This window comes from Pleurodeles waltl, chromosome 7, assembly GCF_031143425.1.
Source record: "Pleurodeles waltl isolate 20211129_DDA chromosome 7, aPleWal1.hap1.20221129, whole genome shotgun sequence".
NCBI lineage: Eukaryota > Metazoa > Chordata > Amphibia > Caudata > Salamandridae > Pleurodeles > Pleurodeles waltl.
The window spans coordinates 822,681,870-822,753,958 of record NC_090446.1 but is presented as its reverse complement, the minus strand read 5'-3'; positions in this window follow the sequence as shown (position 1 = coordinate 822,753,958).

Below are 72,089 nucleotides of genomic sequence, written 5' to 3'. Positions count from 1 at the left end.
AGTGGGTGGGAGGCACCTCAGCTAAAGTCAGGAACCTGTTCACTGGTTCTGGAGGGGGCTCCATGCCCAATTCCCAATGCTGGGGAGAGCAATATCACAGTCCCTGAGGTGGGGAACTTGCCCACTGATACTGGAGGGGGCTCCATGCCCATTTCCCAATGCTAGGGAGTGCAAGGCCACAGTCTCTGAGGTGGAGAACTTGCCCACTGATCCTGGAGGGTCCTCATGCCCATTTCCCAATGCTGGGGAGAGCAAGGTCACAGTCTCTGAGGTGGGGAACTTGCCCCCTGATCCTGGAGGGGGCTCCTTGCCCTTTTCCCAATGCTGGGAAGTGCACGGTCACAGTCTCTCAGCTGGGGAACTTGCCCACTGATCCTGGAGGGGGCTCCATACCCATTTCCCAATCCTGGGGAGTGCAAGGTCACAGTCTCTGAGGTGGGGAACTTGCCCACTGATCCTGGAGGGGGCTCCTTGTACAACAGTCCCTGGAGGGTGGCCTACATGCTCTCTGCTGGAGGTGAGGGCTGCTATGTCTCAGCTGGGGAAGGTGCCTCCTGGGCAGTCTCTGCTGGAGACGAGGACTGCATTGTCTCTGCTGGGGGCAGTGTCTCCAGGGCAGCCTGATCTGGAGGTGACGGCTTCTGTGTCTCTGCTGGAAGTGGTGTCTCCTGGGCAGCCTCTACTGGAGGTGAGGGCTACATTGTCTCTGCTGGGGGAGGTGTCTCCTGGGCAGCCTCTGCTGGAGGTGATGAGGGATTCTTGTCTGTCATTGATGGTTGAGTGGGAACCTTTTCTTGCATTGGTGATTGAGTGGGAACCATATCCCTCCTGGCAGGTGGATCGAGATCCTTCACTTTTCTGGCTGGTAGAGTGGGATCCTTCACTGTTTTGCCTACATGACTAGGAGGTGCCTCCACTGTCCCAGTGGACTGTTTGGCTGAGGTGCTCGGCTGGGTCATTGGGACCCTGTTCCTTTGGGCAGGACGGGGGCGGGAAGAGGTCAAGACATGCAAAGAAAAGCTTCTTGGGGCATTGGGGCAGGATGTGAGATGAGGGATGGGAGCGGAGGTTGAGGGAGTGGTTGTTGGAGTGCGTCTGCTGGACTTGGGTGCAGGTGCATGGGCAGTGTGCTGATGTGAGGTGGATGGTTGTTGGGTGTCTGAGTGCCTGCGTTTGTGTCCTTTAGGAGGGGGGGGCAGACAGGGTATGAGAGGAGACAGGGGACACGTGGATGGATGTAGTGGAGGTGCTTGCTAGTGAGGTGTGTGTGCTGCTTGGTGTGGTGATGCTGGTGGTGGCTGTTGAACCAGTGCATGCAGGTGTGACTATGGATGTGACTGTGAGGGAGGTGGAGGAGTAGGAGGGGTATACAGTGGAAGGAGTGCATGTGGATGTGTGTGCAACTGTCTGGTGTTTGTGTGCGTGGTTGTTGACTGAGGTGTGGTGCCTGTGTTTGACTTTGCCACTCTTGTGTGATGTCTTGTGTTCATGCTCGTCTTTATGTGTGCATTGGATGGGTAGGGGTTGAGGAGACTGGGATTGGGGAATGGTAGTTGGAGGTGGGACGGTAGAAACAGGGACAATGGCCTGCCATCAGAGAGGAGGTCAGAATCAATCTCCGGTGGGCCGCCAACCCACCATGGATGTCGTCCAGGAATGTATTGCATTGCTGCATCTGGGTTGCCAGCCCCTGGAAGCATCCACAATGGCTGACTGCTTTACAGAGAGGGATCTCAGGAGGTCAATAGCCTCCACACTCAGGGCAGCAGGGCTGAGTGGGGCAGGGCCTGAGGTGTCTGGGGTGAAGGAGATGCCCATCCTCCTGGGTGAGCAGGCACGGGCAACTCCATGAGGGGCTACTGGGAGGGCAGTGCTGGTATGGGGATGGTGGCTGTACCTGCAGCTGGGTTGGTCACAGAGGTGTTGACCACCACCAGGGAGCTTCCATCTGAGGATGTATCTGAGTCGGTGTTGTCACCTCCTGTCTCTGCTGTGGTGCTCCCCTCTGTCCCACTGGTTACCTCGGCGTCGGTGGACTCTGGCTCCTGGGTCCTGTGGGATGCAGCTCCCTCTGTCACCCATGCCCCTGATCCTCTGCCAGATGATTCTAATGCACACATGAACAGGATGACAGATAGAGAAAGGGGAAAGGGGAAAGGGATTCAAAGGGAGCACTAACATCACAGTTGGCATACACAGTACTGTCACACACAGGGATCAGGGATAAGCACAATACATTCCACTGGCATCCAATTGGCTAGATGCCACAGCAAGATGAGGGCCAACCACCACCAACTGCACCCCTCGTGTGACCCACAAAGCCCTGACTGACAGGGAATGCAACCGAGCTAGGTCACCTGAATTTGCTAGACCCGTCACTCTTGAGCTGAATCACAGTGCAAACTCTGACCTGGCATTAAGGGGCACCCACTAACTCACACCCACCACCCAGATCCCAGGCCACCTACCAATTATTGCAGTAATGCCCACTGTACTCACCCCCTTGTGGCTGCTGTGATGCCCTCAAGCGCCTATCCAGGTCTGGGTAGGCCACTGCCAGTATGAAGGCCATCAGGGGGTCAGGTTCCCCTTCCTCGTTGGGAGGCCATCCCGAGCTGGGCCTCCGCAGTCTTCTGTGCCTAGCGTCTTAGGTCCTCCCACAGTTTCCTGCAGTGGGTGCTCTGTCTGCTGTAGACCCCCAGGGTCCGCATGTCCTTGGCGATGGCACACCACAATCACTTCTTTTGATGGCCACTGACCTGCAGAGGTAATACAGACAGGAGGACAGCATTACAAACCAGCCTATCACACATATGGCCCACAAATCCCGTTTCCAACAGTGTCGAGAATATTTAGCGCATCTATCAATGTTTAAAATGTGAATTATTTATTTTAATTTATGCAGGCTGGTGACATGAAATATTTAAATATGTGTATTAAATGCATTATGCTTAACTATAATTCTTCTCTTGCATTATTTCAGCTTTAGACTATTTGATACATACATATTAAAAATGTATACAAGTTTAAGCAGCATTGCATATGGTAGTATTTGTATTCTGCTTTCACAAATGTGTTTATATGTAAAGGATAGAGCTGAAAGCATGCCCTACATTTAGGTGCTTAATATTTCACTATTGTTTTACATCCACTCAGGCCAAGTGCATAGGAAATATTGACCCTCAGTATGAACTTGGCTGTAAACACCGCTGACCGCCGTGGCGACGGTGACCAGAAGAATACCAGTGGTGATAGACTGCAAACCGCCAAATAATGATGCCAAAAAGTCAAACCTCCAAAAATCCTGCAACCTCCACCCACCTCCAGGGCCAACAATGGCGGAAAGGCAGTACACCCCATCCCGCCACCACCATGCAGACAAATCTTCCGCCCACAAAATAATGATGCACAAATCAGAATGGTGGATAGTGTATGCCTGCCGAACGAACATTGACGGTACGCACTGCCAAGGCCAGTAATAGGACCCACCAACAACAAATGGTACACATTGGCAATTTTGAAACCCACACACCTGACACACATCCCCAACACTATAAAACACACACATACATACCCCACAATCCTTTGCATCGCCAATAGCACAACTGAGATTGACAACACAACACGCATACACTGAACCCAACATCACACATATCACACACACAAATACATTACCAAAACACATACATACCCCAAACACCATCAGAAGCCACACACACAACCATACAACAGCCCTCAACAATACACCCACAACACACCACCCACAACACACACCATGGCCCCCCTAAGCACCTCCACTTCACAGACAGGAAGCTAAGGACCATGGTGGACAAAATACTCAGGGTCGAGCTACAACTATTCGGAGCACAGGTGCAGCAGACACCCATGGCCAGGAAGATAGAGCTATGGCAGACAATTGTCAACAAGGTCAACGCAGTGGGAAACCATCCACACACACGGGATGACATTCAGAAGAGAGGGAATGACCTGCGCAGGAAGGTTTGTTGATGGCATCCAGGCACAACATCGCCGTACAGAAGACTGGTGGTGGTCCTCCACCTACACCCCCGAATACACCGACTTGGAGGAGGAGGTCCTGGCTATCCTGCACCCAGAGGGCCTCACCGGACTTACTGGAGGACTGGACTCGGGTAAGTCAACTACAATACCTTAACAGTCACCACACCTCCAATGCATTTATTACCCCACCCCTCTCACTACCACCAGGACCCCATCCCCTACCCAGTCCACAACACCCACATCCAACTTTCCTGCTTGCCCACAGTCCCACAAACAGGCCACCATCCAGCCCCCTGGGCACAGTCACCTACCCCTGCATAGATTCCCAGTGGCACTACAGCACCCACAATGCACTTCCACCCCCCACATAAAATGCAACTAAATGTACATGAAGGGACCCTGCATGCCATGACAGGGGAATATAACCATCAAATAGTGCAGAGAAGTGCTGCAATTATCAAGAAAGTACCTGACACCCACCTGTCTATTCCTCCACACATAGGAACCACAACCAAGACCACCCGGATGGAGACATCAAGGAGTGCCAGCGCCCCACCTGAAGACAGAGGCCCCACTCAGGAGAGTGCAGAGGGATGCCTTGAAATAGAGGAAAACCCTGGCCCATCACACAGTCCTGGACTCTCACCCTCTAGCAGCCCCACCCAGGATACCACTGACACCCCTACCACCCAGCCACCATCATCAGTTCCGGCCAAACAAACCCACACCAATGTCAGCTGGCCATGGATTGGTGGGCCAGATGTACAGAGGCCAGAGTCTCCACTCACCAACAGGCAAGATGACGAAGGGCCCAGTGCAAGTGGGACTGCCAGACATATGCAGGGGACATAGGCACAGGGCGCTAGGCCCAGGGCAAGGGCATCAGTGGCCCAGGGGAGTGGCCAAAGGATGGATGCAGCAGCCCAGGAGGTGATATTTGAGATCCTGGGAGCATACCCCCATACCCAGGACAGGATGGGCCAGTTCCTTGCCACCTTGAAGCAGAAGCAGAGGCTGCAGGCAGCACACCACCAGGAGGCCATGGAGCAAAGGAAACATCTCAATGCCACAATGGCCTACATTGCAGGGGTGCTGCAGCACCAGTACCACAGCCAGCCTGAGTCGTCCACCCACCTGAAAAGCCCTGACCACTAGCTAGGACACTGCCCTGCCTGCTAGATCTGCAACAGCAACTGGACTGGTGGCACTGCCAGGGGACACACAGGAAACCAGCACCCCTGCCTCTGCAGCCCAGCTTCACCTTTGCAAACATGCCCTCAGACCTAGATATGCCACTGAAACACCAGCCAAGACCAAGCCCAGCGCCCAACGCCACTGTGCCCTGAACTGTCTCCCTTGTGTGCCTTGTTGACATGCCACTGCCATCACACCATCTTCCAATGGCCACATGGACTAAAACCCAGGGCTACCAAGAGCAGAGCATATGTACCTGAGTATGTATTTGCACCATGTGCCCACTCCCTTTCACTGTCCCAACACTTATGTATATTTTGCCATTCAATAAATACACCTATGAACTCAAATCATGTGTCCCTCATTAAAATGATATGTGAATTGTGAGTGTATATGCATTAGACAGTTAATATCATAATCACACCTTTATTGCAGGAGGGGATCCAACGGACTGTACTGTCTGAAGTATGTCACACTGTACACAATATTAGGTTTCCTAGCACATGCCACCTCAGTCATTAGTTAGCATTGTCACTGACAATAGACACCACATTACTTATCACGAGTCAGACTGAAAATATGCAGTGAATAGATCAGCATTATTGAACAGTACCTTAGAGTCACTGGAAGTATAGGTGGATTAGCTGGGTCCTGGAGTTGAGATCTTCACCCTCTTCTTCCTCACCATCACTGTCATCCCCTCTCTGAGGTTGCAGGGCTGGTTGGACAGCACCCTCCTCTTACAGAAGGGGGATAGCTTTCCTCATAGCCAAGTTGTGCAGCTTGCAGCAGGCCACTACTATCTTACACACCTTGTCAGGGACATAGTCAGGGATCTCCCCAGAGAGATGGAGGCAATTACATCTAGCCTTCAGGAGACCTATGGTGTGCTCAATCACCATACTAGTACATCCATAGGCCTCATTATAATTCCTCTCTGCATCTGTCCTGGGATTCCTCACAGGTGTCAGGGGCATTACAAGCTGGGGTAGCCAGAATCACCTGCAAATGTGGGTGATAGAGGACTTGAACAAACTGCCTTTACTTGCACACAGCCTGGCTGTCACCTATGTACTGATCCAGTGACATACAGACTCGCCTATGAGCTATCCCCTGTCACTTTATAGTTGTTCCATCATGTGAGGCATACTGCTGTTTCTCAGGACAAATGAATCATGGACTGAGCCTGGGAACCTGGCATTGACATGTGTTATGTACTGATCAGTGGTACACACCAATTGTACACTCATGGAGTGAAAGTTCTTACGATTCCTTAACAGCTGTTCATTTACTCCTGGGGGAATGAGAGCTATGTGGGTTCCATCAATGGCACCTATCACGTGGGGGATATTAGCGAAGGCATAAAATCCAGAATTGATGGTGGGAATTTCAGCCCGTTGGGGAAACTGAACATATGTTGGCAAGTGTTGAATGTAGGCATCCAGGAATTTTGACAGGGTGAGGCTGAACATTGGCTGTATGATCCCAGCACCCATGCCCACTGTCACCTAAAATGAGCCCATAGCCAAAAAATGGAGAACAGATAGCACTTGCACAGTTGTAGAGATGGCATGCTGATTTTGATTTGCCGGTTTCAGAACAGGATCCATTAATGCACAGAGGCCATGGATTGTAGCTCTATTGAGTCAGTAGGTGATAATGATGTGACGTTACTCCATAGTTTCAAGATCTACAAGGAGCTGTATACAGATGAGGCCCTCCTTTGCCACATGGGCCTGTACCTATGGGGGAGGAAAAAAACATTCTGAGTGTCAACTTACTCTTGCATCCCATGATGTCACTGTTGTTTAAAAAGTGCAACATGTAGGTAACACATACAAACGGAAAGCATGAAGTACACCGTCAGGCAAACATGTGCTGCCTTAACTCTGTCAATATGGCATCACAGTGTGGACACACTTCCAAAGATGGGTACAAGTGAGGATTATAGAATCATGTCAGCAAGCGACAAAGGGGAGAGCAATTGGGGCCCTGGAAGAGGGCCCTGGCCAGGCTATGGTGACGTGTTGGTAGCAAAATGGCAGCCTCCTGTCATCCAGGTATGATAGAGTTGAAGTGACTTCATTCAACTGGTGTTAGTCGTCATGGCGGAAGGCGGTGTTCACCGCCGTGCACCTGATCATTGGATTACATGGTTGTCAATGAGGAATCTGGGCCAATCATGATCGCCGTCGGCTGTGACAGAGCACACCGCTGCGGTACCTACGCCATTTTGTCAGACTTTCGACACTTGACTCCTGAGTCCCATGAAGGGTAATACTCCACTGCGTGTGCTGTTTTGTCCTGACTCTGGTCCCTGAGATAGCGCAGGTTGCAGAGGAACGGGCCCTGGCCTTTTCCGTGGAGGCGCTTGAGAAGCTGGTGAACGGAGTCCTACCCCTGTATGCGAAGTTGTATGGGCGACCAGAGGAGCAGGTGAGTTGCCATCTGTCATGCTTAGATGTGTGTGATTGTGGCATAGGCCTGTATGCATGTGTGTCTGATGTGTGACTGCCCAGCTGTAGATTGTCTGGCACGTTCTGCCTGTGAGTTGAAATCATGCCTGTCAACAATGGCCATTCCATATGGAACGACATGGCATTTGTATTCGGTGCACACATACTGACGTCTGTTTCTTTGCTCTTTGTGTCCCATGCAGGTCAGCGCCCATCAAAAGAAAGGCCTGTGGCAAGCCATCGCCAAAGAGGTGCAGACCCTGGGTGTCTACAACCAGCGTAGCACCCACTGCAGAATGCGGTGAGAGGACCTGAGACGCGGGGCCAGGAAGACCGGAGAGCCCCAGCTGGGAAAGGCCTCCCAACAAGGAAGGGGTGCCCGTCAGACCCTGACCCTCCTAATGGCCCCCATTCTGGTGATGGCCTATCAGGATCTGAATGGGCGCTTGAGGGCAGCACAGCAGCCACAATGGGGTGAGTACCATCACTGTTGTGATACCACTTTGATGGATGTGTGTTGGTGCTGTAGTGTGTATGCATTGTAGTGCCAGGCACTTGGAGAAGTGTGTCCTTGCAGACCTGCCCCCTCCAAGTCCTTGGGATGGTGTAAGGGGTAGTTTGGGCAGTGTCTATAGGCCTATGAGGGGTCCCTTTTGCTGTCATCTGGTTTTCATTGTGGCCTTATGGACTTGTAAGTGCATTGGCTGGGCATGGTCTCTCATGCTTGTGCTCCACACTGTGTATCAGGTTCATGTTTCATGAGGGTTATGTGGTGAATTTTGGGGTGATGCCCACTAGTCAGGGGCACAGTCATTACACATGTTATCTGTGGTGAATGTATGTGCGTGACCTGGATGGGAGTGTATGAGCCAAAATGCACATATTTCCAGGAATTTACATACTTATGTCTTGTTTTGTTTCCCCACCCCTGTGCTCTTGTGTCCCTGTGTACATTATCATCATTGGGCCTAAGGCTTTAACCACTAAGCTGCAATGGTACAGGCCTAATCGGCTGTTGCGTTCGGCCTGTGCCTATCGAATTCAAACATCCCGCACCAAGAAAGTAAAGTGGGGAGACAGAGCATTTACCGTTGCGGCTGCTAAAATCTGGAACTCTTTACCATTGGACATAAGGCAAGAACATAACTATCTAATATTTAGGAGACTGGTCAAGACCTGGCTTTTTTCGCAATAAGTCTGGTAGTCTCCTTGTTAAGTCGACTCGCCTCACCCAGTTAGCGCTTCGATGCCCTTGGGCCGGAATGCGCTTTATAAATACTCAATACATACATACATCATCTGGCGAGAGAACTGAGGCACCAGCGAGTGGGGATGCAGCAGCCCACGGTTCCAAGGAGGCAGAGTTTATAGACATCGAGAGGACCAGTGGGTTGGAGGGCGATGGGAGTACCACGGGGGAGGCAACTACCCCTGGAGGTAGTGACTCTGGTACCTCCTCCAATGGCAGCTCCCTGGTGGTGGTTAACTCTACTGGGCCCACCCATTCTTTGCCATCTTCTGCCACCCCCATTTCATCACCGGCCTCCCAGTTGCTCCCCACTGAGTTACCCGTGCCCACTCACCTAGGAGGGTGGGCGTCTCCTTCTCCTCAAGCACCTCATCCCCCCCCCCAGTCAGCCCTGCTGCCCTCACGGAGGAGGCTATTGACCTCCTGAGGACCATCTCTGTAGGGCAACAACCATTGTATATGTCGTTGCGGGGCTAGCATCCCAGATGCAGCAATGCAATGCATACCTAGAGGACATTCACGGTGCCATGCGTGGCCTACAGATAACTTTTCAGGCTCTGGCCTCCTCTTTGACGGCAGCCAGTGTCCCTGGTCTTTCTGTCCTCCCTCCCACCACCTCTACCCCTTCCAGCACCCCACTCCCTTCACCCATCCTAAGCACACAAACAGACAACCATGCACACAGATCAACACACAAGATGCACACTGAAAAACACAAGCACCACAATTCCCACCACAGGCAGACACACACCCAACATGCAAAGCACACACAACAACATCCACTTCCCCCAGTGTGTCGACCTCCCCTGCCACCCTGTCACCTCACCATGCTCACCCACACCCACTGCACCCTCAGTCACTGCTGCTGCCCCATTCATGCAGTCACCACAACATCTGACATCCAGACATGCACTATAGACACCACACCTGCACTCACCACAACTACATTGACAGACACTTGAAGCACACTCACCAGACCTGCAGGCACCCAGACAAAACCCATCTACACTGGCAGCCTGTCTTCTCCCACTGTGTCCTCCCCCCTGCTCCCAAAACACTCAAATATTCGCAGACATCAACACCACACACATCCACCACACATAAGCATACTTTACAGGCACCTGCATCCACGTCCGGCACACCTACACCTGATACGAGCAATCCCTCAAGCTCCACTCCCAGACCTGCCTCCAAATCCCCTTCAACTGCACCTAAGAAGATTTTCCTATCCCGTGTTGACCTGTTTGAACTGACTGGTCCACCCAGCCTTGTCCTTAAACGTGCCCATGTCCTTGCCCAGTCCACTCCTTCCTCGTCTAAGCCGCCCAGGTCTGCCCTTTCAGATGTAAGTCCCCACCACCCCCTGCCCCTATTCCCTCAGGTGCTGGCTGCCCCATTGATGCCCCTTTCGAGTGGAGTACCCTTTGCACATGTGGGAGTCAAGTTGGGGCTATATTGGCCCTTTGGGAATTATGAATGGACTGGCCAATGGCCTTATTTGAGCATTACGGTTCTAACATTTAAATAAAGTTCAGTGCCCAGTAGTGCTGTTGGCACAATGTAGTGACGTAGTTCAGCGTTTCACTGTGTGGGTGTGTTATGCATATGTGTGTACTTTGGTGCAGGGCATAGTCCACAAAAACACCATCAAAGTTGCGACCAGCACCCACGACACCCTCAACCTCACCGAGCACCTCCACTTCAAAATCCACGTCAATGCCAACACTACCCTCAAAAGCACACTGATCTACAGACCCCCGGCCCCCGACCTCAATTTTGCGACGCCATCGGCGACATCGTCAGCACCCAGGCCATCGCCTCAACAGACCACATCCTCCTCGGCGACCTGATCTTCCACCTAGAAAACAACAACAACATCAACACCACCAACCTGCTCGACAACCTCGGCCTCAAACAACACATCACATCGCTCACTCACATCGCAGGCCACACACTTGACCCTATCTTCTCAGCCAGCAGCCACGTCGCCTTCAGCCAAACAAGCCAACTCAGCTGGCCAGACCACCGCTGCATTCACTTCTCCTACCAGAAACCTGCCACTCACAACCCCCCTGACGCTACTGGAGCAAAATCTCAACAGAACAGCTGCTCTCCACCCTCACCCAGGTCCTGCCCCCAGGACCCCAGACCCCGACACAGCCGCCACCAACCTGCATCGATGGATAGACAACTGCGCCAACATCCTCGCGCTGCTCAAAAAACCCTCAGACACCCACTAAGGCCAGTTGGTTCACCCCGACCTACAGGATTCCAAACGGGAAGGCCGCAGAATAGAGAGAACCTGGCGCCTTGAACCTACCGAATCCAACCACATCGCACTCAAGACTGCCACCCGCAAATATCACCAGCTGATCTGCAACACCAAGAGAACCTACTTCAAAATCCGCATAGACACCAACGCTCACAACAGCAAAGAGCTCTTCGGCATCATCAAAAAGCTCTCCAACCCAAGGACCTACACCAACAAACCCCCGCCATCACAGGAGTTTTGCAACTCCCTCGTCTCCCATTTCTGTTGAAAGATAGAAGACATCCATAACAGCTTCAACCCCGAGACCCACCAGCAGACCACAGACGCCCACGAACCCAACACCACAAGCAACACAAACCTCCTTCATGTCTGGACCCTCGTCAACAAAGAAGACACCGCCAACACCATGGCCTCCATCCACTCAGCTCCCCAGCAGACCCTTGCCCACACCATATCTTCAACAAAGCCAGCAACATCATCGCTCCCCACCTCTGCGACATCATCAACAGCTCCTTCGAGTCAGCCACCTTCCTGGAAAGCTGGAAACACGCAGATGTCAACGCCCTGCTGAAAAAATCCAAGGCGGACGCAGATGAACCCAAGAATTACCGGCTGATCTCCCTCCTCCCCTTCCCAGCAAAGGTCATCAAAAAGATCATGAACAGCCAACTCTCCCACTTCCTGGAAGACAACAAGGTGCTCAATACCTCCCAATCCGGATTCCGCAAGAACCACAGCACTGAGACAGCTCTCATCGCTGCCACGGATGACATCAGGACCATGCTCGACAAAGGAGAAACTGCGGCACTCATCCTCCTGGACTTCTCCACAGCTTTCAACACTGTATGTCATCACACCCTCCACACACGCCTCCACAATGTCGAAATCCACGACAAGGCTCTCACCAGCAGAACCCAGAGAATCCTCCTCCCGCCGTTCCTGTCTGAAGCCTCCAAGATCATCTGTGGCGTCCCCCAAGGATCCTCCCTCAGCCCAACGCTTTTCAACGTTTACATGGCCCCACTCGCCAACATCGCACGAACCCATCACATCAACATAGTATCCTACGCAGACGACACCCAGCTGATCCTCTCCCTCATGAAAGACCCTACAACTGCAAAAAACAACCTCCACAATGGACTTCACGCCATCGCCGGCTGCATGGAATCAATCCGCCTTTAGTTAAACACAGACAAGACAGAGATCCTCATCTTCGGCACCAACCCCTCAGCATGGAATGACTCCTGGTGGCCCACCTCCCTAGGAACCGCACCCCTGCCTACCACCCGCGCATGCATCCTAGGATTCATCCTGGACTCTACTCTCAGCATGACTCAGAATGTCAACGCAATCTCTTCTTCCTGCTATAACACTCTTTGCATGCTCCGCAAGATCTTCAAGTGGATCCCCGTCGAAACCAGGAAAACTGTCACCCAAGCCATGGTCAGCAGCCGACTGGACTGCTGTAATGCACTATCCGCAGGAACAACCGCCAAACTCCAAACAAAGCTGCAAAGAATCCAGAACGCATCCGCCCGCCTCATTCTCGACGTTCCACTCCGCAACCACATCTCACCCCACCTCAAAGACCTACACTGGCTACCCGTATTGAAGAGTATCACCTTCAAGCTCCTCACCCACGCACACAAAGCCCTCCACAACACAGGTCCAGCCTACCTCAACAACAGACTCACCTTCCACACTCCCACCCGACATCTCCGCTCCGCCAGCCTCGCCTCCATCCCCCGCATCCGCTGCACCACTGCCGGAGGAAGATCCTTTTCTCACCTCGCTGCCAAGACCTGGAACTCCCACCGCTCCACCTACGCCAGACCCAGGACCTCCTGACATTCCGGAAACACCTCAAGACATGGCTCTTCAACCAGTAGCCACCCCCCAGTGCCTTGAGACCCTGACGGGTTAGTAGCTCGCCTTATAAATCTCTTGATTGATTGATTGTTGGCTTGTGTCTGGTAAGTATATTGGGTTATGGAATGTTTGGCTTGGGATGGTGGGTGGTGTTGGGAGTGCGTTGCAGGTTGGGTGGGGTGGCTATGTAACTGTGCCCTTCCTTCCCATGTGTACAAGGCAGTGGTACATACCGACATCGTCTTCGGTCACGGTCCTGGAGGAATATGGCAAGGAGCAGCACTGCATTATTTTCAACTCTTGCTCCATGTCTGCGTCGACGTTTTCTGTGTGCCTCCGGTGAGTGTTTCTTTTTGAACTGTTGATTTCCGTCACACTTTGCGTGGCGGTGGTTCCCACCCCGGAACTGCTGACGGTCTGGTGTTTCATTATTTGGTGGGCGGGTAGGTCCATTCCGCCGGCGTGTGGGCGGCCTCCTCTGTCCTCATCGGGACTACAAAAATGGCGGTGTGTGGATGGACTGCTACTTGTTTTTCATATGCTTCATTATTCGGCAGTCCAGACCGCCAGCCTCTTGCCAGTAGTTACTGCCACCGCTGAGTGTGCGGTGTTTACTGTCATGTTCATAATGACTACCATAATCTCAATTTTGTTCTTAGTATATTAGAAGTGCTCAAACTGACTTACTTTCACACTAGCTGAGAAACTGAAACTCATGCTCATGTTTTTATACCCGCAGCCTCTAATGCATATTGAATAGAAAAACCATAGGTACAGTTATTAAGTGGACTGCTGTGTTATACAGAGACCTTACTGAGCACATATCAATACTAAAGAGAAAAATCAGCCATACCTCTGTATTCCATACTCTCAGAGGAAGAACGTGGTTTATTTCAACCTGAAGCTATCAACCAGCCTCCAACCTGCTTTGAGTTTCAAGTGAGACAGATGTTATTTCCCAGAGAAAGACTCATTAGAGATGGTGGCAAGTTTCCTTGAGGGTCGAACTTTTGAAGAGGAAGATAGTGCATTTTTAATAGTCACTAGAGGCAATGGGATGTATTCTTGACCCAACGCCTTTCAAGATGAAGACAGAACATCATTGATTCTTACATGTAGTAAGGAATTTTCTACTTTGGCCACCTAATGTCACCAGCATCTCGGCAATAATGATCAATACGTGGAGAGTTCTGCATGCAATGCAGAGTGTTGGGTGTTTTGTAGGATGTAGAGGTAAAAACAACATTAAATTCATAGTTTTTCTTCCTTCACCTGCAATTTTTTTGAAGTCACATTCTCCTGGAAGAATAAGTATTATTAGCTTTTTATAAGTGTCTTCGTTACAGTTTTCACTTCCTGATGTTCCAAATCCAAGACAGTCTGAGCCTTTTACCGGTGATGTAATTTGCTGCTTAGAGCATATGTATGGAGGCTTTTACCAGAGAGCTCTTTTACCCATTCATTTCACTAATTTGTGTTGTGTTCTTTGCCCCTTCACATATATTTTCATCCCTGATGTTTTGCTTTTCCTTTAGTAGGATTCCTTTTGGATTCCTTTACTGGAAGATGGTAAACATCACTTACAATGTGGTGAATGCAACAAAATGCATTTACCACGATGTATTTACAATGCATATGCATTTACCACGCATGGCTATACCACTCATGCCTTTACCACAATTATAACTTTACCACTCATGCCTTTATAAAGAATTTAGTTTTAAAGGAATACGCATGGTAAAGGTTTTAAAGGTAAGTACAGGTAAGTATTAAGGCCCATATTTATACTCTGTTTGCGCCGGACTAGCATCATTTGTTTTACGCAAATCCGGCGCAAACTTAACTCCATCTTTCTATTTTGACGCTAGACCCATCTAACATCAAAATATCTGAGTCTGCATCATTTTCTGGATGCTTGAAACTGCCTTGCGTAAATGAGATGCAAGGTAGGAGTTCCCGTCCAAAAAATGACTCAAACACCTGTGAGCCATATTTATCCACCAAGGCAAAAATTACGCAAGGCTGGGATGCGGACCCGAAAAAGTATGCATTTAAAACCTGAGTCAGGGCAGGTGTTAAAATGGGGCAAACACACCACTACTTAAGGAAAACACACACAAGCAACATCATTGCCCCAGAAGGGGGACATGGAGTTGCTCATCATGCAGCATGACAGACGATGCAGAACACTGGACCAACAGCAGCAGCTACCACCACACCAATGTGGACCCCAAAGGCAACACAGAAGGCAGGAGAGGGTCCTCAGGACCAGGTCAACCCCCTCCAGGGCCTCAGGGAACAGGATATCATCCGGAGGTACAGACTCAACTGGCAAGCCACACAGCAGCTGCTGCGCCAAATTGAGCCTCGGATAACAGCCAACCTGCAGACACCACACAATATTCCACTGGTGACCAAGCTGCTAGCTGTCCTGCACATGTTGGCAAGTGGCTCATTCCATCAACGGGTGTCCTGGTTGCTGGGATATCACAGCCCTCATTCTCCGCCTTCCTTCCCAAGGTCCTTGATGCCATCACCTCCCTCACACCCGCCACACCATCTTCCCCAACACACAGGAGAAGCAGCAGGAAACCAAACAGGGGTTTTACCAAATACATGGCTTCCTCCATGTGCTTGGTGCTATTGACTGCACCTATGTCCGGATTGTACCACCTGCTACAACAGAGCATCTATACCGGAACAGAAAGCACACCCACTCCATAAATTTGCAGGCCATAGTTGATAACCAGGGATTGTTTACCAACATCTTAGCCAAGTATCCTGGGAGTGTAAATGATTCCTTCATCTTTCGCCAAAGCACCATCAGTCAGCACTTCCAGGACGGACGTTATGGCAATGGCCTTCTTGTCGGTAAGTCCATAAACCTAGCAATATACACATGGCACAGCACCCTGTAGGACACATAATATATACACCACTATATTGACATGTGGGCAGGAAGACACTGAGGTGTGACACAGGTAGTTATGTTGGACACCCTGACACAATGGGATACATGGCTATGGACAAATGATGGCTGTCAATAACAATAGATGCCACTCTAGAGCTACAAAGGACCAATGTCAAAGCACACAGTGACAATGACCTTTTTCAACAGTAGTCACTATAAACACATCATTACGATATGTAATTAAGCACCTTACTTTATCACTCAATCCTGCTCTGGGTACTTATTTATGCATCACATGTTCTTTAGGAATGTGAGTATTACCCCAGGGAGCATGTCACAAAACCAAATCTGACTACTTCTGATGCAACATCACATGTGATGCGTATGATTGTACAGCAAACATCACACACAGTTTTAAAAAAATATATATTTTCTATTTCACATATCAAAGGTGAAATCATAGGACCACAGCATATGACAGACATCTACGTTGCCAACATGATCTGTCTGTAGCACATGACACACAGCTATGACATCTTTAATCATAAGGTAAATAAGCACATCATACATGAGGCAGTGGATGTGAAATATCATTGATAACAGGAATGTATGAACAGACCCCTGACATTAACAAGTGTGACATTTACTATCTCGGCAAGGTGCTTGTGTGACAAGAGGTGCATCAGTCCTGAAAATGGATAGCATGAGTGTCCCAGGTATGACAAGCAAGGATCACAACACATGGCCTGTGCAGTCCATACCTGGTAATAAGTCCTGCCACTGCCATGTGTTATGTCTCTGCTGTCCCTATCTAGGGGTGCTGTAAATGGACTATCTTTACCCTGGGAATCATCATTGACACTCACCCAGACTCCCATTATGACTCCTGTTTGCTTCCCTTTTCTATACGGCATGCTATAGAACAACTATATTAGCCTGCATGGACTTCAGGTCCCATAGTGCACTGCATAGTAGTCGGTAAGACCTGTTATCTTCTGTCCATAGCTTCCCATGGGAAAAGTCAGGTTGTCCCCTTATGCTGGATTCTCTCCTCCAGGATTCGAGAGAGACTGAAGCTGCACACACCTGTGAGAAGCCTGTGTGACAAGAGGTGCATCAGTCCATAAAATGGATAGCATGAGTGTCCCATGTATGACAAGCAATGGTCACCACACAGGCCCTGCGCAGTCCAATCCTGGTAATAAGTCCTGCCACTGCCATTTGTTAAGTCTCTGCCCTCCCTTCTCTAGGGGGTGCTGTAAATGGACTATCTGTACCCTGGGAATCAGCATTAACACTCACCCAGACTCCCATTCTCACTCCTGTTTGCTTCCCTTTTCTATATGGCATGCTATAGAACAACTACATTAGCCTGTGTGGACTTCAGGTCCCATAATGCACTGCTGGTAGTCAGTAAGACCTGGAATCTTCTGTCCATCGCTTCCCAAGAGAAAAGTCTGGTTGTCCCTTTATATTGGATTCTCTCCTCCAGGAGTTGTGAGAGACTGAAGCTGCACACACCTGTGAGGAGCTTGTGTGACAAGAGGTGCATCAATCCTGAAAATGGATAGCATGAGTATCCCAGTTATGACAAGCAATGGTCACAAAACATGCCCTGCGCAGTCCATCCCTGGTAATAAGTCTTCCTGCCACTGCCATGTGTTAAGTCTCTGCCCTCCCTCCTCTAGGGGCGCTTTAAATTGTTTGCTTCCCTCTTCTATGTGGCATGCTAGGGAACAACTACATTAGCCTGCATGAACTTCAGGTCCCATAATGCACTGCCTGGTAGCTGGTAAGACCTGTAATCTTCTGTCCATAGCTTTCCTTGGGAAATGTCCGGTTGTCCCCTTATACTGGATTCTGTCCTCTAGGACTTGTGAGAGACTGAAGCTGCACACACCTGTTAGGAGCTTGTGTGACAAGAGGTGCATGTGTCCTGAAAATGGATAGCATAAGTGTCCCAGGTATGACAAGCAATGGCCACAATACACAGTCCATCCCTGGTAATAAGTCCTGCCACTGCCATGTGTTAAGTCTCTGCCCTCCCTTCTCTAGGTGGCGCTGTAAATGGACTATCTGTATCCTGGAAATCATCATTAACACTCACCCAGACTCCCATTCTGACTCCTGTTTTCTTCTCTTTTCTATATGGCATGCTACAGAACAACTACATTAGCCTGCATGGACTTCAGGTCCCATAATGCACTGCCTGGTAGTCTGTAAGACCTGTAATCTTCTGTCCATGGTTTTCCATGGGAAAAGTCCAGTTTTCCTCTCATACTGGATTCTCTCCTACAGGACTTGTGAGAGACTGAAGCTGCTCACATCTGTGAGCTCTCTCGTGTAGCCCAGCAATGTGACTCTACCCTGGCCTCGCTGCTGCCTGGAATTGCTTATAAGCTGCCATTACCTGAAGCTCCTCATCGTGCATTGGAGTACAATTCATTTGTGTACCAGAGCCCTTATTGAATTGTGTTACAGTCCTGATTACGCCTGAATCTGCTCTCTGTTTACACAGTGCTGTTCCTGCGTGTTCCAGTCAGGCTCTGCTCCCTGTTTTCCAGCCTTGTTTATGTTGATTCATGACAGAGCCTGGTTCCTGTTAGCCAGACCTGTTCCAGTCTTTGCGTCAGCCAGAGACTGTTCCCTGTGCCAGCAATTGCCTCCTAGTTGGTTCCCTTGCCCTCCGTTTCCTCTTGGGGTATTGTGTCTGGTAAGTGTACTATCAGTCCTCAAATGTATAGAATTGTTTAATTTTGTATTTGTACTGGCACAGGGTTTCCAGGAGGCTAATCCAGCCCCCACCATTTGTCTAGTTTTGCTATGGCTGTATTCCTAGATTTTTTACTGTGTCTCCAGCCTGACAAACAAGGGCAGGGCTAGTCTTGTGGATGTAAGGATAATCCATGTTTGTACCCTGAGGGTCCAGACACAGATTCACTTCTGCCGCCATCTTTCGATGGGGCTTGCATGGGGACTTGCTGTGAGATGAATCTGCACAGAGGCACTGACGTTCCCTGTTGCTGTGGGAAGTTCTGAGCCCTACCTTGTGTACAAACGTAGTGATAAGCCCTGCGTGTTTGTCCATTACTGGCCTGTTACATATTTGTCCACACTAAGGTTGCTCTGGCTTCACTCTTCCGTATTATCTGACATACCATAGCTGCACTATCCCCTGGTATGCCTTTAGCTGATTTTCGGCTTTAGGACAAATCTGTCTTGAAAGATACTCTGTGAACTCAAGGGTTGCGCCAACAGACTCCTGACTAGACCTGCACGAAACTGTAACACCATGGACCCCAATACTGACATAGGGTACACATGCCCACACACTTGAACTGGACACTTTTGTGCAATGCACCTTTGAAAATATCTGAACACATGCAGCCAGGGCTGCAGGTCCACCAAAGCCACAGGAGGAACATAGGTAATTTACATTAGTCAAACTGACGTGTACATAACAATTTTATGATTGGAATTGAGGCTCTGTGTCGCAAACATTGTACCTACCAAACATGTTCAAATGCCCGACATATGGGTAGTTTACACACAAGTAACCATGAAATCGTAGTCTGACATGTGAGGGGTAACATATCCGACATAGCCCTCATCAGCCATCCTTGATCTTCCCTGTGTATTGTTTGTCATGGGAATTGTAATGTCCCCAAAGTCAAACAACTACACATAGCAAATGAGTTGACACATATTACAAACACATATCATGACTGTTGTACAGCATGAACATTACGCCAAATGTATTGCACGCCATTCCATCAGAAGCACACCTATAGTTGTAACACTCAATTCACACACAAAACACACAGGCCATGATTTATACTTTTGTAGCGCAGTCTTGCCATCATTTATTGATGCAAAATCAGCACAAACTTACAAATTCCATTTAAATTTCCTAACTTTATGCTGCTTTCACATCAGAAAAAAGGGAAATCCTGCGCAAAGATAATAGAAATGTGGGCCACAGTTGCATGGTCTATCACATGTGGCCACACACTAGAACACACACTGCAGGCCATACCATCCTATCTTCATCTACATAATGGATGTATGCATGTTAAATAATGAAAAATCATGCAAAGACAGTTTGAGTCCGAAATTTTGACGTGATTGTGAGAAAGTAGCCTCTTTCTAGCCTTGTTACCCCCACTTTTGGCCTGTTTGTAAGTGTATGTCAGGGTGTTTTCACTGTCTCACTGGTATCCTGCTAGCCAGGGCCCAGTGCTCATAGTGAAAACCCTATGTTTTCAGTATGTTTGTTATGTGTCACTGGGACCCTGCTAGTCAGGACCCCAGTGCTCATAAGTTTGTGACCTATAGGTATGTGTTCCCTGTGTGATGCCTAACTGTCTCACTGAGGCTCTGCTAACCAGAACCTCAGTGGTTATGCTCTCTCTTTACAAATTGTCACTAACAGGCTAGTGACCAATTTTACCAATTTACATTGGCTTACTGGAACACCCTTATAATTCCCAAGTATATGGTACTGAGGTACCCAGGGTATTGGAGTTCCAGGAGATCCCTATGGGCTGCAGCATTTCTTTTGCCACCCATAGGGAGCTCTGACAATTCTTACACAGGCCTCCCACTGCAGCCTGAGTGAAATAACGTCCACGTTATTTCACAGCCATTTTACACTGCACTTAAGTAACTTATAAGTCACCTATATGTCTAACCTTTACCTGGTAAAGGTTAGGTGCAAAGTTACTTCGTGTGAGGGCACCCTGGCACTAGCCAAGGTGCCCCCACATTGTTCAGGGCCAATTCCCCGGACTTTGTGAGTGCGGGGACACCATTACACGCGTGCACTACATATAGGTCCCTACCTATATGTAGCTTCACAATGGTAACTCCGAATATGGCCATGTAACATGTCTATGATCATGGAATTGCCCCCTCTATGCCATCCTGGCATAGTTGGCACAATCCCATGATCCCAGTGGTCTGTAGCACAGACCCTGGTACTGCCAAACTGCCTTTTCAGGGGTTTCACTGCAGCTGCTGCAGCTGCCAACCCCTCAGACAGGCTTCTGCCCTCCTGGGGTCTAGCCAGGCCTGGCCCAGGATGGCAGAACAAAGGACTTTCTCTGAGAGAGGGTGTTACACCCTCTCCCTTTGGAAAATGGTGTGAAGGCAGGGGAGGAGTAGCCTCCCCCAGCCTCTGGAAATGCTTTCATGGGCACATTTGGTGCCCATTTCTGCATAAGCCAGTCTACACCGGTTCAGGGACCCCTTAGCCCTGCTCTGGCGCGAAACTGGAAAAAAGGAAAGGGGAGTGACCACTCCCCTGACCTGCACCTCCCCTGGGAGGTGTCCAGAGCTCCTCCAGTGTGCTCCAGACCTCTGCCATCTTGGAAACAGAGGTGCTGCTGGCACACTGGACTGCTCTGAGTGGCCAGTGCCACCAGGTGACATCAGAGACTCCTTCTGATAGGCTCCTTCAGGTGTTGCTAGCCTATCCTCACTCCTAGGTAGCCAAACCCTCTTTTCTGGCTATTTAGGGTCTCTGTCTCTGGGGAAACTTTAGATAACGAATGCAAGAGCTCATCCGAGTTCCTCTGCATCTCTCTCTTCACCTTCTGCCAAGGAATCGACTGCTGACCGTGCTGGAAGCCTGCAAAACTGCAACATAGTAGCAAAGACGACTACTGCAACTCTGTAACGCTGATCCTGCTGCCTTCTCGACTGTTTTCCTGGTGGTGCATGCTGTGGGGGTAGTCTGCCTCCTCTCTGCACTAGAAGCTCCGAAGAAATCTCCCGTGGGTCGACGGAATCGTCCCCCTGCAACCGCAGGCACCAAAGAACTGCATCACCGGTCCCCTGGGTCTCCTCTCAGCACGACGAGCGAGGTCCCTTGAATCCAGCAACTCTGTCCAAGTGACTCCCACAGTCCAGTGACTCTTCAGTCCAAGTTTGGTGGAGGTAAGTCCTTGCCTCCCCAAGCCAGACTGCATTGCTGGGAACCGCGACTTTTGCAGCTACTCCGGCCTCCGTGCACTTCCAGCGGAATTCCTTTGTGCACAGTCCAGCCTGGGTCCACAGCACTCTAACCTGCATTGCACGACCTCCTAAGTTGTTCTCCGGCGACGTGGGACTCCTTTGTGCGACTTTGGGTGAGCACCGTTTCCTGCATCCTTGTAGTGCCTGTTTCTGGCACTTCTCTGGGTGCTACCTACTGCTGAGAGGGCTCTTTGTCTTGCTCGATGTCCCTTCTGTCTCCTGACGCAATTTGCGACATCCTGGTCCCTCCTGGGCCACAGCAGTGTCCAAAAACCTTTACCGCAAGATTTGCAGCTAGCAAGGCTTGTTGGCGGTCTTTCGGCGGGAAAAAACTTCTGCACGACTCTCCATAGTGTGTGGGATCCGTACTCCAAAGGGAAAGTCTCTAGCCCTTGTCGTTCATGTAGAAACCTAAGCTTCTACTGTCCAGTAGCAGCTTCTTTGCACCCACAGCTGGCATTTCCTGGGCATCTGCCCATCTCCGACTTGCTTGTGACTTTTGGACTTGGTCCTCTTGTTCCACAGGAACCCTCGACTGGAAATCCATCGTTGTTGCATTGCTGGTTTGTGTCTTTCCTGCAGAATTCCCCTATCACGACTTCTATGTCCTTTGGGGAACTTTAGTGCACTTTGCACTCACTTTTCAGGGTCTTGGGGTGGGCTATTTTTCTAACCCTTACTATTTTCTAATAGTCCCAGCGACCCTCTACAAGGTCACATAGGTTTGGGGTCCATTCGTGGTTCGCATTCCACTTTTGGAGTATATGGTTTGTGTTGCCCCTATCCCTATGTGTCTCCATTGCATCCTATTGTAACTATACATTGTTTGCACTGTTTTCTAAGACTATACTGCATATTTTTGGTATTGTGTACATATATCTTGTGTATATTTTCTATCCTCATACTGAGGGTACACTCTGAGATACTTTGGCATATTGTCATAAAAATAAAGTACCTTTATTTTTAGTATAACTGTGTATTGTGTTTTCTTATGATATTGTGCATATGACACTAAGTGGTACTGTAGGAGCTTCACTCGTCTCCTAGTTCAGCCTAAGCTGCTCTGCTAAGCTACCATTATCTATCAGCCTATGCTGCTAGACACCCTATACACTAATAAGGGATAACTGGGCCTGGTGCAAGGTGCAAGTACCCCTTGGTACTCACTACAAGCCAGTCCAGCCTCCTACATTGGTTGTGCAGCGGTGGGATAAGTGCTTTGAGACTACTTACCACTCTTGTCATTGTACTTTTCATAAGAGAAAAATATACAAAACAAGTTCAGTGTGTGTACAAATAGCTAAAAAGTTTTGCATTTCCTCTTTTCACTCTTTTCTAAGTGCTGAAAAGTACTTCTAAACTTTCAAAAAGTTCTAAAAAGTTTTAATAGTTTTTTTTCTCTGTCTTTCTAAAAGCTCTGACAAACTTTTTTCTCTTTTTCTATCACTTTAACTCTCTCTAAAAATGTCTGGCACAGGCCAAAATGTTGATCTGTCCAAACTTGCATATGATCACCTTAGCTGGAAAGGAGCAAGGAGTCTCTGCATAGAGAGAGGTTTGAGTGTAGGGAAGAATCCTTCCTTGGAACTGTTAATTAACATGCTTAGAGAACAAGATAAGGCCAAAAGGGCCCCATCTGTTGAAAAAGTAGCTAATGGTTCCCAATCTGATCCAGGGACACCCCTAGGAAAAGATTCAGGAAAGAAACTTCAGAGCCTGCCCATTACTAGACAGTCTAGCATAGTTGGTACTGATGTTGAGTCACACCATACAGATAGTGTTGTCTCACATCATAGCAAGAGCATTCATTCTCACCACAGTAGAAGTGAGGTTTCTGTTAACCAAGCTGTTAGGGTGCCCTCTGTAAGGGACAGGTCTCCTTCTGTCCATTTTCACCATACTTCTGTTTCAAGGCATGTCCCTCCCACCCACCCTGATGACAGATTGTTAGAAAGGGACCTCAATAGATTGAGAGTGGAACAAACCAGACTGAAGCTCAAGAAGCAACAGCTGGATTTGGATAGACAGACTTTAGAAGTAGAGAAGGAGAGACAGAAACTCCATCACTACAAATAGGTTCAGTGGACAATTCCCACTGCTCTAAACTAAAACTTACTGATAGAAACTCTGAAAATACATCTTCACATTGTTGCTTAGCTAAAAAACTTCAAACAGGGTGGTTTACATCCCCACAGGGAGGTAACCATATAGTGGATGATAAAGGGAGCAACCAGTCTATTGCAGAGCTACTCTCTACTTATCACCACTTAGACAATAAAGTCTCAACTGGCCAAGGTTAGCCTTATTGTCCTTCGTTTGGGGGGGGGGGGTTGTGTGAGAAAGTAGCCTCTTTCTAGCCTTGTTACCCCCACTTTTGGCCTGTTTGTAAGTGTATGTCAGGGGGTTTTCACTGTCTCACTGGTATCCTGCTAGCCAGGGCCCAGTGCTCATAGTGAAAACCCTATGTTTTCAGTATGTTTGTTATGTGTCACTGGGACCCTGCTAGTCAGGACCCCAGTGCTCATAAGTTTGTGACCTATAGGTATGTGTTCCCTGTGTGATGCCTAACTATCTCACTGAGGCTCTGCTAACCAGAACCTCAGTGGTTATGCTCTCTCTTTACAAATTGTCACTAACAGGCTAGTGACCAATTTTACCAATTTACTTTGGCATACTGGAACACCCTTATAATTCCCTAGTATATGGTACTGAGGTACCCAGGGTATTGGAGTTCCAGGAGATCCCTATGGGCTGCAGCATTTCTTTTGCCACCCATAGGGAGCTCTGACAATTCTTACACAGGCCTGCCACTGCAGCCTGAGTGAAATAACGTCCACGTTATTTCACAGCCATTTTACACTGCACTTAAGTAACTTATAAGTCACCTATATGTCTAACCTTTACCTGGTAAAGGTTAGGTGCAAAGTTATTTAGTGTGAGGGCACCCTGGCACTAGCCAAGGTGCCCCCACATTGTTCAGGGCCAATTCCCCGGACTTTGTGAGTGCGGGGACACCATTACACGCGTGCACTACATATAGGTCCCTACCTATATGTAGCTTCACAATGGTAACTCCGAATATGGCCATGTAACATGTCTATGATCATGGAATTGCCCCCTCTATGCCATCCTGGAATAGTTGGCACAATCCCATGATCCCAGGGGTCTGTAGCACAGACCCTGGTACTGCCAAACTGCCTTTTCAGGGGTTTCACTGCAGCTGCTGCTGCTGCCAACCCCTCAGACAGGCTTCTGCCCTCCTGGGGTCCAGCCAGGCCTGGCCCAGGATGGCAGAACAAAGGACTTTCTCTGAGAGAGGGTGTTACACCCTCTCTCTTTGGAAAATGGTGTGAAGGCAGGGGAGGAGTAGCCTCCCCCAGCCTCTGGAAATGCTTTCATGGGCACATTTGGTGCCCATTTCTGCATAAGCCAGTCTACACCGGTTCAGGGACCCCTTAGCCCTGCTCTGGCACGAAACTGGACAAAGGAAAGGGGAGTGACCACTCCCCTGACCTGCACCTCCCCTGGGAGGTGTCCAGAGCTCCTCCAGTGTGCTCCAGACCTCTGCCATCTTGGAAACAGAGGTGCTGCTGGCACACTGGACTGCTCTGAGTGGCCAGTGCCACCAGGTGACGTCAGAGACTCCTTCTGATAGGCTCCTTCAGGTGTTGCTTGCATATCCTCTCTCCTAGGTAGCCAAACCCTCTTTTCTGGCTATTTAGGAAACTTTAGATAATGAATGTAAGAGCTCATCAGAGTTCCTCTGCATCTCTCTCTTCACCTTCTGCCAAGGAATCGACTGCTGACCGCGCTGGAAGCCTGCAAAACTGCAACATAGTAGCAAAGACGACTACTGCAACTCTGTAACGCTGATCCTGCCGCCTTCTCGACTGTTTTCCTGGTGGTGCATGCTGTGGGGGTAGTCTGCCTCCTCTCTGCACTAGAAGCTCCGAAGAAATCTCCCGTGGGTCGACGGAATCGTCCCCCTGCAACCGCAGGCACCAAAGAACTGCATCACCGGTCCCCTGGGTCTCCTCTCAGCACGACGAGCGAGGTCCCTCGAATCCAGCAACTCTGTCCAAGTGACTCCCACAGTCCAGTGACTCTTCAGTCCAAGTTTGGTGGAGGTAAGTCCTTGCCTCCCCACGCCAGACTGCATTGCTGGGAACCGCGACTTTTGCAGCTACTCCGGCCTCCGTGCACTTCCTGCGGAAATCCTTTGTGCACAGTCCAGCCTAGGTCCACGGCACTCTTACCTGCATTGCACGACCTCCTAAGTTGTTCTCCGGCGACGTGGGACTCCTTTGTGCGACTTTGGGTGAGCACTGTTTCACGCATCCTCATAGTGCCTGTTTCTGGCACTTCTCAAGGTGCTACCTGCTGCTGACAGGGTTCCTTGTCTTGCTCTATGTCCACTCTGTCTCCTGACGCAATGTGCGACATCCTGGTCCCTCCTGGGCCACAGCAGCGTCCAAAAACCCTTACTGCATGATTTGCAGCTAGCAAGGCTTGTTGGCAGTCTTTCAGCGGGAAAACACTTCTGCACAACTCTCCACGGCGTGTGGGATCTGTCCTCCAAAGGGGAAGTCTCTAGCCCTTGTCGTTCCTGCAGAAGCCTAAGCTTCTACTGTCCAGTAGCAGCTTCTTTGCACCCAAAGCTGGCATTTCCTGGGCATCTGCCCATCTCCGACTTGCTTGCGACTTTTGGACTTGGTCCCCTTGTTCCACAGGTACCCTTGACTGGAAATCTATCGTTGTTGCATTGCTGGTTTGTGTCTTTCCTGCAGAATTCCCCTATCACGACTTCTATGTCCTTTGGGGAACTTTAGTGCACTTTGCACTCACTTTTCAGGGTCTTGGGGTGGGCTATTTTTCTAACCCTTACTATTTTCTAATAGTCCCAGTGACCCTCTACAAGATCACATAGGTTTGGGGTCCATTCGTGGTTCGCATTCCACTTTTGGAGTATATGGTTTGTGTTGCCCCTATCCCTATGTGTCTTCATTGCATCCTATTGTAACTATACATTGTTTGCACTGTTTTCTAAGACTATACTGCATATTTTTGGTATTGTGTACATATATCTTGTGTATATTTGCTATCCTCATACTGAGGGTTCACTCTGAGATACTTTGGCATATTGTCATAAAAATAAAGTACCTTTATTTTTAGTATAACTGTGTATTGTGTTTTCTTATGATATTGTGCATATGACACTAAGTGGTACTGTAGGAGCTTCACTCGTCTCCTAGTTCAGCCTAAGCTGCTCTGCTAAGCTACCATTATCTATCAGCCTATGCTGCTAGACACCCTATACACTAATAAGGGATAACTGGGCCTGGTGCAAGGTGCAAGTACCCCTTGGTACTCACTACAAGCCAGTCCAGCCTCCTACAGTGATTGCGTAAACAAACCACACAAATACATACTAAACATCAATGGGTCCCTAGCGTTAATTCCACTAGCGCACCCCACGTATGCGGATATCCATAAAAATAGTAATTTCCCGGTAATTCGTGGGATTTTGCGGCACATGTAGGTTATGTGTCGAATATATTCAGGCAAACTACCTATGCATCAAAAAATACACGGAACACGGAAAGCGGGGTGCAAAGGGGACAGGAAGTGATGTAATAGGAAATCCTGTTTAAAGACATGGTACAGTGGGTGTACTTTAACTTTCACTTTGCAGTCTGTGATTTTTCTTGACTGTGTGGCTGTGTGTTGGTGTTGCTGTCTTGTGGATTGTGTATATTGTATCTAATATGGTCTACTGTAGGAAGTTGGCTCTGTATGTGCTATTTCAAAGTAAGGAATAGCATGCACAGAGTCCAAGGGTTCCCCTTAGAGGTAAAATAGTGGTAAAAATAGATAATACTAATGCTCTATTTTGTGGTAGTGTGGTCGAGCAGTAGGCTTATCCAAGGAGTAGTGTTAAGCATTTGTTGTACATACACATAGACAATAAATGAGGTACACACACTCAGAGACAAATCCAGCCAATAGGTTTTGTTATAGAAAAATATCTTTTCTTAGTTTATTTTAAGAACCACAGGTTCAAATTTAACATGTAATATCTTGTGTGAAAGGTATTGCAGGTAAGTACATTAGGAACTTTGAATCATATCAATTGCATGTATACTTTTCAAGTTATTCACAAATAGCTACTTTAAAAGTGGACACAGTGCAATTTTCACAGTTCCTGGGGGAGGTAAGTTTTTGTTAGTTTTACCAGGTAAGTAAGACACTTACAGGGTTCAGTTCTTGGTCCAAGGTAGCCCACCGTTGGGGGTTCAGAGCAACCCCAAAGTTACCACACCAGCAGCTCAGGGCCGGTCAGGTGCAGAGTTCAAAGTGGTGCCCAAAACGCATAGGCTAGAATGGAGAGAAGGGGGTGCCCCGGTTCCGGTCTGCTTGCAGGTAAGTACCCGCGTCTTCGGAGGGCAGACCAGGGGGGTTTTGTAGGGCACCGGGGGGGACACAAGCCCACACAGAAATTTCACCCTCAGCGGCGCGGGGGCGGCCGGGTGCAGTGTTAGAACAAGCGTCGGGTTCGCAATGTAAGTCAATGAGAGATCAAGGGATCTCTTCCGCGCTGCAGGCAGGCAAGGGGGGGCTTCCTCGGGAAACCTCCACTTGGGCAAGGGAGAGGGACTCCTGGGGATCACTTCTGCAGTGAAAGTCCGGTCCTTCAGGTCCTGGGGGCTGCGGGTGCAGGGTCTTTTCCAGGCGTCGGGACTTAGGTTTCAGAGAGTCGCGGTCAGGGGAAGCCTCGGGATTCCCTCTGCAGGCGGCGCTGTGGGGGCTCAGGGGGGACAGGTTTTGGTACTCACAGTCGTAGAGTAGTCCGGGGGTCCTCCCTGAGGTGTTGGTTCTCCACCAGCCGAGTCGGGGTCGCCGGGTGCAGTGTTGCAAGTCTCACGCTTCTTGCGGGGAGTTGCAGGGTTCTTTAAAGCTGCTTCTTGAAACAAAGTTGCAGTCTTTTTGGAGCAGGTCCGCTGTCCTCGGGAGTTTCTTGTCGTCGTCGAAGCAGGGCAGTCCTCAGAGGATTCAGAGGTCGCTGGTCCCTTTGGAAGGCGTCGCTGGAGCAGAGTTCTTTGGAAGGCAGGAGACAGGCCGGTGAGTTTCTGGAGCCAAGGCAGTTGTTGTCTTCTGGTCTTCCTCTGCAGGGGTTTTCAGCTAGGCAGTCCTTCTTCTTGTTGTTGCAGGAATCTAATTTTCTAGGGTTCAGGGTAGCCCTTAAATACTAAATTTAAGGGCGTGTTTAGGTCTGGGGGGTTAGTAGCCAATGGCTACTAGCCCTGAGGGTGAGTACACCCTCTTTGTGCCTCCTCCCAAGGGGAGGGGGTCACATCCCTAACCCTATTGGGGGAATCCTCCATCTGCAAGATGGAGGATTTCTAAAAGTTAGAGTCACCTCAGCTCAGGACACCTTAGGGGCTGTCCTGACTGGCCAGTGACTCCTCCTCGTTATTCTCATTATTTTCTCCGGCCTTGCCGCCAAAAGTGGGGGCCGGGCCGGAGGGGGCGGGCAACTCCACTAGCTGGAGTGTCCTGCGGTGCTGTGACAAAGGGGTGAGCCTTTGAGGCTCACCGCCAGGTGTTACAGCTCCTGCCTGGGGGAGGTGTTAGCATCTCCACCCAGTGCAGGCTTTGTTACTGGCCTCAGAGTGACAAAGGCACTCTCCCCATGGGGCCAGCAACATGTCTCTAGTGTGGCAGGCTGCTGGAACTAGTCAGCCTACACAGATAGTCGGTTAAGTTTCAGGGGGCACCTCTAAGGTGCCCTCTGGGGTGTATTTTGCAATAAAATGTACACTGGCATCAGTGTGCATTTATTGTGCTGAGAAGTTTGATACCAAACTTCCCAGTTTTCAGTGTAGCCATTATGGTGCTGTGGAGTTCGTGTAAAACAGACTCCCAGACCATATACTCTTATGGCTACCCTGCACTTACAATGTCTAAGGTTTTGCTTAGACACTGTAGGGGTACAGTGCTCATGCACTGGTACCCTCACCTATGGTATAGTGCACCCTGCCTTAGGGCTGTAAGGCCTGCTAGAGGGGTGTCTTACCTATACTGCATAGGCAGTGAGAGGCTGGCATGGCACCCTGAGGGGAGTGCCATGTCGACTTACTCGTTTTGTCCTCACTAGCACACACAAGCTGGCAAGCAGTGTGTCTGTGCTGAGTGAGAGGTCTCCAGGGTGGCATAAGACATGCTGCAGCCCTTAGAGACCTTCCTTGGCATCAGGGCCCTTGGTACTAGAAGTACCAATTACAAGGGACTTATCTGGATGCCAGGGTCTGCGAATTGTGGGTACAAAAGAACAGGTTAGGGAAAGAACACTGGTGCTGGGGCCTGGTTAGCAGGCCTCAGCACACTTTCAATTGTAAACATAGCATCAGCAAAGGCAAAAAGTCAGGGGGCAACCATGCCAAGGAGGCATTTCCTTACATCTACCTTTTGTCTTTTGGTGTATCCTTATTGTATATTTTACCTGTGTAAGTGTTTTTGTGTCTTTTATTGTTGTCTGAATTGTATTTGTACTGTTGGGTGTCTGTTTGGGGGTTTGATTAGTTGGGGTAGCTGGGGTCTGTAATTTGGGTTTGTAAGTTTCCTTTTTTCTACTTTCTTCTCCTATATATTTCACTTATTTTGTTGAAATACTGTACTGTACCATGTCGGGAAGGGCGAGGCTGAGGCGCATGGGTGAGGAGGAGCTTGAGGCATTTGTGTGGTTGGTGTGCCACTTCCTTCCAATGATGCTGAAGGCAGGGGGCTGTGTTATACAGGGATATCTCATGGAGGCAAGGCGGTGTCACGACTTACGCGCTGCTTGAACCTGGAGTCTGGTGAACGAGTGGCAAGGTTCTTGTTCCTGAGTGTTCGGTCTTGGCCCAGGTTGGGGCGACTCTTTCTGGTAGTCACTGTGCTGCAGGCGATAGGAACGCCAAGGGCAAGCCGTGTCCTTCAGAAGTAGTGCCAGAGGGGAAAAAAATGAAAAAGGGGAAAAAACCTTCAAAAATAAAATTTCCTGGAACAGGAGCAAAAATCAATAAGTAAATACAAGATCAAAAAAGAACAGGAAAACACTGGAACAGACGTGAACCAGTATCTGACACAAGGAAGGAGTGAAGACACCATCCAAACAGAAAGTGTTGCAGTGCAAGGAGGGAAAGAATCACAGCCCTTAAATACCCATAAACAGGAAGCAACCAACATGAAGTGCAAGAACACCATAGTAGATAGGGAAAAACACATAGAAAGTAATGGACAAGGAGCCATAGAGAGTAGGGAACCAAAGCATGCTGGGAAGAGAGGGGAATAATGGGAAAGAAGGAAAAACATAAAGGGAGGCACAAATGAGGGCAACAGAAAGAAAAGGACAACAATAGCAGGTGAGTGGGGGAGGGTTAGACACGCCTGAATGTGTGCCGTGCTTTTAAGAAACGAGGCCCCATGCCCAATTTGGGGCATTGTATGCTGCACAATAGACTGGGGGGTGCGGCGTGTCTCTGAGCCACGCGCCACTGCCCGAGCCGAAAGTTTGGCTCGCGCCACGGGGTGGCTGCGTTGGGCAAAGGTGCTCTTCCACCTTAAATGAGTCTTCAACACCTCCCGGAATGAGCACCAGCTGAAGCATTACTGGGCTGACCTGTTGGCATGAGAAAAGGACCTGCTGGACCATCTGGGTGTGGTGATCGGTGGCCCAGTTGGTGAGTATCACATTGACAAATGTGTACAGTAGAATGCTCCTGAGTGACAATAGCAGATGTCTTGACGTGCTGCAGACAATGTTTGTGACCATGTGAAATGCAATTTGAAGAAACTGTTAGTGTACCAGTACTGAGATGTATTACACATTTTTATACATGTTAACAATGCAGTCCATAGTGTCATTGAGCCATGTCCGACTATTATTCAGGGCCATATGTACCAAGCTATTAATAACTTTCACAAACGGCATAGTTTACTGAATTTTTGTGTTTACGTCAGGACAAATATTCATTCAAATGCACAAACTAAAATGTGCCATTCTGCTATCACATTGCCAAATCACAAAACATGGTTTTCCAGTGGCATTTAGGAATAAGCGTTCCTATCCTATTATTGAGTCACAGGTGGCTATTTTGTTTTTTTTGGGGCACAAATGCTGGCACTAAGCAATTGCAGTTACCATTCATTTCAAGTTGGTGCTAACCCATTTGCAAAAGGGGAGGGGTCCCCATGGGATCCCTTCCTCTTTGTGAATGTATGGCCAAAAAAATGTTCTGAGCAGGAAGTTGTGCCATGGACCACTGATTGCATCCAAAAATGTCTTTCAATAATAATATAGGTTATTAAAATACTTTCTGTTCACCCCTGCTGAAATATGGCTGCAATTAAATGAATATTTACATCCCAATATGAAAGCAGTCAAAGACATGGTGATCTGCTGAGCCCGGCAGGCCAGCATCCCTGCGAGTGCCGCCATTTCCAAGGGGTTTGCAAAATTACACCTACTTCATCATTATTCAAGCGGTAGGTCATTTGCTACCCTATTTTTGAATTGCAAATAGAGTAATCGAGAGTGTTCTACCTCTGATCATCCAACTTGCTAATTGCTAGTTGCTAAGTCTTGCAATGTGTAAATCAGAAAACCTGATATAGGTGTATATGGCCCTCAGTGACACATTTCAGGTGCAACGACTACACCTGTGTCCATGTATTCTGTCAATGATGATCAGCTAAAACACTGTCAGCATACCATATTTCACAGTTTTGTGACAGCAAAGTGGGCAATCCATGTTTAGTGCTACATTGTCATCATTACACACACATGATCCCTGCCATCATATTGGCATAGGGGGCATATACAGCTTAGGGGACACTGCCAATGGGGCATTTGTTAAAAACATAAAACCGTGCCACATCTGTTCTGTACTACTTAATGCACAATAATTGCTGACAGAAAATCGACTCACATGTCCATCACACAGTTAATTATTGTCCCTTGATGCACAAGCCACAATAACTGAGTCACTTGTATTGCAGTGCACCAGGGAAGTGACATTGCAATTATCACCCAATTACAAATCGTGACATGGAGTACCATATGAAATGGATTAGCCACAAATCTTTGTAGTCATGTTTAGCACCACATGATTGTTAGGCCCAGTGAATGTGTGCGTATGTGTTTCTATCACTCACTAGAGTGTCAGTGTCAATGCACGTTTGCAATGGTATGTCTTTTGGAGTGTCTAAATGCCTGATATGCAGATAACTCACATAAAATGTCACACACTGTGAAATGTTGTTCCCACATTTGTACAGTGATCAGACATTGAGCATAGATCTCCTTTCCATGTCTTACAGGTAGACCGGCCCCCTATACCATCCGGTAAGTGGCTCGATTTGAGGTCCCAGACGTATCCAGTAAGTATGAAAATGTCTGTCCTGTGATTGCAGCTGTTGTGTGATTCTTGTGTGTTGGACTCATTGCAAGATATGATTAGCAAGCATGTGATCTGATATATGACTTGACTGGAGGTTGACATAGTGTTCCATGCGAGGGTTAGACATTCACAGGCATAGAGTCATATCTTGGGAGTCTTGTGCTGTGCAATAGGCAGCAGCAGGTGAACAAGGTGACTGGTAGCCACATGTAGGCCCACATTTGATTTGGAGGTGGTCCAGTGTCAGTATATTGACAGCAAGTCAAACCCTCATTTACACAAGACAGTGATGCATCAGTTTTCCACACAAAATTGCTCATCCCTGTATTGTAATGTACATGTAGGACTGTATGGGTGACTGTCCCCCAGCATCAAGCCCTAAATGTTGTACTCTATTTATGTGGCACTTATGTGGTATGTTATAGGCGTGCATGTAGGTCAAGGCCAGATATGTGCTTGCATCAATGTGGGTGATTTTGGAAATGTGTTGGCAGATCAGATATTGATGGTTGTCCACAAATGAAAACATGAATGTAGATGTGATTGACCAATGGATACCTCACTCCTAGTTGGCAGGCCTCCTCACATGTGTTCCATTCACTAAATCCATGTACAGCTGGACATGGCTTTGTGCTTTTCCTTGACGGTTGTGATGACCATCCCCCCTGAGGCACAGGGGTAGGGGGAGAACATATATGTAGGTCGGTGTGATGGTCACAGTGTAGATGACAGACACCTAATTCAAGCATGCTTGTGTCCCAAACAACACTGACCCCTTTTGATTAGCAACTGCATACCATCCTGCCAATTACATACAGAAATCACAGGTCTTGTGTGCCTTGAAGTTGACCCAGATGATAGGGATTAGTCGGCCTGGACCATGTTAAGTACTTGCTGCATTTGCTTTGTGACACATTGCACAACATAAATGCACAGATCACGTTATTTGGTACACACCTTGCTGTGCTTTGCTGTGCTGTGCTGTTAAATATTTGATGGGTAGGCCGTGTTGCCACGTCATTCCTCAGGGAAAATGTATGATCTGTACTGTGATTTGGACTGCATGTGCAATTTCAGGGTGAGTGTTAGATTATCATCTGTATATGCCTCACACAATGATGACACTAATATTTGCCTGTCTCATTTTTACAGCTGCCTACATGAATGCTGCTGAGATTAGGGAGTTCCAGAGGCGGGCAGTGAGATACAGGATGTGGAGTCTGGCTTTAGAATGATGGCAAGACGCGATCGTCAGGAGAGAGCCACAGGAGCATGGCAGGCTTTTCGGCAAGGGGGCCCGACATTGGCCACAACAGGTGTTGCCACCACCACAACTGCAGCCAGTGGCACAGTGGCCACCAGTATATCAGCCCCACCTGCTGCACCCTCAACCTCTGGAGCTGCAGCCACAACACCTGCTGCACCTTCACTTCCAGCACCCTGACCACCTGCAGTAGTGACAACATCAGGAACACAGACCACTACAGCAGCTGCTTTTAACATGGCCGCAATTAGGCTGCTACAGAGGGACATGCAAAAGTCATGAGGAAAATTGCCAGTCTCCAGCGGGACGTTGATAGGAATAGCCAGAGGCTAAAACCCATTAAGAAAACTCTCAAGAGGGCAAACCTCTAACTCCTGCATTGCCTCACCACTAATTCTGTTCCCTCCCTCCTCTTTCCTTGTCCTGTTTATTAGTGGGTTTAGTGATAGGTTAGAGTAGGCTAGTAGTTTAGGTAGGATAAGCAGGTTGGGAGTTGGAAGGGTTATATTATTACATGTTAGTTTGTGGAAGGTGGGGGTTGATGTTGGGGTTTATGTGATTTCTATAAAACAAAATACAAAATAATATATATTTGTTTAGTATTAGTTAGTATCTGTTTAGGTTAGTATATGTTGTCCTACATGTGTCCCGTCATATAAGGTGGGTAAATGTTTAAAGTGTTTAGTTAAATGTGTTAAGTAAATTTAGCATAGGGTAGTTAGGGTCAGTTGTGGGTAATGTATAGTTACGATAGGTTAGGTTACTATAGGTGTGTGACATAGTTTTAAGTTCTCTTTTATACATAGTTAATAAAGTTTTAGGTACTCCTTTACGGCATGTGTCATATGCTTGGGGATCTGGGTCTTTGCATGTGTGTACAGTGCCAAATTTGTGTTGGCCTGTGTATTCCGTGCTGCATCCACATCCCACTCTTGCCATGTTAATTCCCACTTCCAACCGAGCTGTCACATTGGCAGCTACAATGAAACTACATCTCTATACATCTGCCATCCATTGTACCCACCACTCAGGGTGACTATGGTTCCCATGTATTGGACAAGTAGGTGTGATTTTAAAGCTGTCATTGTTTGGGTCCTGTGTTGGAATCTTGGGCACTGTGGGATGTCTGCCTGCAGCCTGATGTTCATGTGAATCCTGATAAACTGAGTGGTGTCAATTTCTTATGAGGTTAAGTATACAAAATTCACGTCTATGGGTTTAAATTGTACTCCCAGCTGATGTTATTGGCTAAACACTCTTGCACAGCTATTCCTGCTGTATGTTGTGGGTGTGGCATGTATGTTTTGAGTCAAATGTCACATACACAATGATTGTCTTGTAGGGATGTTGCCAGCATTGAGTTTAATCTTGTGTATACCTTGGTCCTGAAAAATACTATTTTTACACAGCATTTGCCTCATTTTTTAACCCAAGAGCAGCACAAACTTACAAATTACAATGATCTTTTTTAAAGTTTGTGCTGCTTTTACTTCAGAAATGAGCCACAGGCAGCACAGATGATTAAAAAATCCAGACTCTTGCGCATAAATATCTGCCCACATTATTTCTGCACTCTGATACTTACACTCTGTGACCATTAACATGTTACATGAATCACAAATCTCCAGCAAAGTAGATGTGTCACATTACACAGAGACAAAGTGGTTGTGTAGGTGCTGTTTATTTTAAAGTGCTGTAGTGCAATATTTACGTAGTCCAGGTTTGTGAGCCCATTAGTGTAAAGCATTCTATTGTGACGCAACACAAGTGCCAGGTTGAGGGACATGTCATTTGACATGCTAAGAAGAAGTGTCATTCAGTGCAGAGGAACATGAATTGCCAATTGGGTAGTGAGAGACAATTGCAGTCCATAGTGGGAAGGTTAACATGTGTGGGTGAAGAGTACATGTCACCAACTGTAGCAACACTGGCATGTTGTCAAGCACAGGACAAAGGAAAAACAGTGCCATGTGACATGGGCTGGTGCTACCGGGTACTCCTATGGGTGAAGGTGATCAGTTCCACATCTTCATCCTCTGATCTGTGTGTCCTCTCCTCTGCCCTTGATGGTGGTGGTGGTGGTGGGTTTGAGGGTGCAACACACACTTCAGTGGTTGGAGAAGTGGACTCCAAATTCCCGGCAGCTGCCATCTGTGTAACTAGATATGGCATAACTGCAGCAAGGAGGAGCTGCTGATTAATGAGTATGGCAGCAACATCCCTGTGGTAAGCAGCCATGTCTGCCGTGAGGGAGTCCAGCTTGTTGACATGCATGCAGCTGCAAAATTGGGAGGGCAGGTGTTGTTGAAACTCCCTCACATCAGTGGCGAGGGCCCTCACATATTGTTGGACTCCTTGCATTTGTGATTGGGTGAGTTGTATGGCTGCTGACTGTTCTGCGGATGTCATCAACACTTGTTGGCTGCCACAGTTTGCATCCCCACCCGTACATCCTTGGCCAGCTCCCACTGTACTCCCACAACTGTCCTCTCAAAGGTGGTCCCAGTGTCATCAGAGTCCTCAGCTGTGTTTGATCTGGCAGGTCGTACATTTGGGGTGGTGGGTGGGTGCTTTCGGATTGCTGCTACATTTGTGCTCCTCTTTGCGACTGGAGGTGGTGTCTGGAGGGTTCCCAGGACATCTTGGAGGGTTTCCTGGCTGATGGTTGACAGCTGGTCATCCATGTCATCAGGATAGTCCAGGACAGGCAGATCCACAGGAGACACATCGTCCTCCGCAATGAAATATTGTACAATTAGTATGTCTGTTGTGGCAGTTGTAATGTGACGTCACTGACTTCCTATTGGTGGTACGTTGTAATCTTGGTTCCCATGCATTGTTCCTGTCATTAATGTTTGCAGTCTCTCATGCCCATGCCCACCTGCATGTCACATGTAGTGTTGGAAGTTTGGGGATTTGTCTGCGTCACATTTTCTAGGTGTGGTTTCTGTCCAGATTTTGGCTTCCCACCTTCTTGTCCTAATTAACCCTCCCTCTGCTACCATTAGCATGGTGAGGCCTTGCAATGCTTGTTGGTGTGCTTATGCCACATGCACCACACATAAAAACGTGGCCCTGTCCCAGTCTATCATTTGTCACATACACCTATATGGTGCTGGGACATAGCACAATACCATGTGTTGCATTTCCATTGAACAATACAGGTGTCACCATTGGTAGTTTCTCATGTTGTTGTTTGCGTATGTGTGCTACATTGCGTTGCTCTGATGGGCCTGGCAGAGTTCCATTTCCTCTTAAGACTGTGCAGGTGTGTTTCCCTAGCTACACACATATGTCCTCCCCCTCAATGCTGATGTCTTATCACTATGACAGTTGAGATGTTGCATGGTGGCATTGCAGCAATTGTGACACAGGCACAGGGGTAGACCCTGGAATGGGAAGCATGGTTATGAGATTACTGCTGTATACTTCATAATGTATGTGACAGTGCCTGATGTTTATTGAGTCTAAGGACATGAGCAGTTGACAGGAGTTGCACTTGGATAGGGATTGATGGGGATTGATCATGTAGTCATACTGAACCCTAATTTTTTGCGTGTTTGTGCCATGGGCACCTAACTGCCATTTCCTTATTGACCAGCACATACAGCACAGGTAGTAGTGGCAAGTGTTGTCAATGGTAAATCCCACTTGAGCCAATGGCCTGAGACTGAGCATTGTCCTCTAGTTTACATTCAGCCCAGTTTTACATTCTACCCTACCCTCCTGGTCTGCTTTTGCATTTCCAGCAGCCTTGGCATGGTGGTGTATCCCCATGCAAAGGTTGCTGGCATTGTGTTGTTCTGTGCCCCTGGATACCTCTGCACAGCCCATGCACCCGTGCCGTGCCCCTTTGCCCTTTCCACTGCCGGATTTCCAGGGCTGACATGCATTATGTAGTAGGTATGTACCTCCCCCTTATTGCACGTGACATTTAGGCATTTGTGTCCCCCATGCAACTTACCCTGCATAAATGTTGTTTCCTGGAAGTCTGCGCTGTTCTGTCCTGTGATTCCTGTGACGGTCTCCTCCGGGATAACAGCTGCAACCATCTCCTCCATCTCGTCCAGGTCCTCCTGCGGTGCTGGACGCCCACCTCCGGTCTGCAGTGCTGCCTTCCTGTTCCTTGCCATTTTCTCCTTTGTCCTGCGCTTGCAGTCATGCCAACGTTTCTTACACTTGGTGACGGTTCTCCTGACCTCTGCCACACTGTTAATCTTGTCCACAATTTGCTGCTAAATTGCCTCTCTCCTTCCAATTGGCAACTTAGAGGTGATAAATAATTGATGCTGGTGCTCCATCACCTCTCTGACCAGTATTTCATGCTCCTCCGTACTGAAGCGACAATTCCTCTTCTTGTCTCTCCCCTGGGTCTTCTCTGTGTCCTCCTGGCTGGTTCCTGGTTGATTGAGGTCTTCCTGGGGTCTCCCCTGGCTTCTGAGATACATTTTGTGGCTCCTTAGCACTGTTTGCTGCGTTTGCGTCACTTTTTGACACTTTTGCGGTCAAAAATGGCACATATCTGTTTTGCGACATTTTCCATGTCGCAAACCGGATTAGAGTAATTTTTCCTGCATTAACATCATTTTGCCGTACGACAAGGCACAATGGTTAGCGGAAAAACAATGAATCTAACTTGTTCTTAGTGCTACAGTGCGTCAAATTATACATTTGACCCACAGGTGGCGTTAAGAAATGGCATTAGCCCGCGTAATTTTTTTGGACGCAAAACTGCGTTAGTGCAGTTTTGCGTCAAAAAGTATAAATCTGGCCCTAAGTGGGTTGAGGGTATATATATATATATATATATATATACCCTCTGTACTATATAGTTATTAGGCTGGTTAACAGTTATTGATGATAATTGCATTTTTATGTTTTAGGGTGGATAAGGGTTTTGGAGTGGTAAGGGCACATTTAGGTTTTAGGGTGGGTATGGCTTTTGGGTGGTAAGGGAATTTTTAGGTTTTAATGTGGGTATGGGTTTTTAGGTGTTAAGGGCATTTTTAGGTTTTAGGGTAGGCATAGGTTTGGGGGTGATATAGTTATTTGTAGGTTTTAGGGTAGGAATGGGTTTTGGAGTGGTAAGGGCATTTTTAGGTTTTAGGGTGGGTGCGGATTTTTGGGGTGGTAAGGGCATTTTTTTAGGTTTTAGGGTTGGTCTGGGTTTTAGTGTGGTAAGTGCATTTTTAGGTTTTGGGGTGGGTATGGGTTTTGGGGTGGTAAGGGCATTTTTATGTTTTGGGGTGGGTTTGGGTTTTGGGGTGGTAAGGGCATTTTTTTTATTTTAGGGTGGGTATGGAATTTGGAGTGTTTAGGGTGGGCATGGGTTTTGGGGTGGTATGGTTATTTTTTGGTTTTAGGGTGGGTATGGATTTTGTGGTGGTAGGGCATTTTTAGGTTTTAGGTGGGTACAGGGTTTTGGGATTGTAAGTGCATTTTTAGGTTTTAGGGTGGGTATGGGTTTTTGGGTGTTAAGGGCATTTTTAGGTTTTAGGGTGGGCATGGGTTTTGGGGAGGTATGGTCATTTTTAGGTTTTAGGGTGGGTATGGGTTTTGGGGTGGTAAGGGCATTTTTAGGCTTTAGGGTGGGTTTGGGATTTGGGGTGGTAAGGACATTTTTAGGTTTTGGGGTGGGTATGGGTTTTGGGGTGGTAAGGGCATTTTTATGTTTTGGGGTGGGTTTGGGTTTTGGGGTGGTAAGGGCATTTTTTGTATTTTAGGGTGGGTATGGAATTTGGAGTGGTAAGGGGTGTTTAGGTTTTGGGGTGGGTATGGGGTTTGGGGTGGCCTGCACCCACCGTCAGCCCATTGAGATCACTGATCCCAGTGGAGCTGGCAGTACCCTGGCAGTCTGACCACCAGGGTCATAATTTGGTAGTCAGACCGCCACAGCAGTGGCTGTCCTGACTGTCCTGACTGCCAAAGCGAGTCTGGCAGTCTTGTGACCGCCAGACTCATAATGAGGCCCATAATCTTTGCATTTAATTGTAAACAAACAGTCCCAACCAAATGGAAAATTATAACAATACTATGCCCCATTGAGATGTTGATTCTCTAACCTAAATTTATGAGGGTCATAGATATCAAAAAGGTCAATAATTAATCCTGTACTAAACCCTCTGGTAGTGTGGAACAACAATATTCAGGCTCAACCTACAGGCAATGGTTAAAGTTTTTATGCATTACTCAAAGAGTAATAAAGTGAAAACACAACACAAAAAGAATCTCAACCAATTTAGAAAAACAGAGAAACGTTTAAAAGATAAAATGACACCAAGAAGACAAAAATCCAATAAGAACAATCAGAGTTCTTAATTTTAAAGTTAAAGGTTCAAAACAGCACCAAAAAGTATCAAGTATCCACAGTAATCTGTTTGTGGTTGATTTGGGCAACAATAAGGTTTAAGGCTAACAACGTAGGAGAATAGGTCGGATACAAGTACCAGGTTCGTCCCATTGAAAAATTCTACCTTTGGACTCAATCTCTATGATCACATAAAAAAATCCACTGTGGGGCAAGGCTATGACCAAAGACAGCTCCATGTCATCCGATGGCCATAGGATGAGATCTCAATGAAGCCATTGACTTTTAGCTGGAAAACTCAAAGGGAAAGATATTTGAATTTCAACCCCAAAGAAGGTTCCTTGCTGGCTGTCTACTTTTTGCATGTTTGCCTAGTGGAGAGTTCTACCTTTGCATTTAGTCACTTTTTTGAAGCTCAGGTTCTTCCAGCTGAGTAAGGCTGTAGGCTGTAGCTGAAGATGGCTCCACAAGGCCAGGCAGCTTATCAGCAAACTCCTTCTGCATCAGATTTGCTGCTGAGGTAAAGACCATAGCAGAAGAAACCTGATTTTTTTATTCTGCTATGATTCACCTTTGTCGGATGGGCTTTGGTCCCAGTCCCCATCGGTTCCCAGAGTAAAAAGTCAGCAAATAATTTCTAAATCCCAGGTTTCAGGAAACTTTAGGAGGATTACACTTTGACACCAGCCAAGGGTTCTGGACACTGAGAATATCACTTGGGGGTGAAGATTCACTCCGGCAGAAGAATAGCAGCAGAATCCAGGGCAAGACAAGTTGGAACTGGCCATCTGGACAGTTGCAGGAAAGGCCTTTGGAAGCTTGTTGTGTCCCTGCATTTCAAACAGGAGTTCAGCAAGCTCACCCTTAGGGTTCATTCTGGGGTCCTGGGCTCAAGGAAAGCAGGTCCAGTTTTCTTTCAGTGTCTTCAAACACGCAAGGCATTAATTTTTTATTCTACAGAGTTCCAGGAGTGTTCCGAGGAGGGTACTGGAGTTACCATGTTTATGCCCAGTGGCAACCTGTGGGTGGAGGAAAATCCTGGCCACTCCCTCACCAATTGAGTAAAAGTTCCCAAGGGTGGCCTTCCTATGTTTCCACCATTTGATATGTGTTTTAATGTGAGCTGTCCCACAGTATCCATGTTCCCTTTAAAACAAAATATAAAAACCCTTCTTCCCCTTGTCAGAGCTCTCCATGCCCACCCAGAGGCATGGCTATGGAAATGGGCAGACCCGCCTTTATAGTCAGTTTAAACCAGTTCTGGTGCTGCTCGCCCTTCACAGGATTTGAAGTGGCGCTCACTAGGAAGACAAAGCTAGGTAGGTTAGGTGAGAGCTACATCTGCCAGTGATAGGGTAGGTAAGCTTTGAAACTCAGGAAGGGGCTGGGTATAGCCCCCCAGGCCATCCCGCTCAAGAAAGAAAAGTGCATCTCCACATACAAGCCTTTTGCATACTGTCTTGGAGAAAGACACATGCCACCACTAGGGAGCCCTTTAATAATCTAGTGACACTGACACAAAGGCATATTTGGGTTATGTGGTAAAAGCACATCCTTCCAAATGTGTCATTTTCAAAATAGAAATATAAAATCTGATTTTACCATTAAGTGGGATTTTTTAATTACTATTGAAAGAAATCCTTGAAACATTTTTCTAGCTCCTTCTAAACTGAAGGATGGCCAGTGTTTCCAACATCTATCATATGACCTGATCTCAGGATAAGAAATACATACCAAGGTAGACTACTTTGGAAGGGGATCACAAACCTCACTAACACATGTTGATATTACAAAAATATCTCTCAGAATTATGGTAGAATGTACTTTAATATGGATGTAGCTATCTTGGATGGCATCTCAAATCCACTAGTGGCTTCTGAGAGCTAATTCACTTTCCACTCATCCTCCTCCTATGATAGAGAACCAAGAGGGAGCAAGCAGAAAACAAAAGTGATCTCCCACGTTTAGGATATAACTCTCAAATAGAAAAGCATGTGCACATGTAAACACTTCAGCATTAGGCCAGACAACAATAAGCACCTGTGAAGTCTGCTATCTCAACACTGGGCTGACAGGAAGAAAAAGCAGCTCGACTCAGAGCTCCTTTCATCAGAGAAGACCCACTCACTTACTCAAAGCTAATTCACTGCATTCATGTAAATAACAGGTACTCAGTCCAATCAGACTTCAAACCATTTCATGCAAACAAGTAGCAGGCAGAGTCAAACTCATGTCAAACCAATCTACATGATTATGTCACTGTAGAATATAAGGGCTTTCATAACACTGTCAATGTGTTCTCTACCCTGTTATTTGACTATTTCTCACCCAGATATTTTGAATGTGCTTACTACTGTTACATGTTTATAAAATATTGTGCTCCCTTCAGTAATAGCTGCACACTTCATGTTTAGTTTTAGTCTCTGGCTTTAAAATATCTCTGGAAATCAAAACTATTCAAAAGGTTTTCACTGTGGCCTACCATGGCCAACATGGTTGGATCTCTCTTTTATGCTGTCATATGGTTGAAAAAATGTGGTCAAAATCTCAGTGTGGGGAAAATGAGAATGGCTGCTTAGGTTACATGTTTTTCATGTTAGCTTAGCATCATGTCCTGGTTCTCTGTGCAGGGAAAATTGCACAGCTCAGATTTTCAGGAAATTTTCTGAAACGTCTTCTCTTCTATTCCAAATGACACACATAGGACATAAGGTAAAGTGATTAAAAGCAGAAAACTATTCAGACATCTTTCAGACAGGTGCACAGCCAAACTCATAGATGTTACTTGTTTGCTGGTCTTCTTTCAAGTGGACACAGCTATCTCTATTTTCTTTTTTTTCAACACTCTCAGATGTTCAGGGAAGAACTTGCAAAGATGATAATTTTCCATCTTCTCTTTTAGTGGCAAATAAGTGGGCACAATATTTTTACCGGTTTTCACATGAATCGAATCTTTTCTTGGTGCAAAAGCTAAATATATTTACCACAATGCTGCATTTTGATGACTATTCCAAGTGACTGGGCACCTCTCTCCTCCAAGGTAATAATCAGTCCATTTTAAAAAAATGAAATGATTAGCAGTTTTTACATTGAATCAAAATACTCCCAATCTTGTCAAAAAGGGAGCAGCACGGTAATAAGCAGGGCCACTGGAATTATGCGACAGGAAATGGCCTAGTTATGTGGCAGAGTTGAATAAATGATGTGGAAAGTAAAACCAAATTATGTGGTGTAATTTGGCACTATTTATGATATTATTGCTTCACTACATTGTAATTTTTAGGGTTGAAAGTGCAAATGCTGCGGCCTGTTGTAATCTCTCTGTGGGTTTTTCACCACGCCGACTCTTGCTATTCATTCTTTGTTGTGCTTGTTTTAAATGCATCATCCTTTTTTTATTTGTGCATTTTGTGAAATGTCCCTCGTTTGTTTGCTGAGTTCCCTCGCAGGCAATTTCACTAAGTGGACATTATTGTTGGCCATCACACTACATCACGCTTCCTCCTGTTACAGCCTTTGATGGCCTCTCCTCCGGTTTCGGTTTGCCTTTCAACCCAGCACTCATTCTTTCTAACCATTCAATGCAGGGAGCCAGTAACATTTGCTCTCATGCTCATGGCACTTTGAAACTGTTTTACTTTTCATTTTCAATATATGTGCAAGTAAAGTCCAGTCAAGAGCTTACAATGCTAATAGCTCTAGTTTGAGCAAATACGAGACCCGTTGCATGGCAAATGCTTTTTACACTTGTTAACAGAGCCTGGACATTGGTTGCACCTCATTAGTACCAGTCTAGCATTCAAATTTAGCAGTAAGTAACCAGTCAAGCTTTGTAAAGGTTTTTCGATTGAGGACAGCACAGGCACATTTTACTAACTTTTGAAATACTTGAGCCACAGACTACATTTTTTTGCTAAAATCTGCAGATTAGGCAGTAGATGATGGATTATGTAACAAATGCAGTAAATCTATAATTTTAAGGAAAATGCCACAGCCACATAACCACATTCTGTTCATGAAGGTGATTGCCAAGGAGCACACAATTTGGCCAAGGAGGAGGCAAAGGATTAGCAATTGTGTCTCCGGGTTCCATATTTCCAACTAGTCCACTAGACCACAACCGGGGTGTCAGTGGTTCTGAGGGCAAGGCAGAGAGGCTGCCCCTTCTAGGGAATAGTCACTGTGTTATGACCCCTGCCTAGTTTACGAACATGGTATTTATTTCCATCAAAATACTGAGAATGGATGGCAAATATCCTAGTTCAATGGCTAAAATGTGCCAGTTGGAGCAGGTCATGTCACAGTGGGTACTTACAGGACAGTGTGCAAGGTAGTTACTGATATTTATTACTGGAGTTTCAAAACTTAAGACTATTTCATTCTATTTGGATACAACAGTATCTGGACGCCTTGTGTGGGCCCCTCCCCTTGCCCCAATTGAAACGGTCTCACACCTCTGTACCATGGTTCTATGCATGGGTCCATGTCAGGGGTGTAGCCATCAGTAGTGCAGCAAGTGCAATGGCACTGGGGTCAGGGGCATTAAATGCCCAGATTTCTCAAATTATGGCTTTATTTTAATGTGCAGCCAGTGGAAAAGTTTGACTGGACACTTCTACTTTGCACCAGAGCCAATGCACCACTGCTGTGTTACTTGCCTCTAGTCCATGGGCCTTACAGCCATGTTCCAGAGCTGTGAGGCTTGAGAGAGGACCTCTCTCCCCTGGGCCTTGCAGCCGGCCATGGTTAGACACCCAGGGGAGGTGTCACCAGCCCATGAGTTTAGCAGTTCAGGAGTATGGCTGTGAAGCTCACAGGGGTCTCTCTCAGGGGTGTGGATATCAGTAGTGCAGCATGTTCCGTGGCACGACAGCTCATGGAATGCTAAGGACCCAATGCACCCAGGCTATGACTGCATTTAACTGTCTGGCATCATTTTCATGCATCAGTGCCCATAGGTACATTACTCTTCCACTGATCCCTTCTCCGTGTACCTCACAGCCATGATCCAGATCTGTGAAGTGCCAAGAAAGACCCATCATCCCCTAGGCTTACCAGATGTGGTCCAGTGCTGAGAGGCACAAGGGGGGGGTCTGCTGTCTTTGGCCTCATAGCACTGGTCCATTGTTGCAATGGTCAGGGCAAGAGGCCCCTCTAAAGGGTTTAGCTATCAATAGGACAGCAAGGGCATTGAGACTAAAGAATGGTGTGGTCACTGCACCAATGCACCCAAATATGGCTGTATTTTACTTTTCACAAAATAGTATACAAAGACTGATAGATAGAATGCTTAAATCAATCTCAGCAACTGGTAATTACTTGGCCCGCATCCCAATCTTTTGTTATTTTTCACACCATGCCACCACAGTTTGGACCCAGCCACATGCAAATCAGTCTTGACTCTTCTCCAAAGGGAACAGTTAAGCCAGCCAGGACCTACCTGAACTGGAATACAAGCAACCCAGGACTAGTTTCACCTTAGTTAGGGCTCATCAGCAAGGTATAGCTTGGATCCACTGACAGTGTGCAAGGGACCCACATCTGGACATACCCATCCCACTTAGGGAGACACAAAGAAGCATTCAAAATAGTGATGGATGGAATGCTTGAATCAATCTCAACCACTGCTGAGGCCATGCACCCTGAGATCAATTTAGGCCCTCTGTGGTGACCTCCTCCTAATTTGGAGACCTCTGCTTACACAGTTTGTCTTTAAATTTTGTGCACTTCCAATGTGTGGGATTTTTAAATTAGTTGATGAGGAAATGATTTTTTGTTCTATAATATACTATCCCAAGAAGTGCTGTTGAGATATTTTGCTCTTTTGCTCTGGTTTAGACATAAAAAATACTGCCCATGATGCTTAAATACTGACCAGACAAAACCCTAAAGGCCTGACCTCCCTCCCCTAGGCCTTGCAGCCATCGTCCAGCACTGTCGGTCTCCAGGAAATGGGCTTGTTACTGGGTCAGGCTTGCAGTACTATCTAATTGTATTTGAACGTATGCTTTCCAAGTGTTGTTCACAGCTAAGAAAAAGCAAATGAATGGAGATGAATCTCAAATTCATTAATTGAATCTGTATCATGCTAATTTACCAAATGAAATGCACTCTGGAACTATATAAGTGTTTACTAAATATTATCATTAGAACTTATAGAGGATTCAGAGTACTTTGATAGACGTGTTGTGACCATGACTCACTGCAAGTGACATTAAACCCTTTTAGATTGAGTATGCTTGTATTCTGGTGGTTTTTTGTGTTTTACAGAGACTTCAGTGATGCCTTTAACAGAAGTCAAGTGGTTTTTACTGTTATTTGCTTTCATATCTTTCTTTCAAATATCTGATCTTGCAATGGCTATCTGATAAACCATCTTGGAATTGTAATCCACACTGTCCCCATTTACAGGCATTCTACATGCTGCAGCACACCTCAAATAGTGCACGAAGAAATGTGACTACATCATTTCACCATGATGGAACACCACAGTTTCCCCTTGCCAGCCCACATAATCTTCAAACCGAGCAGTATCATCTGCAGAGCCATCACAATGCATTAACAGTCAACAAACCAGCTACCTTTCATATTGTTTCTTGACTTTATGCTTGTCACTGACCATGTACAGTGCTCTGCTGCATTTTGGCTAGGTTTGCACTATACGTCTGACAACCCTGCCTTCTCAGATGACTTGTTCAACATCTCAGTGGCTCTCCACACACCTGTAGCAAGGACTCATTCATACAGAAGAACATTATGGGGGTTATTCTAACTTTGGAGGAGTGTTAATCCGTCCCAAAAGTGACGGTAAAGTGACGGATATACCACCAGCCGTATTACGAGTTCCATAGGATATAATGGACTCGTAATACGGCTGGTGGTAAATCCGTCACTTTTCTGTCACTTTTGGGACGGATTAACACATCCTCCAAAGTTAGAATAACCCCCTATGTGCTAAAAAGAGCCTACAGCATTTCCCATCTATGTACTAGGGATCTGGAATGATATCCCCATACCCATCCATACACATACAGCTTGAACTCTGTTCCACTTTAGAAAACAGCTGAATACTCAATTTCCTTAAACTACATCATAATGCAGGACCAGTCCACAAACCATCTATTCCTCCTATCACATGTTGAATGCATATTTGGCTTTGACTTGCACAAGGCTTCACATACTTTCAGCTAGGTTTGTGCTATATAAATACTGCATACGTGCTGTTAGATCTGGCCCTCTCTGCAGGATCAACCCCAGAACTTTTGCCTTTCCCTTCACTTTTTGCTGAATTTGTTTTTGCAGGATTTAGGATTCTGGGCATTTTACCACTGCTAACCAGTGCTAAAGTGCAGCTGCTCTGTACAGGTGTAAGTGTTCTGTAATCTAAACATGGTGACATTGGTTTATCCACAAAAGGCATATTTAATGTACTTGTAAGTCCCTAGTAAAGTGGACTCTATGTGCCCAGGCCTGTACATTAAAAATGCTACTAGAGTGCCAGCAACACTGATTGTGCTGCCCACTAGTCCTTTAAACATGTCTCAGACCTGCCACTTCAGAGCATGTGTGTGCAGTTTTAAACCGCTACTTAAACCTGGGAAGTCACCCACTTTCCAAGCCCAACCCTTAATTTTTATTACATGTAAGTCACCCCTAGGTAGCCCCAAGGGCAATGTGTAGTGTATTTAGAAAGTTGCACATGTATTTTTAAGTTTAACATGTCCTGGCAATAAAAAAACTTATTACATTCATTTGTTAATACTGCAAGGCATATCTCTCCCATAAGTTAACATTGGGATTACCTTTTAAACAGTCTTTAAGTATAATTTCTAATTGGAAAAAGATAGAAATTTAGAGTATGGTGTCTTTGGACTCACAATTTAAAAACAAAACTCATGGTGAAGTTGGATTTTAAACTGTAAGTCTGAAAAATGCCATTTATAGAAAGTTTACATTTTAATATTACTTTAACCATTCTGTGCCTCTGCCTATCTCTGAATACACTTCACGGGTGGGTGACAGCTTGGATTTATGCATTCCCTCTAGACAGCGTCACACACAAAGGGAGGTAGGGTGTGAAATTTACATCCTGATAGCCCATCACCAGAATATAGCTGTGCCTGTCCCCACACAAAGAGCTGCAAAACTCCCTTTAGAGTGTCTAGCCAGGGGAGGAAGGGTAGGGACATTGTGCTGCGTCCCCTGCGGCCCCTCCCCCCAGCCCTCCCATTGGACAGGCCCTCCCGCCTCCCAGCTGCCACACCCACCCTCCCCTCCTCTTATGCCAGCCGCGGCGCGGTGACAGGGAGCAACCTTTGACCCTGCTACTACAGGCAGGTCGCTCCCTGCTCCGCCTTTCCGCGATCCATCCTGTTTTTTCACTGCTCCTTTAGCCAGTTTCCCGCCGCTACGTCCCCTGCGGCCCCTCCCCCCAGCCCTCCCATTGGACAGGCCCTCCCAGCTGCCACACCCACCCTCCCCTCCTCTTATGCCAGCCGCGGCACGGCTGCGCTGCTGGCACGCCAAAGGCAAGCCCGTCTGCGCCCGTCCGCGCCTGGACCGCGCCCAGCGCCACCCCCCTGGTCCGCGACACCCCTGCACCTCCAGATGCCACTACACGGCCGACCAACTCAATGCCCTCAACCCCGGCCGCATCACAGCATGCTTCCAGCCCTCACCAAGGAACACCCACGGACCCTTCGCATGCCGCACCTGCAGATTCACCTGCGACAGAACAACGAAACCAACAAAGACCAAAACTAACCACCTCCACTGCATACTCCTCAACACCCGCTCCGCACGCAAGCACACCATCGAGCTCTGGGACCTGCTCGACTCCACCGCCCCAGACGTAGCCTTCCTTACCAAAACCTGGTGGAGCGACTCCTCGGCGCCCGACACCGCAATAGCCATCCCGGACGGCTACAAGATCATCCATAGGGACCGCAAAAACGGAATCCGAGGAGGCATAGCCATCGCCCACAAATCCTCCCTCAAGGTCGACACCCACACTGACGACTCCCTCAAGACCGCGAACACCTACACTTCCGCATCCACACCGACCCCAACACCACTCTCAGAGGAACGCTCATCTACAGACCCCCGGACCACGAACACCATTCAATGAATCCCTTGCCGACCTCACCAGCACCCACACACTCACCTCAACGGATTACATCCTCCTTGGGGACCTAAGTTTCCACCTGGAGAACAACAACAACACCAACTCCACTACCCTGATTGACAACCTCACCAACCACGGCCTCAGACAACTCGTCAACACACCAACCCACATCGCCGGCCACACGCTTGATCCCATCTTCTCCTCAAGTGCCCATGTCACATTCAACCATACCACCGTACTCCACTGGACCGACCACCAATGCATCCACTTCAATTACAAGAAACCTACCGAGCACCACCGCACCCAACAACCACCCCGCCGATGCTGGAGCAAAGTTACGGAAGTCCAGCTTACCAACACCCTCGCCCAGAACCCCCCCACCCTGACTCCACCGACCCAGACACCGCCGCCAACAACCTCACCCTGTGGATCAACGCCGGCGCCAACACCCTTGCACCACTCAAAAAACCCACCGACAACCAAGCCAGAAGAAAAGCCGCCTGGTTCACCGACGAGCTCCTAAATTCCAAACGCGACTGTCGGAAGCTAAAAAAGGAATGGCTCCTCAAACGCACACCTGACAGCCTTACAGCCCACAAGGACACCACCCGCAAGCACCACCAACTCATCAGACAAGCCAAATGATCCCACTTCAAGGACCGCCTGGACAACAACACACATGACAGCAAAGAGCTCTTCAGCATCGTGAAAGAACTCTCCAACCCCAGCGCCAACATCAACTACATCCCTCCATCCCAAGAACTCTGCAACGCACTGTCCACCTTCTTCCACCGGAAGATCACTGATATCCACAACAGCTTTGACGCCACTCCCACGCCAGACCCCACCCCTGAACACTCCACCTGTGCAAACCACCTGACCTCCTGGACCAACGTGAACGACACAGAGACACGCAAGATCATGAACTCCATCCACTCAGGATCTCCGTTAGACCCTTGCCCTCACCACGTATACAACAAAGCCGACTCCACCATCGCCCCCCAACTACGGAAGGTCATCAACATCTCCTTCGAAACAGCGACATTCCCTGAAAAATGGAAACACGCTGAAATCCGCGTCCTCCTCAAGAAGCCCAAAGCAGACCCCAACGACCTCAAGAACTTCCGACCCATCTCCCTGCTCCCTTTCCCAGCAAAGGTGATTGAAAAAATTGTCAACAAACAACTAACCAGCCACCTCGAAGACAACGGCATCCTAGACCCCTCCCAGTCCGGCTTCAGACGAAACCACAGCACCGAAACCGCCCTTCTCGCCGCCAAAGACAACATCAGACCCCAAATAGACAACAGCAAAACATCAGCCCTCATTCTCCTGGACCTATCTGCCGCCTTCGACACAGTCTGCCATCGCACCCTGAAATCACGCCTCCACGAAACCGGAATTCAAGGTAAAGCCCTCAACTGGATCATCTCATTCCTCTCCGGCAGAACCCTTCCAGTCCGCCTCCCCCCCTTCCAGTCCGAAGCCACCAACATCATCTGCGGCGTCCCCTAAGGCTCATCCCTCAGCCCAACGCTGTTCAACATCTACATGGCCCCCTTCGCTCAAGTGGCCCGACAACACAACCTCAACATCCTAACCTATGCAGACGACACCCAGCTCATCCTCTCACTCACCAAAGACCCCCACACCGCCAAAATCAACCTCCAAGAGGGAATTAAATCCATCACTGATTGGATGAGAAACAACCATCTGAAACTGAACTTGGACAAGACGGAGGTCCTCATCCTCGGACACAACCCCTCCACCTGGGACGACTCCTGGTGGCCCACCGCACTAGGAACCCCGCCGACACCATCCGACCACGCTCGCATCCTGGGTTTTATCCTCGACTCCTACCTCACCTTGTCTAAACAGGTCAACGCAGTTTCCTCCTCCTGCTACAACACACTCCGCAAGCTCTGCAGAATCTTCAAGTGGATCCCGACAGAAACAAGAAGAACAGTGACACAGGCCCTCGTCAGCAGCAGGCTGGACTACGGCAACGCACTCTATACAGGCATCCCAGCAAAAGACCTACTACGCCTCCAACGTATCCAAAACACCTCCGCCCGGCTGATCCTCAACGTACCCCGCCACAGCCACATCTCCCACCACCTGAGAAACCTTCACTGGCTCCCCGTGGACAAAAGGATCACTTTCAAGCTTCTTACCCATGCTCACAAAGCGCTCCACGACACCGGACCAGCCTACCTAAACAACAGACTCATCTTCTACACCCCCACCCGTCAGCTCTGCTCCACTAACCTCGCCCTCGCCGTCGTCCCCCGCATCCGAAGAAAGACCTCCGGCGGCAGTTCCTTCTCATACCTCGCCGCCAAAACCTGGAACACCCTCCCTATCAACCTGCGACAGACTCAAGACCTAGTCACCTTCAGAACACTCCTCAAGACCTGGCTCTTCGACCAGTAACACCAGCTCTCCCACTCCCCCTGTGCCTTGAAACCCTCACGGGTACGTAGCGCGCTTCATAAATTCAATGATTGACTGATTGATTGAAAGTCCTCTCTTTGAAGTCTCTTCCACTTCAAAGGCTCAACTAGGTATGAGTACAGCACCCCAAAACTTACCAAATCAGAACTCTTCTGGAACCAGGGACATTTTGCCAGGAGGAAGAGCTGCTATGCTGTAGGTGTGACTGGCACTTTGCTAACTGCATTGCTGTTTTGTTCTGCTGCCTGCTGCCTTTTCCTTTGGAGTGAGAAGAACTGGACTTGCTCTCTACATGCTTTGAACCCAAGTTCTCCATGGGCTTGCCAACTTATCTCCTGTTCTTAAGTCTTAGGGCCATCAAAGACTTCCATCAACGCTGCTGTAGCTGCTAGACTCCGCCAACAGTGAGTCCTGCCTGCCAAGAAGTGCCAATCCAGTCCTGAACCCTGAAAGGGGTCACTGTAGCTGTTGTTCTTCAAAATCAGATGCATCAATGCTGTTCCACCGATCTGAACAGGTGCAGTGCCCTTCAATGCTGACGCAGTGGCGATTCGATGATGACGTGGGTCCTGCCTGTGAGGTCTGACAACAATGCAGTGCCAGTCCAAATACACCAGTGTGTGGCTCAACGATGGCACAGTGCCTGCATCAAAAAGGGTTCAATGACAACATAGGACTCAACTGCGAGGCTCAACGATGATGCATCTACCCGACAGCATGAAATGGAACAAACGCAATGAGTCTTCAACCCCGACGCTTGCTCTATCCAAGGTACTATTTCTGCAGGCCCGGTGTGAGGCCTGTAGCCAGGATACCCCCGTTGTGGTTGGCCTGAACTTTGGATTTACCCCTGTTTAACAAACCCCATCTGCAAACCTGGATTTGGAGTAAGGGTGGGTGGAGCTCACGGAGTTCTACTCCACAGAATTCTGTGGAAATAGCTAAAAACTCTGCAAATTTCCACGGAGTTCCACATGCCGTGGAATGCCACCTGCCCTATGTGAGATGTGCAAATAAATAATGTCCCAGCCCAGTGCCCCCTCCCCCAATGTCCATAGACGAGATCCTCATGTGGGTTTCTCATCTATGGGCATGGGGTGGGGGCACTGAACATTATTTATTTTCATATGTGGCGGGCTGTGCTCTGAAAAAATGAATCTTTCAGTCAGAGCTCCACGGAAAATAACCTGTCTCTCTTTTTCATGGAGCTCTGCCGATTTCCTTTTTTTCACAAACAGCCACTGACACCCTCCTCATATGCAAATCCTGTCCCTGCCCAGTGCCGGTCCCTGTGTGCACATAGAAGTGAAATGAGGGTCTGAATGGTGTCTGGGTCGAGGGTCCCGGTTGCCAGCGGACTGTCTCCCTGCCTCCCTCTGCCCCTGCTCCCAGGCTGCTGAGGGCAGTGAAAGGAGGGAAGCCTGGATCTGGATCTAGCACCGGTGCAGCTCCTCAGGAGGAGATTGCAGCAGCTCCATGCCGATGGGCAGAAAGCAGAGCCTTAGCTAGGGGTCCCCGTTTTATACCTCTTCTACTGACATAGCCCACTGGCCTCACCCACACCTGCACACTTCCCTTCACCAACTGTCCTCCTTCGCAAACTTGCTATGGAGGGCCAAACACACCCCCTATCTTGCACCACTCGTGCAATTGCTTCCTCTTCACTTATACCCAGGTTCAGACCGTCCTTTCTTTAGGGCCTAACAATAGCAGTAGCAGTAAACCAGCTCACCACCAGCAGCCTGGTATTTTCACAAAGTGCCTACCCATGCTTGCCACTGGGCTCTAAGGCACTCTTTTAGGCTGCACATGCCTCCATGTGTCGGGGGCTGTCAGAATATTACTCACCAGCTGACGCTCCCCAAGTCTCTATCTCTGCCTGCTGGCCTCAGCACTATACCCCATAACACCACTTTCTTTCCAAGGGACTCTGGGGAGACAGGTTCTTTTCAAATGGAACTCTGACTGCAAGTTTCCTTTTTTCCAAGCACAGACTCCCCTCACATGCAGATCCTGTCCATGCCCAGTGCCGGACCAAGTGTGCACACAGAAGTGAAAGTGAAATGAGGTTCTGAATGCTGTCTGGATCCAGGGTCCCTGTTGCCTACAGCCTGGCTCTCTGCCTCCCTCTGCTCCCTGCTCCTGGGCTGCTGAAGACAGTGAAAGTAGGGATGCCTGAATCCGGCACTGGAACCAGTGCAGCCCCTCAGCAGCAGCAGCTCCACGCCAACCAGCAGAAAGCAAAGCCTTAGCTGGGGGACCCCATTTCAGGCATCTTGTGCTGACACAGCTACTGGCCTGGAGCCTGCTTCTCTCAACCAAACTTGCACACTTCTCTACACCAACTGCCCTCCTTCACAGACTTGCTTCGGAGGGCCAAGCACCCCCCCTGTCTTGCACCATCCCTGCAGTTGCTTCCTCTTTACTTACACACAGGCTCAGACCTCCCTTTCTTTAGGGCCGAGAACTAGCAGCAGCAAACTAGCTCACCATCAGCAGCCTGGTATTTTTCCAAAGTGCCTATTCATGCTTGCCACTGGGCTCTAAGGCACTCTCTCAGACCGCACACATCTCCATCTGGCAGGGGCTACCGGACTACCACTCAGCAGCTGGTGCTCACCAGATCTCTAGCACCCCCTGCTGGCCTCAGCACCCTACCCCATAACACCACTTCCATTCCCAGGGACTCCAGGGAGACAGGTTCTTTTCCAGTGGAGCTCTGACTGCAAGTTTCCTTTTTTACAAGCACAAACCCCCATCATATGTAAATCCTGTCCATGCCCAGTGCTGAACCCTGTGTACACATAGAAGCGAAGGAAAAATGAGGTCTGAATGCTATCTGCATCCAGGGTCCTTGTTGCCTGTGGCCTGGCTTTCTGTCACCCTCTACCCCCTGCCCCTGGGCTACTGGAGACAGTGAAAGGAGGGAGGCCTGTATTCTGGACCTGGCACTGGTGTGGCAGCACCACGCTGACCGGCAGAAAGTAAGGGCTTAGCTATGGGTCTCCTTGCCTGTTGTAGGGCAAATGTTGTGTTTATTTTGGGCACAGTGCAAAATACAGCCCAGTTATGGACCAAACAGCAGCAGCACAGTGAGCACGCTGCTGAACTCAGCTCCGTTGGTGGGCTAGCGGAGTTTTTGTGCTGAACTCCATGCTCCAAGCATAGTACGGAGTGCCAAAAACCCTGTTAACTTCACCAGTAGAGCAAAGCTCATCACCTACCCCTAATTTTGAGTTGGCCAGCTGAAGCATTATACAGTGACCCTGCTCAAGGATTTTTTAAAGGCATTTTGGGTTTTTTACCAAAGGCTTCACCAAGAAGTTGGAGCTGCAAAAGGCACTGAGGGCCTGGAAATAAGCTAGGGATACAGCACATGAGACCCTGAGGAGGAGGAGGAAATTGAGAATGATGAAGAGCTGGACCAGGATTTAGTGGAGAATTTAGGACTGCCTGTGAACCAGGAGGATAATACCTTGCAAGGAGAAGTGATTCCTTTCAGACCAGGAAGCAGCATTTCATCAACAGGCCTGTCCCGAGAGGAGCTGGCGGCCTGAAGGAGGAGAGAAAACTAAAGCTGGAGCCAGCTAAATTTACATCAAGGAAAATAAAATTATATTGGCTCAAGAGTTAAGCCTGAGAGAACTGGACATCAGAACCAGGAGGGCTGAGTCCAGCCAAGATGATGGCAGCAATTCCTCAGTGCCCTGTGACAGGAGGGTCCCCATACCCAAGGGTATGGTATCTGACTTTGTGGTGGGTGACGGCATAGACCAATGATATGAAGCTTTTGAAATTGTTCTACAAACGTGCAGAGTCCCTGAGGAGGATTGGAAAGCTAGGCTCTGGAAGCATATTCCAAGTGAAGGGAAAGACACTCTACTGGCCCTAGAAGGGAGAGACAGGGTGAGTCATCCCCCATGAAGGAAGCCCTAATCAGGAAGTTTGGTCTGACTCCAGAGACGTACAGGCAAAAGTTCAAGGACAATCAGAAGCTATCCCAACAGATCTGTGTGGATTGTGTGGGTTCCTTTGGCAAGGCACTGGATAGCTGGGTGAGGGGCAGTGAGGTAAAAGATTACCAGGGGCTGTACAATTTGTTTGCAACAGAGTGACTACTCAGTCTTTTTTTCACAGATCTGTGTCAACACCTTATTGACAGTGTAGGACCTGACAGCCTTAGGGTGGTCAGCCCCAACTTTTTGTCTGCCTCCCTCCACTTTTTGGCACTGTTTTTGCTGGTTTTAGGACTCTGCACACTTTACCACTGCTTACCAGTGCTAAAGTGCATAGGATCTCTCCCTTAAAACATGGTGACATTGGCTAATACTCAACTGGCTTATTTAATTTACTTATAAGTCCCTAGTAAAGGAGGACCTGTTGATTAAATACTACTAGTGGGCCTGCAGCACTGAGTGTGCCACCCACATAAGTAGCCCCTTAAACATGTCTCAGGCCTGTCATTACAAGGCCTGTATGTGTAGTTTCACTGCCAATTCAACTTGACATTTAAAAGTTCTTGCCAAGCCTTAAAACTCCCCTTTTTCCACAAATAAGTCTCCCCTAAGGTAGGCCCTAGGTAACCCATAGGGCAGGTTGCTATGTAGATAAAAGGCAGGACATATAAATGTGTAGTTTATATGTCCTGGTAGTGTAAAACTCCTACATTTGTTTTGCACTGCTGTGAGGCCTGCTCCTTTCAAAGGCTAACATTAGGGCTACCCTCATATACTGTTTGAGTGGTAGATTCTGATCTGAAAGGAGTAACAGGGTCAAATTTAGTATGGCTAGAACGGTAATGCAAAATCCTGCTGACTGGTGAAGTTAAATTTAATCATACTATTTTAGAAATGCCACTTTTAGAAAGTGGGCATTTGTCTGCACTTAAATGCTTATGTGCCTTACAATCTATGTCTGGCTGGGTTAGTTGACAGCTCCCTTGTGCTTTACACTCCAGCAACCCCAAACACAGGATGTTCAGTCACACCTGCACACACCTGCATACTGAATGGGTCTTCCTGGGCTGGGAGGGAGGAGGGCCTGACACTTCCATGTCAAAGGACAGTGGCCTGCCTTCACACAATGGACTGCCAAACCCCCTACTGGGACCCTGGCAGACAGACAGGATGGAACTAAAAGGGAACCGTGTGCAATTCTAAGCCACTCTTTGAAGTCTCCCCCACTTCAAAGGCACATTTGGGTATTTAAACCTGGTTTCTGACCCTACCAACTCAGACACTTATTAACAAGATATCTCATGGGAAAGGAACTCTGAACCAGAACCTGCAACCTGCTAAGAGAAGCTGACTGGCTGCCAAAGGAATCACCTGACTGCTTTGCTGTAAAGGACTGCTGCCTTGCTGTTGCCCTACTACCTTGCTGCCCTCTGCCTCTGCTGATAAATGCTCTCCAAGGGCTTGGATTGACCTTGCCTCCTGTTTCCTGAAGTCTCAGGGCCAAAAAAAACGTAATCTCTGCAATGAACTCCTTGTGTTGTGAAAATCGCTGCACAGCCTGCCAGAATCAACGCACACCCTGCCCTGCGGTGAGAAAATCGCTGCATTGCCAAACCGGAACGATGCAGCCCGGCTCCCCAAGTGGAGATCAACGCAGTGCCAGCGTTGCTACTGGAACTTCAACGCACGGCCCACCGATTCGATTCATTGTCGAGTCTGAACAATGCAGCCTGACTTCCTGTGAGAAGAACTGATGCAGTGCCTGCCGTGCAACAGAAAGTTACCCGCATTGCCCACCGGATGGACGCAACTTCTGTGACTGCACACCTTGGATTTCTCTGCATCGTCCCTGGGGCGTCCAATTACCCTGCAACCTGAAGAGGATCCAAGCCTGTGGGCCGGAAATCGATGCATAGCCCTTGTTGCGTGGAAAAGCATTGATGCATCATCTGTTTGCACCTGCAAAAAATGACACACACCTCCCCGTTTTCCACACTTCTCCTCTATGGTCTCTTGCAGATAATTTAGACGCAAACCAGGTACTTTGTGCTTGCAAGGGACACTTATTGCTTTTTAAGAACTAAAGACTGTATTTATCATTACAAAAGTGATATTTAGAATTTATCAAATCCTGATCGTATTGACCTTATTCTACTCAGATAAATATTCTATATTTTCTAATCCAATGTGGTATATTTTTGTGGTGTTTATACTGTATCATTGCATGATTTATTGCACAACTACTTTACACATTGCCTTCTAAGTTAACCCTGACTGCTCAGTGCCAAGCTACCAGAGGGTGGGCACTGGATAATTTGGATTGTGTGTGACTTACCCTAACTAGAGAGAGGGTCCTTGCTTGGACAGGGGGTAACCTGACTGCCAACCAAAGACCCCATTTCTAACAGACAGTAAGCTCACTGACCCCAGAGACCAATTGCTAGGGTAAGGGGGAAGGAAAGGGTTCCAATGTCCTTTCTGATAAGAAGGAGGGAGTTTCTGGTGGGAGGTGGCCCAGGGTGCCCCATGTCCCACCCTGCTGCTTTGATTGTTCTCAGCTAGGACACAAGCGGGTTACTCTGCATGCCCAAAGAAACCATCCACTGGTGGGGACTCAACAGGAGTGGCCAATGTGGCCTTAGCAGTAGGTAGTCCCCAGGGGCAGGTCACATGGTGGACTCAGAGGGTCAGTTGGTCATCACTTCCATCAGGTGACAGTGAATGGGGTCCCAATCACTGCCCTGAGGGACACTAGGTAGCCATACCATGAAGCGGAAAGGCTTGTTTTGCCAGAACAGTACACAGGCCTAGTGTGCAGGGTGACACCAGCCCATGGGCAGGACTTCTTCTGTACTATGGCCCTAGTATCCGTAGAATGGGTTGGGGAGGTGACCTAAAGGAGAATCATAGTTAGTCCCCAGATTCCCATACACCGCCTTCTGGGGAATAAACTGCCCCTGGTGTCAGTGGAAATAGGAGAGGCGGCCGCCACAGGTGCCCTCACAGATCAGTTTTCTGGGGGTACCACTACAAAATGTAGGGTTCAGGACCCAAGAGAGAGGAGCAGGATAGGAGGTAGCCCACCCCTGTCTCCCGGTCAGCCTCAGGGTGCAGACCAGTTTCAGGATATCACCCTTGAACTGGTGGTGGGTAGTGTGGAAAGAGGGTTTACTGCATTTGGGGTTACTACCCCTACTCTGAGAAACCACAGAGGTCAGAGATTCCTGGAACACCAGGTTGTTGACACTGACCACAGATAGTGGTCTTTGTTGGATGTTGTCCTGGTGGACATAGTTTTCCCTGGGATGGGGACAGAAGCAAGGCCCAAAGGGTGGATTAGGCCATATCACTTTGTTGGCCATAATTGTGCTGTCTGTCTACTGGGATGCATCTGTGAGCAAGTTAAAGTTAGGTACTGCACAGATGTAGTCCACAAATGAGGATAAGGGTATTCCATGAGTCAGTTCAGTGGCTCAGGAGAGTATAAACAGAGATACATGTTAGAAATTGGGTCTTTGGTTGGCAGTCAGGTTACCCCCTGTCCAAGCAAGGACCCTCACTCTAGTCAGGGTAAAGGAGAATCACCCTCAGCTAGCCCCCCCATCCCCTTCGTAGTTTGGCACGAGCAGGCAGGCTTAACTTCAGAGTGCTAGGTGTAAAGTATTTGTACCAACACACACAGTAACTTAATGAAAACACTACTAAATGACACAACACTGGTTTAGATAAATAGAACATATTTATCTAAACAAAACAAGACCAAATCGCCAAAAATCCAACATACACAAGTCAAGTTAATAATTTAAAAAAAACAAAAAGAGTCATAAATCCTTGAGAAAACATGTAAAACACTGTTATCATTGAAAAGTACCCAGGTAACATCAAAATAACACGCACGGGTGAGTGTGCATCGAAAAAGGTAAGCTGTGCTTCGATTTCTCACCAGCAAGAGAGACCGCACGTTGTTTCTCCTTCTCCGGTCGGATCTGCGTGTGTTGTTTTTCCTCCCTGCAGTGGAGCGATGTGTCGATCCGGGCAGCACTCGGGTCTGTGCATGCATTGTGATGTTTTTCCACACCCTGCAAGGTTTGAGTTGAAAATCCTGCCACACGGTATCAACAATACCATGCAATGTGGGTTACGACGTTAACAGCCTCCGTCAAAGTGTGTTGCGAGTCGTTCTTCCAGCTTAGTGCCTTGATTTTCCAGCTGCGATGCTGGTGGAGATTCGGTTTCTGCCACAAAGCCGGCAGCACGTCATTTTTCAGCTGTGTCTCGGAAGATGCGTTGATATTTTCCCTGCACAGCTGTCTGTGCGTGGATTTTCAGTCTTGGTCTACCAGCTTCACCTTCCAAGGCCCCAGGAACTGGATGGGGCACCACTTGGCAGGGCAGGAGTCTCAGCAGAGAGTCCAGGTGCTGGCAGGAGAAGTATGTGATGGCCCTGAGACTTCAACAACAAAAGGCAAGCTCAGGACAAGCCCTTGAAGATTTCTTCACAAGCAGGAAGGCATGCAAAGTGCAGTCTTTGTCCCTTGGCACAGGCAGAAGCACCAACGGCAGTATAGCTCCACAAAGAAGAGTCTGAGGCAGGGAAGCACTTCTCCTCAGCTCTTCAGCTCTTCTCCAGGCAGAGGTTCCTCTTGATGTTCAGAAGTGATCTAAGGTCTGTGGTTTTGGGTGCTCTCCTTATACCCATTATTGCCTTTGAAGCAGGCCTACTTTAAAGGTAAGTCTCTCTTGTTTGTGATATCCTGCCTTTCCCATCCCAGGCCCCAGACACACACCAGAGGGTTGGAGACTGCATTGTGTGAGGGCAGACACAGCCCTTTCAGGTGTAAGTGACCACTTCTCCGCTCCCTCCTAGCACAGATGGCTCATCAGGATATGCAGACTACACCCCAGCTCCCTTTGTTTCACTGTCTAGAGAGAGGTGCAAACAGCCCAACCATCAAATTGACCCAGACAGGGAATCCACAAACAGGCAGAGTCACAGAATGGTTTAAGCAAGAAAATGCTCACTTTCTAAAAGTGGCATTTTCAAACACACAATCTAAAATTCAACTTTACTAAAAGATGTATTTTTAAATTGTAAGCTTGAAGACACCAAACTCCACATGTCTATCCGGTCCCAAGGGGAATCTACACGTTAATCATATTTAAAGGCAGCCCCCATGTTAACCTATGAGAAGGTTCGGCGTTGCAACAATGAAAACCAAATTTAGCACTATTTCACTGTTAGGACATTTAAAACACATTAGTATATGCCCTACCTTAAACATATGTTGCACCCTGCCCATGGGGCTACCTAGGGCCTACCTTAGGGGTGTCTTACATGTAAGAAAAGGGAAGGTTTGGGCCTGGTAAGTGGGTACACTTGCCGAGTCAAATTGACAGTTTAAATCTGCACACACAGACACTGCAGTGGCAGGTCTGAGCCATGTTTACAGGGCTACTAATGTGGGTGGCACAACCAGTGCTGCGGGACACTAGTAGCATTTGATTTACAGGCCCTGGGCACCTCTAGTGCACTGTACTAGAGACTTACCAGTAAATCAAATATGCCAATCATGGGAAGCCAATTACATACACATTTTATACAGGAGCATTTACACTTTAGCACTGGATCGCATTGGTAAAGTGCCTAGTGTAACAAAAACAGCAAAAACAGTTCAGCACAAATCAACAACCTGGGAAACAGAGGCAAAAAGTTAGGAGAAACCACACCAAGGATAAAAAGTCTAACAATATACAACTGGGTTCAGAAAGGTGTACCAGTGCTAAAGTTCAGGTGCTCTGTAATCTAAACATGGTGATATTGCCTTATCTACAATTGGCGTATTTAATTTTCTTGTAAGTCCATAGTAAAGTGCACTATGTAAATTAAATGCTTCTAACGTGTCTGCAGCACTGATTGTGCCAATGGACCTTCCTGAGCTAGATGGGACATAGGACCTGGCATTTACACCTAAATAGGGCTGTGCTTGCACCACGAAAAGAGCTGCATAACCCTGTGTAGACTGTCTGGAGCCAGGGAAGGAAAGGTAGTGACCTTGTGCATTTCAAAGGATTGTCGTTGAAGTCTCCCCCACTTCAAAGGCTCAACTGAGTATACATACTGGACCCCAAACCCCACCAAATTATAATTCTACTGGAACCAAGGACAGTCTGCAGAAGGAAGAGCTGGTGTGCTGTAGGAGGGACTGACACTTTGCTAACTGCATCGCTGTGATGGCCTGCTTCCTGCTGCTTTTTGCTTGGGACTGAGAAGGATTGGACCTCCTCCTACATCCCTGATCCCAAGTTCTCCTGGGGTTTGCTAGCTTGCTTCCTGTTCTGAAGTCTCACAGCAGTCAAGAATTTCCTCCAACCCTACTGTAGCTGCTGGATTCTGCCAATTTTGGCTCTTGTCAGCTGTTGTTCTTCAATACCGACGCATTAAAGTTGTTTCGCTGATCGAAACTGATACAGTGCCCTTCGACGCAATCCTGAATCGATGACCACATGGGTCCCATCTACAAAGTTCAACAACAATGCAGTGGTGATCCAAAGACATTGCTGTGTGGCTAGACACGTATGCAGCACCTGCATCACAAGGGGTTCAACGATGATGCAGGATCCCACTGTGAGGCTCGACAACAACTCATCAACCCGACTGTGAAACTGAAAAGGCGCATTGAGTATTCGATGCTGATCCTTGCTCCATCCAAGGTACTTTTTCAGTGGGCCTTATGTGGGTCCTGTAGCCGGCCTACTCTCTGTCGTGGTCTTTAGCGCTATTGACTTCTAAGATCTACATAGCAGTTTCTTCTTTAAAAATTCATATCTTGAGTTCTACTTCTGTGATTTTTGTCATTTTGGTCTTGTTTTACTCATACAAATGTCCTCTATTTGTCTAAACTGGCGTTGAGTCTTTTGGAGATGTTTTCACCGTGTTACTGTAATTTATGTTTTGCACAAATACTTTACACATTGCCTCTTAACCTAATTCTGAGTGGTGTGTGCCATGCAACAAGAGGGTGAGCACAGGTTAATTAAGGGTGTTTATCTGACTTACTCTGACTAGGATCGTGGTCCCTATTTTGAAAGGGTTCATACTTCTGCCAACTAGAGACACAATTTCTAAAACATGCTTGTTTCTAATACACTAATCTAAAAACAAATTGTTAACATTTGATTAAACTTACAAGTTTTGGAGCTGCCTACGCCAAACCTTTCCATTCAGTGTGACTGATATAATGTCTTCCCAGTTAAACAAATTTTATAGTATTTGCACTTATTTTATTAGTGTTAATATTTATGTTTTCATTGTTTTACTGATGTCCACACCAATAAAGTTTCTTCTTGCAAAGTTGTTTAACAATAGTCAATTGATGGCATCAGCAGTACTTCACGCCACTGGGCACCAATGGACCTATGACTGTCATCCAAGCTTCTCTATACAGAAAGCAGTGATCTGGAGCTAAACCACTAATCTGTGCTTGCGAATGTCTGCACCATAAAATCAATAGCCTTGCGAAGTGAGCTCTGAATTTTCCTTTTCTCTAATTGTTATTATATCGTTCAAATGAGTACTCCATTACATTAGCAGTACTCAATCTTTAAAGAACAATTATGAGCTACAGAGACTTAGGGGCATATTTATACTCTGTTTGCGCCGAATGTGCGTCACAATTTTTGACGCACAATCGGCGCAAACCCTGCCTCATATTTATATTTTGACGTCTGACCTCGCGGGCGTCAAAATTCCACCATGTGTGTCATTTTTTGGAAGGGGAACCAGCCTTGCGTTAATTATATGCAAGGTAGGCGTTCCCTTCCAAAAAATGACTTTAAGGCCTGTGCCCCTTATGTATACTCTGGCGTCATTTTGACGCACAGGAGGGGGTGGGCCTTAAAAAACTGCGCACAGCCTGATGTGCGCCGTTTTTTAACGCCTGGGTCAGGGCAGGCGTTAAGGGACCTGTGGGCTCGGAAGGAGCCCAGAGGTGCCCTCCCCTGCCCCCAGGGACACCCCCTGCCACCCTTGCCCACCCCAGGAGGACACCCAAGGATGGAGGGACCCATCCCAGGGAAGTAAAGGTAAGTTCGGGTAAGTATTTTTTTCCGATTTTTTGGGTGGCATAGGGGGGCCTGATTTGGGCCCCCCTACATGCCACTATGCCTAATGACCATGCCCAGGGGACATAAGTCCCCTGGGCATGGCCATTGGGCAAGGGGGCATGACTCCTGTCTTTGCTAAGACAGGAGTCATGTCAATGGAGGTTGGGCGTCAAAAAAAATGGCGCAAATCCTGTTTAAGGCCTGAATTTTGCCTCAGACCTGACTTGCACCATTTTTTGACGCACAACCCCCATTTTCCCATACGCCGGCGCTGCCTGGTGTGAGTCATTTTTTTTTACGCACACCAGTCCGCAGCGCCGGCTAACGTCATTCCATTAATAAGGCGCCCGCATGGTGCGTTGGAATGGCGTTAGCCGGTGGTAAAAATTTTGACGCACAACTATGTTGGCGCAGTTGTGTATCAAAAAGTATAAATATGGGCCTAACTCTATTCCTTTTGCCAGATTGCAGATATTATAATTGTGTAGATAGTGAAATGAATGTGCCCTTCGTTTGCAAATGCTTTAGGGTACCCACATTAGAAATCCAAGATATATTTAGATACCGAAAAATGAGTATGTCTAATAGCAGTAGGAAATACATAACTTCAATGCTGGTGTACGTTTCATGTAGGTTACAACCAGTGCTTTAAATGGGCCGGTACTGAATACCGGCACTTTTTTATTTTGAGAGGTAGAGTACTGGCACATCTCAAGAAAAACGTAATACTTTTAATTGGAGAGTACCGGCACTTCTCGGAAACAAGCAGGTACTCTAGCACAGAGTACCTGCACTTCAAATTTTCCATTTCAAGCACTGGTTACAACAATCCACTGAAATTACGTTTTTACTAAACGTATAATATTTACCTGCTTTGCTATTGATTTTACTCTGTACCTAATGGGATTGCTGATTGCCCTTGTGTGTCTGGCCACAGGGGCTATTTTATGGTTTCTGAGGTTCAAAATAAAATCCAGCGAAAGAATGCTGAGCACATTTCCTTGTGGCAAAAATATATGTTACGTTGTGCCACGGTTTTATATACCAAGAAAGAATGGAAACAAATCTAGGCTCTTTTCAGGCACAAGATGCACTGTTGAACAAACACGTATTTCAAAGGGACCTGCCAAATATTGAACACATCTCAAGAATCTCCATCAAATACGTAAGCTAGTTCACGGGCCTCTAAGAAATATGGGTTTCATTTACATAATGGCAGTGGCAAACCACCGTTTTAGCTCTAACATTTTCCATTAATTAACCAACATTCTATTACAATTATAAACCTATACAAATTACCTGGGACCAATGGCCTTACATTCTTCAAGTTATCTCATCAATTTATGGAATGTGACCTACTGATAAAACACTTAATTGAGGGTAGTAATGCATACATTGTCGTGGAGTGACATAATTTAAATGTACTTTTGCTGATGTAGAAAATAAAATCAGGTCAGAATTAAATTGCCTTCAAACTCATTGTTTTACTTAGTAGGAGAGTCAGTGTTTGCTCTTCCTGTAGCGGTCATGTAGTTCTCCGAGTATGTAAAATGTACTTAGGTGAGGTGAATAATTTTAATTACACATTAACCAGATTTGATTTGTTACAATTTGAGCCTTTTGTTGAAACTTTGTGGCAGTTTATGGGACTGTTTCGGTTTATTGCAATCTATGATACACAAACGCATCACTGGCATACATTCTGAAAGCTGTGGCCTAGACTAGAATCCTGAAGATGTGCTCCAAGAAAACCTTCATGCATTGGAGTGAGGCTACAGGTTCTCAATGAATGGGGACTAGTCAAAGATGGGATGGCAATGCACTCCTTCAGACACTTGGAGCAGTGACTAAGGCTGATGTTGAAAGTTAATTCTTGGGACACTCCATCAATCTTTACAACGAGTAGCACTTCAATATTCTGACTTGCTCAAGAGAACTTGATGGGTGCATTGCATACATCAGCTCGTCCTGCGCCACTAAAGTCACCTTCCTGGAAAGTACAGGCTTTATACAACGAGAATGGGGTAAAATAATTGCAGTCCCCTTAAATGGTGTGCTCGTGCAAGCAAATTTTGTAGGATACTAAAGCTATTATTGCCTATAGGAAGAAGCTAATTTGTAATGTGTTCTATTCTATTCTCTGCTAATGAGCTGTTCTTGCTGCAACAAATACACAAGTGCAGAAAGTGTGTTGGTATATTAATTATCAGAAAAGGAAACTTGTGTTCTCTTCTGCAAAATCAATGTGTGCAAAGAAAGTAAGACCAAACTGATTACTAGTCTATGCTATTCCTGCAAACCTCCAAAACCTCAGCTCTTTGAGAGACCGCAATCCGAATTCAAGCCTAACCACACTACCGAAACAGTGCTCATTGCTGCAATCGATGACATCTGTATGATCCTGGACAGAGGAGACACTGTGGACCTCATCCTCATGGAATTATCAGAGGCATTTATCATGGTTTCACACCGCATCCTCAGCAGACACCTACACAAGACTTTCGTCCATGGACCTGCCCTCCTCTAAATGTGCTCCTTCTTAATAGACAGAACACAAACCATCAGCCTGGCATCCTAATTTTGAGAAGCCTGCAAACTCATCTATGGTGTTCCTCAAGGATCATCTCTTGCCCCTCACCATCTCAATGCTTATGTGATCCCACTGTCTAACATCATCCACTCACACAACATCAACCTCCTCTCCTACGGGATGACACACAACTCATATTCTCCCTTTTGGACTAGACCCCCAACACAAGAAATAAGCTCACCACCTGCATGAATGAAGTTGCTAACTGGATGAAGGATAGCTGTCTCAAACTCTGACAAGACAGAAGTAGTTATCATCAGTAAGAACACCTCACCATGGGACTCCACACAGTGGCTGACTAAACTTGGACCCACCCCCAGCACCCATGCCAGGATTACTTTCTAACACAAAAGATGCATTATGATGGAAAGTTGAGTAAAGTAACACAAAGTATCTCTATGTTCTACTTGTCATCTAATGGGTGTGTGAGTATTCTCATACAACTACCCACATGTTTTGACATAACTCTCTAGCTAATAATAAATTGATAGGCAGAGATTTGCGGCAAAGAGTTATGCCTCTTTGCACAGGAATTACAGTGGAGCAACCATAAAAATTCTTCACGTGTTTTCCAACTTTGCATGTTTGCTGCACTGTACAGAGCACATACAAAAATGTGAAAAGTATGAAAGCTTACTTTTTTACAATTTTCTGGAAGCGTCCATGCACACACTCTTGCACCATACAGGATGGGTGAGTTGGTGGTTAGCAATCTAAACTGCACAGGGCTGAAGGAGAGAAAAGCAGCCCTATATCTTAGTAGATATGGCGCTGTTTTTTTCTAACCCTTTGACGGTACGTAGTGCAGCAACTTTGGTAAATCTGTCCTAAATCGTTTTTATTGTGTAATATGCACCTATTAAATTACGATTCACGAAACCGAACTTCATATTAGGACTCGGCTGTTTTTTATTTGTGACTTCTGCTTTCACAACAAATAAACCATCATGTTGCATCTCTACTGTAACTAACTGTTTTTATAAAGTGCACTATAACAAGACAGGTTTAGCAGGCGCTATATTCAGAAAGCAATAATTATGCTGGTTACTGCATTGTGACTGCTTTGCGGGGGTATATGCTGAGCTACGTGTGATTGCATGCCAATCATACGCGTGCTGAAAGGGGTAGACTCCAGCTTCCATTTCAAAGTGAAAGCCAGATGGCAAATTCTTCCAAGGACTGGCAGGGCTTAACGCTAGCCTTCCAGCCCCAAAGCTTGTTAACTTCCATTCCCAGCAGTCACTAAAATGCCAGAATGGAGATTACAGCTTGAACGGTGTTAAGGGAACAGTTTCCACAGATATTCTCGCGAGTTGCCCACTGTGACCGAAGTACATGGCACATAGTTTCAAACGGAACTTGATAGCGTGTTGGTGTTCTTGAGGGACTTTATTAGCTGCGATCCGAGTGACTCTGCCCCGCTTGATGCGTGAGTGTGTGAAGTTGCTTCTCAGGGACTGTGAAAGATTACACGTCTTTGAACTCACTGTCGCTTAATCTTCACTACTTTGATGTGCTGTGCATCTGCAGGGGAAGCACCGTGCATCTGCTTAAAAAGCAAAGAGCGAAATGTCCTGGAAGAACCGCGGCGAGGATTAGGGCCCATATTCAAAACAATTCAGAACTCTTGTAAATGCTTTAATTTTTACAGAGCGGGGCACTCCTGCTAGAGTCTCGGCAGAGCTGTGGTGAAAGAGTTCGCGCCAGTGAGAAGCCAAGATGGTGGAAGAAAAGGTGGTGAAAGAAGAAGTCGCCTGGAGCGGAAGAGAGATCAGAAAACTGTAATTCCCCAGAAAGCGAAGGTTAATTCTCACATCTTCCACCAATGGTAGCAGCAGGCGGAGAGACACCTTTAATTAATAAGCAGTTTAGCACCACCTAGGGAGTAAGCTGTTATAAATGAACCTAATTGCTTCAACTCATTGTATATTTTTCAAAAGCATTTAATTCTCAGACGCTCTAGTTTGTGATGGCTTGTTATGCAGCACACGCATGTCATGAAAGTAAAACATTCACTTTCTGAGGCGGACTCTGGCGAAATGCATAAAGCGTCTTAGCCGCAGCGCCCTGCCGTCCTGAGACCCCCTATAATACTAAGCTCGAGGACTAAACACAACCCTTAGGCTCAAATCACATAAACAAGCATTTGTAATGCAATTGGTCTTGCGTTTGCTCGAGTCAGAGCTATTAGCGGTGTAAATTCCTAACTGGACTTTTCTTGCAAACACAAACTAAAAATAACAAGCATCTGCAATGCAACGGGTCTCGCGTTTGCTCATGTTAGAGCTGATCGCGTTGTAAACTCCTAACCCGACTTTTCACCTATGGGGCAAAAGTGCATTTATGTACATAACCCGAAAAAGTGAAATTAACTATGTAAAGCGCTCGACTTCTGCCAAGCGAGATTGCGCTCGTAAATGAGAGAAAAATAAGTCCACGAGCCCGATGGAAAACAGCGAGCCTCGCATGTTTTCTGTACTTGGTCGCTGTGGTTGAGGAGGGATAGCCACCCGAAAAGGCATGACTTATGCGTGCCTTCGACTAATGAAAGCAAGCAGATTTTATTAGGCAAGCCCACGAACCAATAAAAAAGCAATGACATTCCCAACATCCTTAAATAAATAACAATCCAACATCACCGGAATGCAGGGACACTCCTAAACCGTCTTCGTCTGCCATCTACAAAGTGCTGAAGATGGTGAAAATCGTTGAGTCTGTGGTGAGTGCTCCTGGTTTATAAATCGTCACCAAAATGTAGTAATGAATGATACCAAGAACAACGAAGTCCTTGAACAAGTAACCTTTATTGGAGCACTCACACACACTCCTAACGAACAAAACGCTTCTCATCGTAAGCCGACAGAAAACGTTCCATTCTAAAATCTGAATTCACTATTACAGAAAGTAAGGCTAAATGCTTCAGTCCTACTTTTATGTCTGGCCTGTCCTGGTTTTTACTTCTCAAAATCTGGTGATCCCACCACAGGGCAATAACCAGAGTATGAGCCATCACACTCTATGGTGATCCTTACTGCACAAAGCTGGCATCCTATTTAGCAAGGGGTGCAACACTAGGATGCTGTATCCTCCATGTCACCGTGCAGATGACATTACCAGCAATATAAAGCAAAGATTAATTCTCACATCTTCCACCAAAGGTAGCAGCAGGATGAGAAACATCTTTAATTTATAGGCAGTTTAGCACCACCTACTTAGCAATCTGGCATTTATGTACAAAACTGCTTCAAATCGTTATGCATTTTTCAACCGTGTTTCACTCTCAAACACTCTAGTTTGTGATGGTGTATTAGGCAGAGCACGCATGTCATGAACGTAAAGCATTCACTTTCACCATTAGCTGGTGTATGTATATTCGCTTTTTCAGTTCAGTTTCCTATTTTACTGGAAATGAAAGGATCGCACCACTATGTACCATAAATAAATATAACAGGGAAGAAGTGACATCAGAGACTGAAGAGGAAGAAAGTGGTGTAGCATTAAAAGAAGAGGATGAATGTAGGCCAGATTTATGGGTTGAGTGTTACCTGTTCCCAAAGTATGGGGATTGCAAGTGGTCCATACTAGAGAACTGAGGTGATGGGGGGCTGAAACGCCCACACCCTGGACACCCTTCCCTGAGAAGTAATGAATATATAAGTAGAGAAGACCTCAGGAAAGCAAAGGCACCTGCGTGGTGCACTCCCCAAAAAAGTACAACCCTGTGTGTTAAATGGCTTTTTAAGAAAATAACGTTTTTTTACTAGTGAATAAGCCACCTTGGTGTCATTTTTAAGTGCTGTAATTAGGTGTTAGTATTGCCAAATGCAATGGAATTCAATCTGCCTACCTCATAAAGACAAAACAGTGAGTTGATCTTGCCAGGTGTTGAAGCTGTGAAATTCAGGTTTCTTTATTTCTCAGCAGTTAAGATTCATAACCTAGACTTATCATCCCGTCTTACTGTTCCTTTGTATGTGCTGCTCTAAAATCGCTATATGCTAAATTATTTTTACTACCTCTCCCAAGCGCCTGCCATCAACCGAGCACTTGATGCAGAGATTTTAATCTTAAACCCGAATACAAAGGGTGATGATTTTACCACCGAGCAATGCAGTTTGCTTTACAGAGGAGAATGGCAGGCTCATGTTTGCCCAGGAGGCATCAATCAATCAAGTAATCAATCATGGATTTGTAAAGCGCGGCTACTCACCCATGAGAGTCTCAAGGCTCTGGGGATGGGGGGTGGGGAGGGGAAGCTGAGGATCAGTCAAAGAGCCAAGTCTTGAGGTCCTTCCTGAATTGTGACATGGTGGTTCATAGTGATGTAGGACTGTTCGCTGGTACTGGATTTACGGCCTGGCAGCCAGTGATAGTTCAGATTTATTATCAGTAACAGGCCGCCTCTTGTTGATGAGTGAACTGAGTAGAGCAAAACCTATTGACATGGTTTTGATACATAGTCTATTAGGTAAATACCAGCCTATCAACTGGTTTTACAACAGATTCTCTAGGTCTTCTTTCTCAACTTTACACAAACAAGCATTTGCAATCTAATAGATCTCACATTTACCTGAGTTGGAGCTATTGGCCTTGTAAATGCATGACTGTCTTTTTGCCACATTAATAGGTCAACCCTGCTGAATATTTTGGGACCTTTCTGCCACATAATTCCACTGGCCATGCATATAACTAAAGGGCTAACAGACCTCATACACCCCCAAGGGATAAGGCGTTATTTTCAATGTATGTACCTTTACGGCATGGTTACAAGATGACTCTAACAACACAGTTATCAATCTAGGACATTCATTTGACAACATGCTTTCAGGTGAGTTACTTTAATTGAATCAACCAAACTAAATCAAAA